At 41.3% G+C, this 72,089-nt stretch overlaps 1 long non-coding RNA gene across 1 annotated transcript; it reads right to left on the reverse strand.

Moving 5' to 3' along the window:
* Nucleotides 1–3,280: 3,280 nt before the first annotated feature.
* On the reverse strand, nucleotides 3,281–54,066 carry LOC308059063. Its single transcript, XR_013926104.1, has 2 exons — nucleotides 44,058–54,066; nucleotides 3,281–44,020 (listed from the first exon to the last, which is right to left on the reverse strand). It is a non-coding gene; the product is annotated as an uncharacterized lncRNA (long non-coding RNA).
* Nucleotides 54,067–72,089: the final 18,023 nt, after the last annotated feature.

Raw genomic sequence — 72,089 nt, forward strand, 5'->3', positions numbered from 1 at the left:
CAGCCTTACCAGCATCAGGTTGGTCCGTCCCTCTCACTGTCCTTCTCATCCATTTGCAAGAGTAGTTCAAAAGTTACAGCTGCTGTTCAAGAACCCTTTGAAAGTTCATCTGTCCCTTTTCAGTTATTCTGCAGACAGGCCAAGACAACAGCTTGTTAGTGTTTAAATGAGCCCATCCATATTTTGCATGAAATTCTCAGTCATTTAAGCCTTGTGTCTGGTCACTGTAAGGTTATGATGTGCTCTCTAATTCTTAATCCCTCTCAAAGGAGGGATAATTCTGAACCTAATCTGCCATTTTTGGGTGAAGGGTTTTTTTTCAGTGTTTCTACTAGACAGTGAGGTGCAGGAGAATTCTGCATCATTTAAGCGAGAACAAGGGATAGCAGAAGAAAATGTTGGGGGGATGAGTAATGGAGTGTGACATATTCCTGATACTTTCCTGAAAGAGGTGGCTGAACAGCCTGTCTGTCGGGTTCTGGTTTGCTGAAAATGCATACCACCCTAGCCAGGGAAGGGTATGCACTAGTTAACTTGTCTGGGGATGCAACCTATAAGTCCCTTGTAAATGTAGGCTCTGATCAAAATGTATTGGCTCCAGCTGACCCAATGCAACTTGATGCTGTTGACTCTCCACCTGCCAGCTAAAAATTACAACTCACAGTCCTTTTTGGCTCTAATCTTTCTGCTCCTGTGTTCAGATGACACAGGGCTTTTGCATCTCCCTCTAGGGCAGGCAAACAGGCTGCCTAAGCATGAGGTCCTTGTGCTTGCAAGCAAGAGGGACTCCAGGTCCTCATATAGTGCAGCTCCAGGAAGCCAAAAAGTGTGTGATTCTGGGATTTTGCTTTTTCCCCTTTTATTTTTTCTTGGACAGTGGAAGTTTTTGCCACTCCTCTTCGCATTAGAGCTTACAGGGGCTTTACGCCAACTGACAATATGTATGTCATAAAATTGCCAGCTGATGTGCAAGCTAAACTGCTGCAGTGATCGTTGGGTTGTATTTTTGTAACTGACTTGGATCCAAGGTTTGCATATTTTGAATAAACCCACATTGGTGGAGATCCACACACAGACAAGTTCATGCCACTGTTCTGCTAAGTGACTGACTCTTCTCCCAGCAGGTCTCTCTTGATCTCCTTGGAGGTAACTCAACTATGGCTTCAGGGCAGAAAATGACAGTCCAAAATGAGGTGAAGAAAACTCTCTGGAATATCTCCCCTCCTCTCCATTACCTTAAAAAAAAATGTAAGCTTCTATTTATTCTGAAGAGCTTCTGTTGCTCTCAAATTGTATCTCCTAATAGGTTTCTTAGAGAAGCATTTTTCTCTATGCAAGTAATTTAAGCTTTACATGCCCTCAAGTTATTTTTTAATTAAAAGCAAAATAGAAAATTCTTGGCCCAAGTAGGGGGCTTATGCTGTTGATTGACTACAATAAGGAATTTTGTAGGAATTTTGATTTCTGCACTGCCAGATACGAAGTCAGCCCTATAAGTATAACCCTGACCTGAGGCTGGGATTTTTAAAATGAGTTTCTTAATAAGAAATGGAAGAAATAAATTCAACTTTGAATAAGCATAATGCAATTTCCCTTCACACAAATTACTCCTTTATTATAGCACAGATATTCACATTTATCTGTCTAAATACTTAAGTCATACACAGCTTCATTTTGCTGAACTTAGCTGAGTCCTACCTAAGAGGAAACCCATTACTAGAACAGCTCAGTTCATACATGCTCACCCCGTTTACACTGCCATAACCCACTAAACGTGTGTGGCACATCAGCTCCCCTCCTTTCCCTGTGGCTGGATAGGGACTGTCTCTGTAGCAGCAGTCATCTGGAGCCATGGCAGTGCCATTCAGCTGGACTTTCCATGAGTTTGGAGTAATTCTGTCCTAGTTTCAGCTGGGATAGAGTTAATTTTGTTCTTAGTAGCTGGGGCAGTGCTGTGGTTTGGATTTGGTGTGAGAACAGTGTTGATAGCACACTGATGGGTTTGGTTGTTGCTGGGTGATGTTTACATTAGGTCAAGGACTTTCCAGTTTCTCAGGCCCTGTCAGCCAGAGGGCTGGAGGGGCACGAGGAACTGGGAGGGGACACAGCCGGGACAGCTGACCTGAGCTAGCCAAAGGGATATTCCATACCATTGAACACCATGCTGAGTATATAAGCTGGGGGAAGAAGGAAGGGGGGGGTGGGGTGTTCAGCAATATTGTGTTTGTCTTCCCAAGTAACCATTACACGTGCTGGAGCCCTGCTTCCCTGGGGATGGCTGAGCACCTGCCTGCCCGTGGGAAGCAAGCACTGAATTAATTCCTTGTTTTGCTTTGCTTGTGTGTGCGGCTTTTGCTTTACCTATTAAACTGTCTTTACCCCAACCCACGAGTTTTCTCATTTTCACTCTTCCGATCCTTTCCCCCATCCCACCATAGTGGGATGCCAAAACCGAAGGAGAATGCCATGGCTTAACCCTGGCTAGCAACTGGTGCTTGGTTGCTGACCAGGGTTAAACCATGGCATTCTCCCTTGGTTCCCAAAGTATTAAGTTTTCTCAGATGTGAGGGAAACTGAGGATGAAGGAGATAGCCTAATTTATGCAGCCAAGAACAAATCTGTCCACTTGTTGAATACAATGCAAGGGATTTGGTGCATGCAGTACCACACAGCACGCTCTTCCTCTGCTGTGCAGTATCTTTACTGCAGCAATGGCTATAAGGGCACAGAGTTAGGGACTCTGTGGTCAGAGTGTTCCTGTACACACGGCCTGTATGGTGGTTCTCATGGGCATGGGGGGCATCCTCTGTTCACCATCCCTGGCCTTTTCATTTTGGGGAGAGATGGTTTGGTTTCTGTCCTCTTCTAACAAAATACTTTTGTTAGGTTTACTAGGGAAATTAGGGCAAATCTAAAAAGTTGCCATTAAGCAAGAAGTCACAGTCAGGTGGTGTGACTTTACCTGCCTACCCTTGCTGCCAAAGCATGGATGCACGGGTACTAACCCGCTAGTGTGAGACTGGCTGCTGTGGGTGGGAGGCTGATAGCATGGGAGAGGGGCTTGGTTAATGCAGTAGGGCATGTTCAGTGGGAGCTGGGACTTCAGGTAAATAAACCAGTCAGGAAACAGTTAATGGTAGGGCTGCTACCTGCATGGTATTTGAGAGCTGTTTTCTCAAAATGGACTGCCCTTGCACCAGTAGAAAAAGACCTGAGATCATCATTGTTTTCACTTATCTGTTTTCTCATATTTTCCTTTTCTTTTTGGGGGGGATTTTGGTTTTGTTTGGGTTTTTTTGTGTGTGTGTGTGTTTTTATTTTCTTGTTTGTTTGGTTTTTTGTTGGTTGGTTGGTTTAGTTTTTGGCTAAGGCTGACTTTCTTAGCTGAGAACAGGCTAAGTATGTCCAAAGCAACTCAGCAGCTGGTGAAAGTAAAGCCAGAGCAGAGGTATTTTTTCAAGTTAAAATGAAGTATGGGAGAGCCACATTTTGATTAAAAAAAAAAAAAAAAAAAAAAGAATTAACCTTGAACCTCTCCCCAAAGTCTGATTTAAACATGAATCTCATTTGAGTTTAAAAAAAAATAAAAAGAAAAAAATGTAATTCACTGAGCTCTTTTATGCAGCATCTGCAGTTCCTGGTTTGGGGAAGCAATGAACTAGCTAAAGAAAACCAAAGTGCAAGAGAATGGTGCTGAGTACAGACATCACCTACACAGGGGGCAGAAGTAGAGAGGCTGTTAACTTTTCCCCCAGGTTTGTGCCTTGTCCCCTGTCCGGTGTGCTGAATGGATCACCAGGTGGATTATTGTTTCCTTGAAAGTGCTGATAGAGATTATTCTTTGCAGTAGAGAGTGACATCTTTGATGGCACCAGAGACTCCTTACATACAGGGTTAGATTAACCCATGTCCCTGTTTAAGATTTTGTGAAGTCCTGGCAAGGAATAATATTCCCTGTTAATCCCTGGTTTAGTTAGAGCATCTCAAGATGAAGCTGCTTTGCACAGGGGAGTGTTGCTTGGTGGATAACAAGAGGTAGGTGATAAGGAAATGGATAACTAGGGAGGAAAAATGGCATGAGGTTCAGGCCATATCAATGGCTAAGCAAAGAAAAGTGCAGTAAACTAATTGCAAGTCAGGCAGGAGCACATAAATGAATCCACCTTCAAGGCAAAAATCTATAGAAATCTGCCGCTAGCTCTTCGCCTTTTCAACAGTCCATTTTCCTGATGCTTGAAACACCCTTTTCCATTACTCTCTACTCCCACCACTTTCAAATATCTAGAGAAGGGGTAAGAGAGGAATGAGTTTTGCAGTGAGCTCTGAACCCATTTAGAATGATGCTAATATACATGAACTGGTGGACTCCCATGTCTGGTTTTGCCTTCCTGAAGTTGTACATCCCTCTTTTTCTGTGCTGGATACCTGAAGTATATTTTCAGTGATTAGTGGCTAGTGATTATCCCTCGGAGAGAGGTGGCAGCTTTCCTCCTCTGCCCATGGTGGGAGATGGACGGATCAACTCGGATGCTTGGCCAAAAGGGTTGAGTGGGATCTCAGGGGAGGAGAAGAAGGAACTTAATTTTCTTTTGAAGCACTGCAGTAGCGAAGCCCACAAAGATGATTTGGGGCACCTCCCCTGTGAGGACAAGCTGAGGCAGTTGGGGTGGTTTAGCCTAGCAAAAAGGAGGCTCCCAGGAGACCTTATGGCAGCATTCCAGTACTTACAGGGAGCCTACAGGGAAGGGGGGGAGGGCCTCTTTATCAGGGAGTATAGTAATAGGATAAGAGGTAACAGTTTCAAACTGAGAGTAGATTTAGATCAGATATTAAGAAGAAATGCTTTACTGTGAAGGTGGTGAGACACTGGAACAGGTTGCCCAGAGAAGCTGTGTATGCCCCATCCCTGGAAGTGTTCAAGTCCAGGTTGGACAGGGCTTTGATCAACCTGATCTAGTGGAAGGTGACCCTGTCTGTGGTAGGGGAATTGGAGCTAGATGGTCTTTAAGACCCCTTCTAACCCAAACCATTCTATGGTTCTATGATAATTCTCCTTAGCGCTCACTTGGACAGATAGCCAGCAGTCCCAGCAAAGTCCTGTTGGCTATCCAAAGCATTTCAAATTCAGATCAAAAAAATAGAGAAAGGATGTTTGGAAGGAGTAGATGTTTGATCAAAGAGGCAAAGGTCTGACTCTTATGGGGGGTGAATGGCAAAGGCAATGTTGTTACCTGGGGCCAGCCAGTGGCAGAGCCTGGAGTATTGATCAGTCCAGACTCTGTTGGCTAACAAGAGGGAAATCACTGTTCAGAGTTGTTATGATGTAGTTCAGGTAAGAGGTTGCAAAGGTATAATTTAGCTAGGATTTTATGAAGGAGCAGTTATTCATCACAGAAGATTATGTACGTGGGTTTTTAACGTAATTGCAATGTATGTGCTAGTAAGTTATATAGGAACAGATAACATGCAGTACCCAGAGTTTATTATACAGACGTGATCGTTGTATATGATTATGGAATGTGTGAACAAATTTTGTTAAGATACAAAAAGGGTACAAAAAGGGCTTTTAGGACCTTTTCCCAAAAATGAAATTGTGCTTGCTATTCATCCTGTTCCTCCTGTGCTGGACTCTGTTGTACATCAAGTGCTGTATGTAAGAGGATGTATCCTTTCTGGGAGCTATCATGCTGATACTGCATGTAACATGGAGACAGGGGCCAAGGAGTACAAGTTGCAGAGTCCTTAGTACCTGTGAAAGTCTCTAGAAAATATACTGCAGCTTCAAAAATGTTTTTTCCTTTTGAATACACTTTTGAGGATAGTAGCAGGGCCAAGAGGGAGTTGATATGACCTGTGCTGGAAAAGCCTGTCATCAAGGCTTTTTGAGATGGGAGTACAGGAAAGTCTGGTCTGTTTCTTACAGGATTTTTGTAGGATTTATATTCTTAACCCTAGGAGTCTGTGCTGCTTATCTTTCTGGTGCATCTCACTCAGGTTTGGATCATGTTTCCACAGGCAACTTCTCCCGAGTTAAACCTCCAAAGCATTTAATCTTGAGACAAGCTTGTTAGTTCAGTTCCAGTAGGGCTCAGTGAACAATTGTGTTGTTGAATGGTATTTCATTATCTGTAACAATAACAACTGAAAGGAAAAACCATTGTAGGGACTAGAATTTGGTAAAATTATCTCTACAGCTGACCAAAGCATGACAAAAGAGACTGTGTTTAACAATATAATAAAAATTGTGTGTGCCTTTTTTTTTTTTTTCCTCCAAGTGAAGGAAGATACACTGTGGTATGTCTGAGTATTTACCCTCCATCCTTTCTGAAAAGTGGTGAAATGTAAGCACTACTCACTTACTACACCAAGTGCAGACACCTTCTCTGGCCATTTCACCGTCTTGAACCCCCAGAGGAAAGGTGCCATTTTGTGACCACAGGACTGCAGTTACAGCATGAAAGTACAATTGTTTTTGGTTCTGTGGGATAATAAAACTATGGTGATGATGAATCCAGCAGCTGTGAATACAATTCCCATATCATCCTTTAGGAATAAGTAGAAGAAAATATATTTATTCTGAATCAGTGAGCTTGAGCACTTAGTCAGGTTGTAAGAGAAATGGTAAGACCAGACACTACTTATCTTTTATCATTGTTTAAAGACAGGTTTTTGCAAATTGCTGGCCCACTCCCCCATGATAGGTAGATAGGTAGAAAGGAAATCATTGTGGAAAATGTGTTCTGCCACAGTAACATATAATTATGTGACAAAAAATGTATTGGACTGTGCTGCAGGGAAGGCATTGTGTCTCATTAGTGTTTGGTGGACTTGATCACAAATAACATGTTTCAAAACTGTCAACTCCCTCTAATTCTTCTTCTCTGCTTATACTCATAAACAATCATGTTCAAAATTGGCCAGTTCCTGGAAAGAGACTTCATCCAGACAGCTCCGTTTCTAATAATTTTCTTGTGGAATTAAAGGGACATGTCCTTCAGCAGCTGCACTCTGAGGGACTAAAAGCAGGCAGGCTGTTCTCCGTAAGCAAGCAGTCATTTTTAACCAAGTTAATGATACCAAATTGCCCTGTGCGGTGTGTTATGATAACTGGCTTAATGCAGTTTTCAAAGATCAGTGCTGGGCATACTGAGACACAAGCTAGAAAGCAGTCACAATCTGAGAAATCCCATTTGAGATCTAGTTTTTTTTTCCTCCAGTGGATGAGACAGAATGCAACAAGAGCATTAACAACAGCAGTTTCACTTAGGGCTATGGACCTGTGCCTTGATGCTGACATGCTGCAGGCCGTTTATGAAAAAAGTGAACGATCTGCAGCTGAAGGTGCAATCTCATTATTTTGTCCTTGGCCACCTCAGCAGCTAATAACCGAGGTAAAAATTGCGTGTTGAATTTAACACTTCTTTGTTGTTGGCGTTAGTATTTGAGCATGTGGGTAAAGGGACTGCAATGGAATCCTGTCTGCTTCAGTTCCTCTCATAAGCTTTGCATTTGCAGTGTTGCTGAAATACATGCAAGTGTCCATCCTATCCAAGTTTCCATCTGTTAAGGCAGCAGAGAGGAAGCAGAGGTTTGTTTCTTGGTATCCACAGGCCTTTTGAGATACACCTAGTCCCATCCTTTTTAGTAGGGTCGATGCATAAGGATTGATTTCTTATTGTTTCTATTTTCTTGAAAGACCAGCGTATGATTTTTAACATGCTATATACTCGGTGACAGACAATAATAAAGCATACTACTTTGACCTTTTCAGTTGCTTGCGCTTTTTCTCATTCCCCTTTGTTTATGGCCTCTCAATATAACTGGAAAGGAGAAAGTAGACTGGACAGCTAGTCAAGATGCAGATTATTTAAAATACTTTATTGTTGTGTTAAAAATATATGGTCTTTTGCAGGTGATATTGGGCATTAAAATGACGATAGCCCATTCTTAGCTATAGAAACACAAAGTGGCACAAGTTCAGTTTCGTTTGTAGTGGTTTACAGGCTGGCATCCAGTTTCAACAGCGTTGGTGTAATCTGGATTAAGCCTTGTAGGAGTTAACGGATTTTCTCTTACTGTTGTGAATGAGCCTATTTGTTTTATGGTGGCTGCATGGCTGCTCACCTGGCGACTGCTCCAACTCCAAACTGCTGGCTAGTGGAAAACCTGGGGAAAATTAATCCCATCACTTCTCCCTTCTACCATCTTGATTTGCAGTAGCTAAACCTGCTGCAAATTGTGGCAGATTTTCTCCACCATACAGTCATGGAGATAGTGGCTTGCCTGTCTTGATGCAGAGAGGTAAAAAGAGGTAATGGCTGCCTGTGACCTTTCTTCATGCACTTGTGAAATACAAACAAACCACAGCCCAAACTACAGCTTGAGCGTCTCACTGCGTTTGGTTGTTATCAGCACACCACAAAAATTTTGATCGTCCTTCAGCTTGGTGAAAGTCTAGAGGCTATTTCCATGGCGAGAACACTAAAAGGAGGACAAAATGCTCTGTTAAAAGACTTGTTTGTGCAGGAATGTCTGAGTGTAGTGATGCTGCAAGTGGGAAATAAGAGTGGCAGCAGAACCTGAATTTTCACAGCACAGCTGTGGGTATAATAGATCATTCCAGTTTTCTGGTGGTTCTGAAAATCTACAAGTAGAATATGTATTAAAAAAAAATGGGGGTGATGAAAAAGGAGGGAAAAGAAAACAACCCTACAACTTTGGTCATTTGGTTTATTTCATTTGCTCTCCATCTAATTGTTTTGATTTCAGGCTTGCTGTTATATTTTTAAATTTTATGTCTCTGTAGGGTTGCAATAAAAAAATACAACTAGCGGAATGAGGAAGGGTAGCCAAAGGCTGATTACATTCTGTTGCTTACTGCATAGATTGGTAGATTTTTAAGGTAGAAGGGACTGCGACGATCTTCTAAACTGACCTGCATGCATTAAACTTTACCTACTGAGTGCTTCATCAAGCCTGACAACCTGTGGCTGAACTGACTCACAGTTCTTAAAGTATGCATTCAGTTTTAATTAAAAAAACTTAAAGGTTTAAAAAGATCTAGAGATTTTTAAGATTTAAGGAGAGAGAACTTCCTCCAAGACGTCTGTATAATTTTCTGCCATTTAAACTCAGCTTAAAGAAAAAGGAAATGGAAACACATCTCCCTTTTTCATTGTTCTGACTTCAGTTTACAGCCTGCAGAGATAGGAATGATGTGCCTGATAGACTGAAGAAGAGTCTTAGAAGCATTAGAAACAATCTTTCTGCTTGGATAAATTAAGGCAGTGGTGAATTACTAACCTTTCCCCTTCCTTTTTAGAAAGTAAAGAGGAAACCAAGAGGAAATGCTACTTCATGGAGCCAATAGCACCCAACATCACTTGACTGTGCTCCCAGGGCATCATGGCTCAGGCGTCGTTGCCTGGCAGTTGCTGACTGCGAAGATGTCGCTTAGCTCTGGGAAATCAATGGCACTAGCTGTGGAGTGAAGCATTACTAGCAAAATAAAAATGTCAGAATGAAAGGATGCAGATAGTGGGTAGAGCTGGCTAAAATTTTTCCATCCTAGTGCATTCTTACTGAAAACTGTGGTTTTGATGAAAGCCTTTGCTTTCCTCAAGCAGACGTTGTTGTGCAGAACTTGAATGTATCATTTTCATTTGGGCTTTGAAATGTTCTGGTCTTGTTTGGGGCAAGACAAAAACTCTGTGTTAAAAGTCAAAGCTAAGAAAAAACTTGAATAAATTCAGACAGAAAACTTATTTCTATAGCAAGAGATAAATCTAACTTCTGGTTATGTTTATTTAACTTGTCAGCCAGTTCTAGTTTTCTGAAAATGCATCGGGGTTTGGCGGATATTCACTAAAGAACCAGGCCAAAATGGAAAGAAAATCCAGAATGCAAGTTGTTTTTTAAATCTTTGACATTATGGTAAGAGGGAGCTCAGAGTATGGTTTTACGGATATAGACATTTATTCCAGTTTTCTCCAGCAACATAAATGAGCTTAGCTCTTTTACAGTCATGGGATCAAATTCTTAGCTGATATGAATCGGGGCACCTCTATTGCTATGAGTCAAATTTACATCTGGAATTAAATGACACAGCTTTCTTCATGAAGTCAGGTAAACTAGATCTGCAGGGGTATAAACCTAAATACATGAAATTACCTGATGCAGATTAGTGGCAGATTTGACCTATTTGAGGTTTTGATGAATAATCTGAACCACTGCTGAGGAGTTCTTACCACGGAATTCAATAACTGAGAAGCTTTAAACAGGGTGGCTTGGTCAGATGCTTCTAAAATCAGTTTTCAGAGGTCTTAAGTCTGTTAATGCTGCTCTGTGTAAAGAGCTGAAAAGGGGAAAAGAAAGGAATGGTGTTTGTTGATCCTGCAAATTATAGTCAAAATAGTATAAGTATACAGGAAATGACCTGCAATCCTTGCATTCTGCTGTGGCGATTTTTTATTTTTCATTCTAGCCAATTTTTTTTATCTTGGATGACTTTTATTGCTGCACCAAGTGACCCACAGGCACAGTCTTGCACCGTGGGATGGAGAGACAGAAAGTCACAAGTCTGACTTTGTACCCTGACTTACAGAGATAGCTCAGAAGGGAAAGGACACTTTCTTCCACTGTGGTTTCTCCTTTGTGCCCAAGCAGCTGCCTTCTGGTGCCTCACAGGGGATTTTTCAGAGTGTAGACATATATCCATATCCACAAGCTTTTTTTGTAGCCACTAATCCTTAATGAAGATCAAATAAATATTGGGAGAGGAGAATTTATTTTCCTCCGCCAACTCCTGACTCCCTCATTCTCCTGTTTAAAGAGTATTTCATACTTCTCATTGGTGTAACGCATCCAAAGAGTCCCTTTTAAAAGATTTCCCAATAGGCGCTCCTGTAGTACCTGACTGGGCACCTTAACACTTCTAGAAGGGCTATGCCAGATACATTTAAGATAGAGCTTTAATTCTCTGCTCCATAGATACCTTTGTGTTTCAGTCACTACTACCTCTGAGGAAATAGTTTATATCTAATTTTTTTCTACCTATGGCAAATAACAACAAATGCCATTGTAGCAGCAAGAGGCAGTCATTGCATGTCAGCAAAATTTTATTCAAGTCCTTACTCTCCCCTGTTAGAAAGGTATGGGTTTCTAGCTGTCAGAAACAGAGCAGCAAAACTCAAATTCGGAAAGCCACTGAAAGCCTGAAGGATCCAGTGTTGAGTGCTTTTGTTGTCCAAGCTCACGTTACTGACCCCACAGCTGAGTTGTACTGTGTTTACAAAGCTCGCATCTCACTTTCCATCAAACTGGTGTCATTTAATTTATTCATGTAATTTTTTCCCACATTTGAATGAGGTTTTGTAGCCCTTCCATTACAGTCCCAAGATAAAACTATAGTTTTGTAGTCTGTATTTATAAGCTTTAATTCAGGCATTTGCATTTTACATATTGTCCTAATTAAGCAATGCAAGGAAATAGAACCACATAAGATCCCTTGTCAGAAGAAGAGTCTGCTGTTTCATTGGCAGGGCTCAGAGAAGGTAAGCTTTCTGGGAAAGATGATTGTATGATTGGTGATGCGGTCCTTTTGCAAATCTCAGCCTGTGCTTGTCAAAGAAAACAAATGGAAATAAGTCAAATGCAAGATGGAAAAGTGTATAGAAGTGAAAGTGCCGCTCAGAAACTTTCTTGACTGTTATGACAGTCCTTGTGCTATGCCCATTAAATTTCCTGCAAGTCTCTCCCAAATCAACCCTGTGCAATATCCTTGTGAAAGAAGAGGATTTTAAAAAAACCCGTCACTATGAGGACATCTGTTCTTCCAAAGATATTCCTGCTTTTCTGACCTCTGCTTGGGGTAGGTGAGTTGATTCAGTCACGTTTCTGGAAAGTCTTGGGCTTATTCCAGCTTGTACAATGATGTTGTATTCCACCTCTGTATCTTTCAAACTGGGCTGTGCATTTCCTATGATGGCAACCTGTTACACTCTGAATTCCTTGGAGAATTTCTTTAGAGGTAGTTAATCTCCTAAGATATACCAGTGCTGTAGGGTTTTAATTTGGTGCATTCTTTCAATGTGCCAGATAACTTGTACATATTCACTTAAGGACATAGTTTCTCAAATGGGAACAAAATTAAGGATATCCTTAATGAAGGGTCTGCTTGGTTGCTTCCACCTTCTTCTCTTCAGTAAACGGAAATCTCTGTTTATTAATACAAGATGCAGCTTTGTTACCTAAAATGACTGCTTCTAAAATGTGATTTTGTTGCTAACTTTGCACTGTAGTTGTCTTTCTCACTGTCCCATGTGATTGCATGGCAACTATTTTGCTACATTTGGTGAAGACTTAAAGGCTGAGGAGTATTTTCCTGCCCCGTTCCCAAACAATGAGATACTGCCATATAAATTCAGTCTTAGGCTTTTTAAAAAGTTTATCTAGCTCTTGGTTTTGAGCTCAGTGTACACTACTATGTATTTTCATGCTCTTCAGAAAAAAAATGGCAAGAATATTTTTCATGTACTTTCCTAATTGTATGGCTTCAGAAGCTGGGATTATAAGAAAGAATATCAACTATCTAGACTAGTAACAGAATTATAAATGTTGGTCAACTACATAATCTATGTTGCTTTTCAATAACCTCTTTCTGTCAAGTCACCAAGGCAGATAAGCAGGGTGGTGACATAAAGTGTGTTTTCTGCTATATTAATATAGTTTGAGATTCATCTGCTCTGATTCATGAGGAGTTTTTTAGTGTAAATTCAAAAGAAAATTATTTTATCAGCAAAGTTAAAAAAAATATATACTTCTTCCCACTCAGCTGACATTAGTAGACACATTTGCCTCACCTAGAATGCTATACAATATTCCAAATTTATTGTGACTGTAAACAACAAGTCTGCTTGCTTTATAGCTTTCCTAGGCTCCAACAGTAAAACACAGTATCTCTATCTGCTTGGAATTATGTGTTATAACAGTTTTATGGTATGGAGGGTAAAGCTCTGATAAAGATAAAATAGAGTTTTGCTTTTTTGTGTGACCTTGTCATTTGAAAAAAACACTGCACTCTAACGAGATACAATTTAAAAGACCTCTGGGATCAAATTAAGTTTACTGAGATATTTCTAAGAGTAATTACTGTGAGTTGTCAGTGTGCTCTGTTACAGTTCCTTTCCTTGCAAATGTAGATATCTGGGATTGTATTATGTAGAATGTATTAGAACTCCTACCATTAATGTTTGATGGGAGACAGTAGTGAAAAAGATGGATGCTTATATAACTGACATTTCCAGCATTTATGGCCATAGACTAAAATGCCAGACGCATAATTTCAAGTAAAATGGCAGACCCAACTCAATAATATTTAATGATGTAGTAGACCTTGGCTAGGAGAATAGCTAACGGAAGTCATTGCACTGCATTTATTGAATTGTTAAAATGAGTTGAATAATAATTGTGTTTTGCAGGAGTTTTGTTTTAGAAATTTATTTCTGAGATCTGGTACTCCAGAAATAAATTATTTATCATTCCAGTCAACACAAAATATAGGAAAGACTTCAAGCTAGTTAATTGATGGCAAGATTTTTACACTAACTTTGTCCTGGTGTTTACAGCACAGAAATATATTCAGTAGCTCAGGACACAGTTTGGAAGATTGGATGAGATTGATTTGAAAAGGTAGTGAAAGATCAAATTACCTCTCAGAAGAATGTCCTTTTAGTAGTTTGACTCTTTACAAAGTCAGACCTTTTTGTCTATTGTCATACCTCTAGGAATGTCAAGAGTTAGGTTCTGCGGAGTGTTATATCACAGAGATACTTGTGAGCCATGACTATATCACTGATGATGCCAACAAACAACATAGATTTCTTCATTACCCTTCTGCTAATATTTTAGAAAGCCTGGAATAAGCAGTAAGGACTTGAATTGATGGAGAACCTGAAATTGATGGAGGTCTGTAAGTATCTTGATACCAGGTCCACAGCCACAGTCTCCCAGGCAGGATTTCTCTGCATGGAAATGCACAGAACAAAGGTGGACTGGAGGAAGAAGTGTGCATGTCCTTCATTCCTCATTCTTCAAATGCCAAGATAGTCTTGAATTTTTTAGGTTAAACCAAAACCGGATGCTAGGTAAATAAACAGAATGATGGATCAGTGTGTGTACCTCTCTTCCATATGCAGCTGAAAGAAAGGGATATACACTGACAGAGTCATTAAGTACACTTCTTTAGCCTTAGGATTTCAAGAGGCATAGCAGTTGAGGACATGAAAGATATGGTGGAATAGATTCCCTAAACAGCCCCCTTTGACAGCATCCTTTAACATGCCCTGTGCAGCCTGCCTTCACCACAGTGTCCTGCACCCTTGAAGATGCCTTTTCAGTGGATACAATCTCAGCTGCCAGCAGGACATGGTGGGAGACCAAACATCCCACTTGATAGGGTTTCAGAATGTGCTTTAGTTTTTACTTTGTGGACTGTCAGCTTGAGGAACTATTTAACTCTGTACCACCTCGATCAAGCTCCTTCCCTCCGTGTATTTTTTGGGGTTTTTTTGGGTTTAGTTTTTTGTTTGTTTGTTTTTTGTTTTTTGTTTTGGTTTTTTTGTTTGGTTGGTTGGTTTTTTAAGAGAGAGGCATAATTACCTGCGGTAAATGTAAAAAAGTTTTACTTGCCGTATCTCCGGTAGACCTCTTTACTAGTTATCTGAAAAGAATGAGCCCTGAATATCCAATCTGCTTTCTTTCAATGAAAGTTATGCTTAGTTTTGGCTTTCTTTCAAAAAGCCACCAAGCCTACTTGTCATGACCTTGCATATAAATTTGTCGAAGCTGCATCGCTGTCAATGGGCCATGCCGTGGCTCTTAGCAGTACTTAGTAGGTCTTTCTGTTCTGTGCAGAAGTAAAACTGAACTGGGAAATAGCTACACTTCACATCTGAGAAGTAGACCAGGTTAATGTAAAACTTATGGAGACTTTAGCTTAACTGCAGAATATTTTGAAATACTTCAAGCGTGGGAGGAACGGAAAGGCTGATGTTAATAGATCTCATAGGTAAGGCTGCTATAAGCCCCCAAGACATGGAGTGGTGGAAAGTTTCCAGATATTACAGGTCTGTAGGGGTCATCTCAAGAGCAACCATTAGGTCGTTATTTTTGGCCTTGCTTGTTCAGTGCTGAACAAAACATTTGTCAATCTAAGCAGCTTTCTGAGCTGGTAGAACTCCTGGGTTTAGTGCAAATGGTAGTCATAAGTGTAAATTACTCTCGGTAACAGAATTTCCTCTCACTTCAACAGGGGCAGGATTTTCCTGCAGTGTGAATTTCTGGAAATTTAAACTGAACCTTTCTTGTTTCAGAACTGCCTAAAAAAATCCCCAAATGAGTTGGAAATTGCCCCCTGGCGAGTGCCAGCAGATGCCTAGAAGACATCTCCAGGGTCACTTTAGTACTCTGGATCCTACTCAACTTCTATTAAAGTTAATTGAAAAAACTCCCATTCTCCTGTTGACTTGAAGAGGTTTTGGATGTGGCTTAAATGGCTCTTAGTGGCAGCGGATTATGAGAAGGAACCCCACTGTGCAATTCCAGCCATCTGCCTATGGGTGAGCATTTGATGATACAAGTGTATTTGCTTTGAATATGGCATGAGACACTTCACTTCCAATTAGGCAGTATTTCAGAGTGAAGGAGATCTCTCCCTCTCACCTGAGGTCTTTGTTATCTGAAATCTATTCCGAGCTGGTGATCTATAAAATGGCAATATAAGCTTATGCACAGCAATGTCACAAGTGTCTTCTCTCTGTTCTGTGTATGTAAAATGGTAAGCTAGTACTAGTTTAAGCTAGTGTTCAGATTCTTGTGTCTCTGCTGGATAGATGTAGTGCTGTTTGCATGAGGCATGACAAAATATCATCGTTTCCATCTCAAACCCATGTTCAGAGATACCTTTGTTATTATCAGTCTTTTACTGTATCAGCTGTGATGTTAGATAAGAGAACTGTTTTGGAAACAAAGCAGAGAAGTATGCTGAGTGCCGTATATAAGGACTGTCTTAATTAGCACACACAGCTGTGTGTTGCCCTTTTCATCTAAAACTGGTAAAGAAGGGGAATGATGTGTGTGGAAAGCATATTTGAAGGATGGTTGTCTTTAGCAGTATTGCAACCAGAAAATCAAATGGGGGTTGATGTAAAACACAGCCAGAGACTGTGTAAATTGCCCCATCTGATTAGGAAACAGCGAAGCTGTTAGCATCCTGGAACGATGCGTGTAACAAAATTGCTCAATGGTGTGAATTTGGAAGAGAGCGACTGAGCAGCCTTCTTGTGTGCCAGGCCTCAGCGGTGTCCTGTGCCTGCTTTAATCATCAATTACTGTAATGCTGGGGCAAACTACCGATGACTTAATTATTGTCTGGCGCTCCAGGCCATAGGTGGCTCCTCTAGGCTATGTTACACAGTAAAGGAAATAAAACTGCATGCAGGCCAGAAGGGACAGTACTGTATGTAGCCTCTGTCTCAGGGAACAGGCACTCCTTGAGCCTGTGCTGAAAGTGTCTCAAGGTCTTACTCTGTCAGTCATGAGGAAGAGACATTCCCTAGTCAGGGAACCCATAGCACAAGGATGAAAAGACAGGCAACCATATATTTTATAGGCTTGGGGCAGATGTGTACTACCAGTGCAGGCACATGTAGCAGAAGGCACTTCTGGTTATGAAAGCAATATTTTTTCCCAGGATGGTGAGCCTGAAAGCAGCCTAGATTCTCCATCATGATGAATATCAGAGCAGGAAGCCCTCAGTGGAGTCTCACCTAAGCTCAGAAAGGTTCCCAAGACTAATTTGATTGCTTTCAACCAGTTCAGTTAAGCTTTGGCCTCCTCTCCAACTGAGTGTTTGTCTGCCCCTAGGCATGACAGTCTGCTACTAGTGTCCTTTCTCTGCTGGGCTAGATTGTGTCCTTTATAGGAATTCCCAATATGGATAATACAGACCTTTTGTTGCTTGTGGGTTTTTGCTTATATTGGTCAGAAACATATTCAACATCTGTGGGTTTGACCAACAGAAATTTCAATAAACACACAAATAAGCAAGAAGAAACTCCTTTGCAGGAAAGAGCCTTTAGCTCAGCTCTAAAAAACAGTTGTGATCACGAAGAAGTACGCTACACTACTCTGACGTGGAACAAAATGTTAGATTCCACCCTGTTGCAGGCTACTCTTCTGGGCAGGCACAATGTTGTCCCAGTGAGCCCCTTCCTCGCTCTTGCAGAGAGTTCATTAGTTTACAAAGCTGTGTCTACTTTTTACTTAAATGTTCTTAAAAATGTCATATGCAAGGGCACAATGTATTGACTTAAAGGTGCCTTTAACAAGATAGGCACTTGTGAAAGTGTAGTGTTGATACTGCCCGATGGAAATGGAGTGGAGCTAACTGAGGCTGAGCCAGTCTATGAAAGAGCTGAGTTTGTGGATTCCAAGCAAGACTGGCCGAGAAGCCTTCTGAATATACTGAGGTGCTACTAACTGGAATGAATAGGCTTAATTTGGGGCTAACAAGACTGCATTACCCCAATATAGGGTGCTGCTTCTAGATATGTATCAGATAGAGACATGCATGTCCTGAAATGTCATGGTATCCTCCACGTGTGGCATGTAGCAGGTTGTTTTGCAGAGAATTGTAGCAAACTGCAGAAAACTAAGAGTTAATATGCAGGCCAGCAACTCTAAGTTTTTAAAATTCCCTTCAAGATAATAGATGGAGGAGCTTGCCCATTGTGTTAAAATGCCCAGTTAATTTGAGAGCCAAACAGATGGGAAGTTTTGAGAAGGTAGGAGAGAAAAGGAGATAACAGAAGCTGCAGTTACATACACAAGATCTGCTCTGAAATAACAACTATATATGGAAATGATTTGCAGGATATTGCCCATATGCTTCCCAAACCTGCATCCTGGCTGCAGTGTTTTTGATTACATCCCCAAATGCTGTCACATCTTTTGTAGTGCTGTAGCTGAGAAGGGTTTTGAATGTGAAGCTGGGCAAGCAGCAAGATTAATTTCAATATTAAAAGCTGATGATCTTTCCCAAGGGTGTGCAACAGCACCAGGCCACTAAAGCTGCAGATCTCTCCATGAGCAGGCTGCAGGAACAGGTTGCCTGTCCATTTGTAGCTGGGTGGCACACACCAACCCACCACAGCCTTGCCAGGGACATTGTGCAATGCACACACCTGCTCTCCTAGTGGCAGAAAAAATCATCAAGTCCCTCATCTTCAGGGCCTTGTGCTGTTCTTCCCATCCCAGCTACACCTTCCTGTGACTCCATACTCATCACCTATAGGTGATACATATCAAGATTTTAGGTGGTGGTTTAGATTTAGCTTGACTAACTGCTTTGACAGATGTTTTTGGAGCATCTTGGCATAAAGGATGTACCCCACCCCCCTTATAGCCAATTTGTGACACTTCAAGAACTTGTTTGGTTGTTCTTACTTCCTTAAAATCTCTCAGTTCTCATCTTCCATCCTCATGTTCAGTTGCAGGATTTTTTTTCATTCTGTATACATGCTCCCCACTTCCGAAAGCAAAGGGAGATAGCTGCTTTTGTGTGGACCCCCTCAAACACAGTTTGTATACAAGAGCATTAAAGCAGCTCCAGAAGGAACATGTTTTCTCACATCGGGGAAAAGTGAGGATGCAACAGACCCATCTTTTGCCCTCTGCTCTGTGGAGTCCCTGTGTAAGTATTCATGCTTCTGTTTCTTATCAGTGAACAGGGAATAATGTCATTACCTTCACTGTTCTGGGTGGTTGTACAATAAAACATCAAATCAAATTCACCATAGAAAAAAATCCAAAATGGTACATATTGGGGAAAAAATCAGTCTTAACTGTACACTCAGCAATGGGTCACCAGCTACTTGTTAGCTTTTCAAGAGGAAGATTTTGGGGTTAAAATAGATAGTTCTGCCACAACATTGGCTTAATGATCAGTAGTAGTCCTAAAAGCAGGTGTAAGGTTAGGAATTATTATGAAAGAATAGACAAACAGGGTAGAAGTCATTATTATAGCACTGTATAAATCCATGACTCCCACCCCTTGAGCACTCTGTATTTCTGGCAGCCTTACATTTGAATAATGTTGCTGGAAAAGATCCAAAGGACATATCAAGGACAATCAAAATATGGAAGAGCTTCAGCACAGGCAGTGCTCAAGCAGCTTAGGATTTTTCAAGCTGGAAAAGCAATGGCTGGAGGACTGAAATGGGTTCATAGTAGAGAATGGTTGTTCAGTGTTTCATCCAAGACTTCCAGTTCTAGAGTTTAGCAAGGAAAAACTATCACACAAAGGCTTAAAGCAATTTGTGGAAGCATTTCTTTACAAACCATGTAGTTCTGCCATGGAAACTCTTGATGCAGAGTGTTATAACCACCTCAAGTTTACAAGCATTCAAAAATAATAATTATTAAAAAAACTGACAACAACAAAAAAACCCCACATCACTGGACCAATCCACACCAGAGATGCGAAAAGCTAAGTGTTCAAGCAATGGTGACACTTCTGCATCTGAGGTCTCCTGAGCCGCAAGTTCTTGTGCAGGGAGGGAGTGTTATTAAAGTATGTAGCTTCTACTGAATTTCATGAGAGCCCTTTTTTTTAATTTATTTTTTAAACCCTTATTTGGGTCTGTAAAAGTGTTTTCTTCTCCCTATGAGCATTATGGAGAGATAGCTAAACTGGTCTTTTCCTTCTGAGAAGGTCTATGTGAGGACTATCTCACAGAGAATAACCATGACCTTCTGTTTGCAGGATGGATGGCAATTTCTTTACTCCATGAAGGACTTCCTCTCTTCAAACCTTGTCCTACAGTTTATAATGTGTGAAATTGATCTTTTCTGAAGGAGTGTTTTTTCCTGCGGTTCTCGCATCTTTGAAAGGAAAGTTGAGAAGAAAAGTACAAGACATCACAAAACACTTATTACTCACAGTGTGATTCAGCAGGAAACAGAAGGGCAAAAGAAGAAAGCAAAGTAGAGATCTCTTGAGCAGGGGGTGAGGAGAGGAGGCAGGAAAGAAGCCCGTCTTGCAGGGAGGCCAGAATCAATCTCTCGTTTATTGATCTTATAACCTTAAAAGTTGAACTGTGAAATTAGAAGTAACATGTTCCAGGACTCTTTGCAAGCTTATCAAGTCCAGCCCATCTTGTGCAACTTGGCTCAGCATGGAGGTGCTCTCAGATTCAGGGATTTGCAGATTGGCAACTCATTGGCAATAATGGCTGGTCTCCACTAAGTAGATTATGGCTTTATTCCTTCTTTTCTCTCAAGTGAGTTTTGTCAGATACTTCCTAGTTGCAGTGTAGTATAATTAGGTTTCTGGCTGCTTTTTAGCCTGATCTGGTTAATAAAGCCCTGGCTAGAACTCAAGAGAACTGATTTATATGCTGGGTTCTGCAGCTGAGAGCCAGGAGGTCAGTCAGTTCTTCATGACTGTGACTCAGTTTCACCGGCTGCCAAACAGAAAACACAGGTGTTTTAGGAGCGCTTTGAGATCAGTGAGAGCAAAGAAGTGATAGACAGTCTGTGCCCTAACACCCCACACAGCTGTGTGCTCCTGTTGTTTTAGCATCTAAACAGGGTGCTGCTGTGGGTCTGGGAGTTGCTGAAGGTGTTGTACCACCTTCTGCTCCTTGTTTTGCCTTTCTTATCCTCACAGCTGTGATGTCTCACAAGCCTTTGCAAGATTTTCTGATCTGCTTCAATGCTGGGAATGATTTAAATGAATCTGTGTTACGTTGTGCTAAGATGAATTGGGAGTGCTTGCATGAGCCACTCAGGTATGTTAGCTGTGCTGTGTTGTAGCCAGGCGGGGTGGTGAGATCTGAAACTGTTCCCGTGAGGTCTGCCAGAGAACATTTGTCTCAAACTTTTTTACCATATATCTGTGCCATTAGTTGTAGTACAGACCCTCTCAGCTGATGCTGGAACAGGCTTCAGCTCTCACAGCTTTAACCCTTTACATGCAGCCATGTGTCTCAAATAACAGTCTTTTCGGGGGCCTCTAGGTATGTATGTCTTTTTGGACTTGCATGTGCTCTATCTATGGCAAAATTAAATTTTTCCTGCTTCTTATTTGGAAGCAGGCTCTGAGGAGAAATGGTCAGAGACTTGCTTAGCAGTGTAGAAAGCTCTGAAAAAAGCCATTGTGTAAAGCAGCTCAGAGGAGGAGAGCTGACAAAACACAAACCTGAAATTTTCTAATGCTTTCAAATGCACCTGAGAAGCTGCGGAAGTTCAGAGCTGAGTTTTCTCAAAGTGAGGGTGCTGGGCCCGTGGTCCAACTGTGAGGTGCCAGGGCTGCCTGGAAATACTTTTGCCTGGAGAACTAGCAGCAAAGCAGCATAATGCTTGGACCAGGCTGCTGCATGTGCCTGGAAATACCGGCTGTTTCTCCCTCCCCCAAGTCAGAGTGCTGGGGAAGGCTGAGCTTCTCAGGTCTGTTCCTCTCTCATTTGAAACTGCAAATGTCAGGGGGCAGTGGGGTGTGACAGGCAAGGCAGTGCAAGCATGTGGCTTCTTGACTGTGAAGGCGAAACTGGACTTGGCTGCTCCCTAGAAGAGGGCTGATGGCAGGGCTCACCTATAACAGACTTTTCTCTACAAGAACTCAAAAACTTGTATAATTATTTGAGGAGAGATGATCCATTGTAAGCCTGCAGCATAGGCTTGAGGTAAATACTTGTGATAGGCAGAGGTGATCCCTTCTGTAGCTTTCCTGGATGCTTTCTCAGTTAAAAAAATATAATTGGATTACTCTGTCATTTGTGTTTGTCTACTGAAATCAGATACTAAAGAAAAGTTGAAGTTTAGTGATGAGAGCAGAAGACTGGGACTGAGGTTCCAAATGTTTTCCTGAAGATATCGGTGTCCAGTTACTGTTCAAACCTGGGTGAAGTCTCGCACAACTTGTCCACATTGGCAGGCATGCATGATATTTCTTCAAGTATGGTATATTCAGTGAATTATTATTATGTCTGGGGGTTTACGTAACTTCTTTTGCCAACATTGGAGCTTCCCTAATTTTTTTTCTACACAATTATCTTTATACCTCCCGGTGTTATAGCTCCTATTATTAAGGGGTAACTGAGACAGGGAGGCTAAGCAGCTTGATATTATTCTGTACAACATACAGCTTTCAAACATACTCTTCTGAAGCTATATACAGGCAAACGCCAACTAAGCCGTCTCCATATTCCTCTGTGAAAGAAAGAAATTCCTGCTGAGAAGTGATGATAAGAGATCCTTGCAAAGAGACAGGTTGAAGAAAATGCAGCGGGACATAAGAGCGTGCTCATTGCTCCTCATTAATGAAGGAATCTCTACGGCAAATTGCAGCACACACAGGCTCAGGTGACAGCAAGTGCAGCTCCACGCTATAATGCAGTCAAGCTGGGAGGACACAAAAGCAAGAAACTTGCCTTTATCCTCCTAATGTTGTTTTCAGCAGGTTTTAACTTACGCAGCCTCTCAGAATATACTGATAGCTTCTTTCAAAGATGAAATTTTAAGTGAGATGAAATTGCTTGTGGGGGAAGATTTTGTGGCTATGTTTTCAAGTCAGAATTTTAAAACTCTGAAGCCAAAAAACATTTCTTTCCAAGTTATCTATTTTGATGCAAAAATACCCCAATTCCATAAACCAATCACCAACAAAAAACCTAATCAACAATCCCACCCAACCCTGGTCTCTTTCCTACCAAAAATAATAAATGCTCAGTTGCAGTTAGTATTTTATTTTTTATGAGATTCAGCAGTGATTTATTCAGTTTCAGGAAAGTATAAAGCTGCTGTTATTTACAGAAAAGCAAAACAAATGTTTGTAGTAGAAACATAGATATTTTTTTTGGTGCTCAGAAATATGTTCAGTAAACACTAAAGCATTGATACATACACCAAAGCAAGAAAAGAATACAGGCTTACAGGCTGTACGGAATAGCTGCTAAAAAGCTTGTAAAGGGTTTTGCATAGCATACCTTTGACCTTAGTAAACGCATAAATAAGAAATACAATATGTAACTATAATGAGAAAACCTAGGAAGAAGAAAACATCTACATCTTGTCTGCTCTGTTACCATGGACTGTTATCAGAAACGCATGTCTGTTTATCACAGATTCCAATTTTTAATGACTTCCCTGGCACAAAGGACCAGCAACACCATTCTTCAAAACCAGCCATCTTTCCAGTGAAATCCATAGGAATTTTACCTGTGCAAAACAGATAAGCCAATAATTAATTTTACTACAGTCTTCATAAGCTGTGTATCATGAGCCAGTGAAGACAGAGAAATGGAGGCTGAAGTGAACTGTACTCTATTTCTCTTAAAACCAGCAAGATTGACCCCAGTGGTAAATTTGTCCCTGTATTGCATGCTTTAAAAATTTGAATTTCTTTATCTGAACAGTGTACAGTGGTCACTGGGAGAAACACAGGTTTTTTTTATATTTGTGTTGGTAAGTATTAACCTACAAACAGGCTCTCTAGTGCTACTTTCCCACAAAATACAGGTATGGCAGGACGTAAAGGTGCAAAAGTCCTGGACTAATCAGAAATCTTGTTAAAATTGGGGCCTCAGTTGCTTTTGGTTTGTTTTAATTGACTTGATTGTACGAATCTTTTTTGTGAAAGAGTTTTGAAAGGTCTCAGCCCACTAAGTCAAGGAATTAGTTGCAACTGACTTTACTCTGATGGGTGAAGGATCCCTTTGTGGTCCAAAGGGCTTCAGCCTGGAAATTACTACTCAATCAAATTTTTGCCCAGAGAAATGCACTAATCAAAAAATACTTGGAGCTCTATCTCACTAATACCTCTCTGTGAGGACCAAGTCAGAAAGCACTATTGATTTTCATCATTAAAGCTTGCCTCAGATCAGGAGGTGACAGCTCCGCTGTCAGAGAGCCAAGAAGCATTGATGCCATACATATTTATCTTCCCACAAATGGGAGAAGCTACAGTGGAGTCATGTTTTCTCATTTATAGGTGGATATCAAGGTTTTCAAAGCACACTAGAGTGTAAAAGTGATGCATGTAAGTTACGGACTTGAAGGTTAGTCAAGGCTAGTGAGACATGGCTTAGTCGGGAACAGAAGAGCAAACACATTGCCAAGCAGAAAAAAGAAACCCAGAATCATGCCTTGTAAATAGGCTGTCAGTGGCCTTTTCCTGTGCGAGTCCCAGGGACTATTAAATTGGAATTCAAGCTCATATAATTAAAAAAAGAAACAAACTAAAAGCAAATCTTTATGATATTTTCATGTTGTAACTCAAATATTTTCCTCCTTAGTGGTTTTTATTTTCATATGAAGAGTGAAACTGAAATGTTTTCTTCACCCTCCTGCAAAAAAATAAACCAAACCAAAAAAAAACCCCAACCTAAACCAAACAAAAAACCTAAAAAAAACCACCAAAATTTTTTTCTGTCTCCCAAAAAAGTATTTCACTTTGTTTTGTCATGGATCTTGGACCTGATTCAGTGCCCTGGATTTTAACACAAAAATGTGCTGCCATTCATTTTGATAGTTTTTAGATCAGGCTTCCAGATGAAGACTTTCAAATTGTCTAAGCTGCTGGAGCTCAACCATTAGCAACTCCATGGTACTATTAGCTGTGAGACTAGGGTCCCTAATCTGTAGCTGCAGTTATGGTGATAAATTAACTAGGTAAGTTCTTTACCTGAGGAAAAAAAAACCAAAACAAAACCAGAAATTGGTGATTTAGTGGGTGACCTGCCAGTTCCAGAAAAGGATAAGGGGCGGGGGGAATAACAAAAGCTTAAAGACTTAAACGTTCAGATGTCTTCTATGTCACTTCTTGCTGCTGACATATATGTTTTGCCTAAGCCCATATTGAACTACTGTGTTTTGAATAAGACTTCTGAAATATTTAAAAATAAGAAAAATTCAAGGATGTTTCCAAACGAGTAACCATTTCAAAAAGAAAGAATTAAATGTTTTGTCACAGATTCTTAAACAGATTCAGAGCAAGCAGTCTGGTTCAGGGTAAGGATTTGTGACATGCTTGCTGATACTGTGCAATTGTCAGTCTTGTGGTTTAAAAGAACCCTTTGCTTGGCCTGGGTAGAAATGGAAGCATCCTGATTTCTTGTTGCTAATGATAGAACCATTTTGCTTTGTTCACAGTGTCACGCCTGTTAATGATACATGAACAGACCTCTCAGCAGGCTTATTCTTCACAGAATATTTCTGTTATTTCTACATAAAGTTAGATTTAGGCACAAGCATCCTAATATCTTATGAAATTTGTAGGTCAATGCCAAAGTAATTTATTATTAGCTAGTAATTAACATTGGGTGCTTTCCTGCTGGAAGGGTTTAGAGTCATACACTGCTTCAACTGGAGTCTCGTTGTATCCCAAGCTGGGATGTGGCCAGCCATAGTAGCACATTTTTCAGTCCCCATTAATGCACAAAATCTATAAAAGTGAAGCTCCTGTTAATACATGTTTTCCCCTTAGGTATGATACATGACTGTCTTTGAGGAATTGGGGTGTAGGTAGTTTTGTTAATTAAAACAGGTAATTTTGTTAATTTAAAAAAAAAAATAGAAATTACATTTTTGCCTTAATCTCAAGTTCTGAAAATCAGCACTGGCAGATGTGGCAGTGGACGTGAACAGTACATCAAGGTCTTGCCATTGCTCAGGCTTCACAGTTTTTTGGTTTATTGGCAGGAACAGCTAGAAGGTAACGTATTTGACAACTTTCCAGTGCACTATTATGACGTTGAACCTGCCACAAGAAAACAAGGATTAGAAATAAGATTGTAATGACAGCACAGGTGCACAAAATTAAGGAGTTAATATTTATTGGCCTTAGCAGATACGGGGGTATCCCCTGAAGATGACTGTTATTTTTAGCTGAGGTGTTTGGAGGGGATTGGTTTATTTACAGGGATTTCTACTAAGCAAATGTAATGGGTTTAGCCCTAACATCTCTTTAGGCTTTGACCCTTGAGTTAGTTCCCCCCTAATTCTTGGCTCTGCCCCAGTACTGACATCCTTGGGGGAAGTCTGTCGGTCCCAAAGGCACAAAGGAACAACAGGGCTGGTATGAGTTTCAATTTGCCTGTACTAAACTAGCCCCCATTAAACTGATTAAGATTTTAACAAATTATTCAGCATGCTGAAAGGTTACCCAATGTAGCTACTTATTAGTCACTTTTCAAATCATTAACAAGCTATTTATGACACCTTCATGTGCAGGTACAAAGCCTTCTGGAGGATTCCTCCAATTTAATTTCTCTAGCTTAAAGCCGAATGGAGAGAACAAAGGCAGAGCTCCCAGTCACTAATTAAGAGGATGAAGGAAGGCAGAAGGGATGCTGACAGGAGGTGACAGGCTCATTGAAAAGAAAAAGCTACATCCTGAGAATGGGGAGATATTATAGACAATTCTTTGAGGCTTGCTGAAGTGCAAAACTAATCCGTGAGTATCTCTCTACCTCTTTTTGTTAAAATCTGCTTTGTCCTTAACCATTTACTTAATACTGCACTAAAGCAGCTTATGATTTCACATCTGAAATAATACTGAGTACAAATTCTGTTTTTCTTTGCCAAAGGACTTTGGTAGGACATGTAGTCCCTTCATTACCACATGCTTCATGAGAAGCTGTCAAAGGAGCCAGGCTGGGATTTCCTGGGTCCCATGAGCATGCTCTCTGAGGCTGACATACCACGCATGTCAAAGTCTCAGGAAAGCTTGCTGTCCAGGTGGCCTGAGTGTCCTGGCCAAGTCCTCTAGCAGACAGGGATTTCACTGGAGCAGAGCTGGCAAAGTGAGAGCTTTGCTTTGTGGGGCGAAGATGGGCTTTTCTGTCAGTGCCCAGGGGGTCTCTAGCATTCAGGACAGGAAGACAGAAGGAGTATCTGTGGTCTTGGCAAAACTTCTTGCCAGTGTGGTGTCACCTTCCCATGTAAAAAGCCCTAATTAAAAAAAAAAAAAAAAAAAAAAAAAAAGGTAATAAATTTTAAACAATTCCTGTTCCCCTAAAAAATTAAAGAACAGGGAGAGTCACTGATCATTCACTTTGGCATAAACTCATTGCAAGCCTTTCTACTGCCTCACCTGGGGTGGTAAGGGATTTTGCAGCTACAATGCAAATGTGTATTCTTCCATTTCTTTTTTCCCTTGTTGTCTTTGTTGTCTCAGACCTGTGGCCATGATGACTTTGGTGTCAACACCAACACAAATCACTTGAAGCACCCAATTCCTGCTTGGGAGGCTGAAACAGCCAGTACCCCAGCCTGTGCCATTTAGTGGCAATCACTGCCTTCCTGAAAGTGTTGGTAGAACTGGATACACATTGAATACTTGGCTGCTGCTTTTATCAGCCCTGCTTATTAAATGAAAATGATAGTTTGTCAAGCTACAAAAAGCACAGAGATAGGTGCTCATCAAGTAACTGGGAAGCAGGTAACCTTGCATCTCTGGAGCTGTTTTGGATGGGCTCTGAGGTTCCCTGTTTGATCTGTCTGCCCTCCATCCTGGTGTGAGATGCTCCACTGTCAACACCACCACGCACAGGTGAGTCCCCACAAAGCATGGACCATCAATGTCAAAAGTAGGGACCCTTGCAGTGTGTTTGTGCAGTTCATGACGCTGGGGTGCATTCTCAGCTGGGACTTGGACTCTTCAGGTGTGACTTTATTATAGTAACAGCCGTAAGATTGACCTGGTTGTTCTTGGTAAATTCCTGTAACACTTCTAATTGGTTCATGATACTGGGGAGAAAGAAATCAACAGTTAAGTAGTAAAGCTTAAGCACTGCTGAAGTGCTGTTTTGTGGCACTTGAGTTGAATGGGAGCCCTAGCTGAAGAGGAGGGCTCATTTGTAAAGCTGCTTCTTTCCTTGCCAGCTTCTAAAAATTTTTATTAACAGAACAACTGTTTCATTAATGCACTGATTAGCTGCAGAATTTCTCTGCTGTCAAAGACGTGTGAAGGACAAGCTCTTAACACAAAAGGAGCAATCAAGGGGAAGCAACTGGTTGCAGCATACATAATTGATTACCAAATGTTCTTACGCCATCCTATTGTATTTGCTCATGTACAGGCATCCTGGTCCTCACCATACAAGGGACGGGAGATAGGGCAAATTGTACACACAGCTGAGCAAAGAGGTAGAGAGCTCTGTAAAGCACACTTGCTTCCGAGAATCGCCAGGCTGAGAAGGTAGGTGCAACAGGGAGAAGAGAGGATGACATACGCTGAAAGATGCTCATCCTAGGAGCTATGGAGGCAGATGGTAAATGGATTGGAAGGGGACAAAAACGTTGGTTGTGCTCGGGCCGGCTGAGGAGGCAGACTCCAACAAATATCTTTGCCTTTGTGGGAAAAGCATTCAGTCTCCAGCGAAGGAAGCCCTGAGTCCTTATTTTTGTCACGATGGTGACTGACCACCATTGACTCGGACCTTCTATGCTGGAACCATGTATAACGCGAGACATACCTGAGCTAATTTTTGCTTTGTGTATTCAAGTGGCAAGTGCTGATGAGCAGCTTGGGGTGCTGCAGGACAAGCTGTATGTGCCCACTGAGAACAGTGAGTATAAACCCTGGCTAGCACGTCTCAGGGTATTCAGGCCAGGTGTCCATGCCCAGCTGCAGACAGTACAGGCAAACTGGGGTCTGGCACTATTTGTAGCTACTGACTGTCCTAGCTTAAGCATTTCACAAATAGAATGGGTGTGCTGCAGTTACTCAGAAGCTGGCAATATGACAGAGAAAATATTTATCTTCACTTTTCTTATCTTTCAGGCTTAGTGTAGAAGGAGTGTCCCAAAAGGTGTGATTTAATGCTCATCGAATTCAGTGGGATTTTTTTGGTTCAATATGAAGTTTCTACAGCTTTTGAGTAATCAAAAGGGACATTTTCAATTTTATTTTTTTACAACAGCAACTAATGCTTAATTTTCACATTATGCAGGCACTTCAGTTTTGGAAGTCCTTCTAAATTTTCTCAGGTAAATCAACTTTGAAAGAGTTATTCATTTCAAATCAGTTTAATCTTTATTTTCCAAACCTGAAATTAGATTTAAAAATTTTCTCAGAGGCTATACTACACTAATTTCAATTTTTCATTGTAAAATAAAATTTCTAAAATGATACTGCTTGTTTCTGTTACAGAATGAAGGTCAGATTCTCCATCCACCCACGTCTGTGTGTCTTGGCATCAGAGTTAATGTTCTTCCTCGGTACCTGTTACTTTCATTATCTATCCAATCTTTTTTTTAACACAATAACTGACTTTTTTAGTGTGTGATTAATGTCCTTAAACAGATACAGCTATCAACTGGCATGTATGGGCTAGAGGTATTACATGAATTATGCAGACTGCTGGATGAAGTTGGCATTTGAATACAATTCCCTTTATAAAAATTGATCTCTCGTTTTCTCCCTAATCAGTCATTTTACTCTACTTACTTTTTTTTTTTACTCTGACTCTTCTTTTCTAATTAACTCTTTCATTCTCCTCTGAGAGTTTTCACAACTTGACTAATAGCAGATCTGCTGAGAAGGCCTCTCTACTTCTGTCATTAATAGTAACTCCAAAACAGAAATCTGTATTTAAAATGTGATAAATGGGGGTGTTTGATTCAATTAGCACTTACAAAGAATGGTACATTTTTTTGGCCATAGTTTTAGAAGAAATCATAAATGCAGTAAAGTACCATTCCAGGGAATTTTCATTGCCAGTTTACACAGTGCTCAGACTTTGAGCTATGCAAAGCAAGTTGTATAGGTATATACTATGTCCCAGAGAGCTTGCGGTCTTACAAGAGAAGAGGAGATGGGGATGACATGATTTTTGCTGATAATTGACCTAGCTGTTTGTGTCCAGGGCCAGCTAGAAACAGATTATATTATTTTTTTTTAGCTGCTGATCCTAGTGCCACCAGATTAAATAAACTGAGTACTGTGAGTAGAAGGGTTGTCATTTGGGGTGGGATAAGGGGGTGGGTGTCATAACTCTCTCGCCCATTTTGCACCGGTGTAAAATGACCCCAAAGCAGTGATCAAGGTATTCAGAAGACAGCTGCAAAGATTGTAGATGTTATTTAATGAAAGGGCACTTTGTGTTTGCAACAAAAAAGTATTCAATGCAATGTACTTGATGTTAGTGAAAAAACTTGTTCTGTTAGCAGCTGCACTATTCTCTATGCCAAAGAAATGCCACAGATTGTTTTCTGTGAAATGATGCTATATGTGTGCCATATTTGTTTGAAAGCTGTCCAAAACAAATTAAATATATGTGTCTATGTTCATATTTAAAGCTAAAATGATCGTTATACTTGCAGTGTAATTATGTTTTAGTTACAAGATAACCACGTAATTATAATTTTTCATATTTGTAATCTACTGTTAATAATATAACCAAACATTTTCCTACACAATTTATAACAGTTGTACAGTAAATATACTTAACTATTAGCAGTATATCTCTTAGTTTGTTAGAAGGGTAATATATACGATGTTGCTATCATCTCCAGCTTCATGTATATCACCTTTAATTACATGATAAAAAAGCAAAACTTTACAATAGAACAAGTCTGTAGTTGCGTAAATCTTACTGACAAATATGATCGTGTACCTGTTAATATCCATAGCTAAACTTTACTTTCAGCTGATACAAACTCTGGCATATCTCTAGTGACTGCTCTGGAGTGTGGGTGTGAGGCAATAAGTTCCTTTGCACTAACTGATAATCACCATGAGGTCCTGCCCTAAATTGCCTTTCAGCACTAGCAGATTATGAAATGTTAAATAAATGCATATAATGGGAGGAGAACTAGACCCTGGGGTTTAAATGAGACATGCTTATAGCAAATGAATAGTTATGTTACGTTTAAAGCAGATTAAAATACAACCTAATGTATTTCATTCTTCTCTACTGGTGGCTCTCCATTTTTTCTTTTCCAGAGTATATTATTCTTCCACCTGGTCCTGTTTTTGCAGGCACAGAAGGAGGTGAGGATCAGGTCTGGCATTTTGTCTCTCTGTTCCCTGGCTCTAAAGAAGGAATACTGACCTTATGCCAGGGCTTTTGCATGAAGATAAACCTGTGGCTGTTTGTGAGGCTCTTATCTATTATGATAATGAAGGCTGTAGTACTTACATTAAGTGAAAGATGAGGGGACACATCTGCAGGGAAGTGTCTTGCATCACAGGTGAGCTCTGATTAGAAGTTTTGGATGAAGGAATGCATTTCACCATAATGGTACTCTGACCCTGCTGATATTACCGATGTATGTTATTTAATATCCCTACAAAAGATAATTGGATGTAATTAAAGTGGGCAGACTTCTCAAGTAAGTCAAGATCCTCTTTTCAAAGGGCAAATCTAGCTGAGTAATCATTGCTGTTCAGTGCTTTTAGAAATGAAATAGAAATGTAGTGCTATAAAACTTACACTTCTGTTTCTTTGCCATAAACTCAGTAGAAGAGATAAACCTCGGACAGAACTGAATTGGTTGATCAGATTTTGGAGAAACTGTGAAGAAAATTTATAAAATAAAATCCAGTATCTCTGTGCAGACTTTTCATCAGTCCTGTCTTAGTTGGTTCCAGTTTTTACACGGCAATCCCACATGCATAACTGTGGAAGACATGTTCTGAAAAGGAATTGTGCAAGCCTAAATAACGCACTTTATTTTTGTTCAATTTTGGAATAGTCGATGGATATTTTCTTTCTTTCTTTGGCCCTGTACAGGAGTGAAATGTGTTTGTTCACACTAGGTTAGGGAAGTCAGTGACTATAGACTGTGAGTGAGCTCTAGGTGCCTTTTTTCATGGTTGTAGCTCATTTTTTGAAAACTTTCTCCTTTCTAGAGTTTGAAGGACACTCCAACATCACCTTGCATGGGTTTTTGCCAGTCTCCCATTTCCCTTGCTCCGTAGACCTTCTGTGTCTATTCCTGGCTCAGCTTCATCTAGTTTGCATCCTCGTTGTAGTGACGTGCTTTTTTCCTCTTTAACATGTACATTGCATACAAATTATAGCACTTCAGCAAGGTCTGACTTTGTAGAGAAATCAGGCCGTCTGTGTGCAGTTGAGCACGGGAATTTGTGTTACATGTATATGTAAGAGATGGAAAAAGAACAGCAGCTCATTAATGAAATTATTCTTCTAGTCTGTTGTAACTTAAAAGTCCAGATTTTCAAATGTGTCCAAGGTTTTAGGTGGTTGAATTTTAGTAGGCTAATTTAAAGAGGCTATGTGCTTACTCTGTGCTTTGATGTCAGACTCCTTTACAATAACTCCATTTTGAGGGCAAAAAGGTAAACAGCTGAAATCCAAGTCAGTGCTGAACTGCCAGTCCGTTTATTATGGTTAATTTTTAACAACGACACGTTATGCTGTTTGGAGAGGCAGGATGCTCTTGGATCTCATGAAAACAGCAGAGCTTAACTTTTGTTTACTGAGGAATAATTACGGGAGCTTTGGATGTCTGTTTTCATACCTCTCTTCACACTGCTTGATGATTGTCAGATGCTGGTATCTGTCAGTAAGCCACTTCTTTTTGAAAACGACACAGTTAATTTCCAAAGGGTTCTTTCATTGACACAGCATAAATGTGATTAAATATACTATAGTTAAGTTACAGAATCCCTGAGCTTTTAATGTCAGTAAACCTGAAAAGTTAAACACTTCATATTGCTTTCAGAGCTTTATTCCATCCAGAAGAAACCATCTGCCTTCCACCAAAAATCACTCTGTTACCTTGATCTCTTCAAATTAATCCTACTGTGATTAACTTCAATCCAATTAAAAAGAACATGTAGGCAGCTGCACAGGTCTGATTACACGTGGACATAGTAGTAGGGCTCCTCATAGGGGAACCAGATTAAGGGCCAATATGTTAGGCTAGATGAGGCTGGTAGCAATACTTCAAACTCTGGTATCCTGGCATGATGTGCAGTATATAATAGTACTATACTTGCTAGCTATAAAGTTCCTTGCAGTCAAGGAACTCGGAGGTTTTCATGTGTATATATATCATTACACATCCCTCTAAAGATGCTGTGAGACTGAGCATTTACATCTATAGCAAGATCTTGAAATATGGCTTTAGTTAGTGCAGAGGGCTAAATCACACCACAGGGCACAGGCATTCCCCTGCTGCATTTCCACGAGCCTGCGGCAAATTGTGTCTTCCTTGTTTATGCTCAGTGAAACTGTCAAAACCAGGGGATTTGGGAGCCCAAGAGTTGCTGGAGCTCTTTTTGTTTTCATACAAAAGCTTGGGGAGAAGGAGCAGACTTTTAGGCACAAATTCAGAGAAATGATGCTGCACCTCAGCCTGTGGGCTGGTGACTCGCACAGACTGCCTGTGGGTCTTGCTGCAGGAGACACGAGGCACCGGTTGGCCATGGAAATTTGCTCCTTTGAGCTTGCGTGTTCCTCTGCATGGTGCTTAGCAGGCTCCCAGCATTGCAGAGGCTTGTTCCATGTCACAGAGGAATTGCCATCAGCTTCTGCCGATAATGTAATGAGAAACACTTCAGAAATGTTTATCGTTATGAATCACATTACCGTGAATAGCCCTGTGGCTGGGGGTGGGCCAGGCTTGGAAATGGCTCAGCACCCAGCACATCTGCTTTCAGATACCTAAGTGGGGAGTTTGGTGGCTGGGATTGGATTGTTTCCAGGTGGGACTGCAGGAGACTATCCGGCCTTGAAAAAGAAGAGAAAGCCCAGTTTGGGAATTTTTTAGCATATGTCAAGAAAGGACAGAAAATGCCACTCTCAATTTGATATTTGAAACATCTTTGAAGGACCTGACCATGGTGTGACCAAACCTGAAAGCTACTTCAGAAACATGATTGTAAGACAATAGGAAGAACAGAGCACTTCTGAGTAATGAGTCCAGCATTACAAATTAAGGCTGAAAGCTTTTGTGATTGAATTGGTAACATTACAACCTGGGCTTTGGCTGCTTTTCTGTGACAGAACAGGGCTTTTTTTTATATATATTATTAAAACTGATTATATATATATATACATAGCTTATCATTAGTGGTTAAACACCAAGTTGCAGTAGCATGGAATTATTCCATTGAATATCACTGCAGCTCCTATTCTTTTTCAACTTCTCTCTTCCTTTCCTCCCTCCCACTCTTTTTTTTTAACTAAAAGAAAGGTGAAGACCATTACCACACTGATTTATGTAAATAGAGCCCTAATTCAGACTGGTGTTCCAGCAGTCACATAAAAATGATTCAGTGTTAAGCTGTTTGTATTTTTAATAGCTTCTGGGATGGAAGGAATTGTCTTCCCAGTAAGGCCACCTCTGAAAGACTGGAAATGTTGTGGATTTTTCAGCAGAGCTGCACTGAATACTAGGATGATGAATCAGTGACTGCAGGAGCATCTAATTCAATTAAAGCTCTGCATCAGAGAACTGTGACTGTCAGCATTAGCAACCAGGTAAGGATCCTGTTGACCTGAGTATCGAAGATGATCTCCAGAGACTTTGAGAACAGATAGCCAATATCCATCTACTATTGATCCAATATTATGCAAGATAGAAAATATGGAGCTGTTATCTGATTAAATCTAATGATTAGTAAGAAAGACAGAATGTGCTGTTTATTAGTCTAGCACATTTTTGTCTCTTTCCCACTATGCTTTTATGTGGCTTCCTTACACATGTCATAACCTTTGTTCTCTGGGTCACTTCTATGTACAAAGAGACTGTAAACAGGATATGCATAAATGAAAAATGTGAAGCATTACTTGTAGGCTAATGGACCCAGTAAAATAAGTCAGCTAACAGGCTGATCATTAACCCTTTCACTACCCCAATGAAACGTTCAATGAGTCTTTAATGGCCAGGCCAGTAGAACAGGGACATCTTTTCCATTGCTCCTTGGATCAGGACTAATCCTTGTTGTTGCAGAATTTCCATCTCCTGAGTCTTCCAGTCTTACCACCACCATCACCACCATCTTTCCCTGTTAGTATTTTTCATGTTCACACTCTGGACTGCTTACTGTCCCCATGCCAAAAATTACAGTCTGTGTTTTCACTTTTTTGACCTTGCATGGCTTTATATTCTCGTGGACTACAACAACATCTTGCCCAGTAAAACACACCTGAAGTAAAACAAGTGCAGGTGCTGAAATACAGCCTTACCATTAAGGTTTCCTACACCTCTTCCAGTTTCCCTCAAGCACTGATTGTACATTGAATCAAATGGTTTCTGGATGCTTTTAAAAAGAGAAATGGGTCACCCCTCAGTCCCCTCCGCCTTGGAGTTTGCAAGTAGTCTGCCAGGGTACTGGGTTGCCAAAGCAAAGGGAGCTCTGCCTCCTTCAGCGTCAAGTAGAATTGCGCTGCGTTGTATGCACTGTTAGCCTAGAGACACCCGTACTATCTCAGAATAAGGGATAATGTTTCTCTGTGGATATCAGCCTTTTTCTCCACTGCCAGTGTCTTCATACGATAGATTTCAGCATGTGGAGGTTGGTATAGAGAGGCTTTAATAGCCAGATTTCCTAAAGTACCGAGCAATAATATCAGCTGAGATCCCTTAAGTGAAAATGATAGAGAGACCAAAGAGAATGCAGTACTTTTGAGTTGGTCTTGGAGTTTGGTTTTATGTGGTATTTTGGTTTCCCTATTGTTTATTTTACCCTCAGCTGGTTTAATTGGGAGATACTGCTTGGTTAACATTAGTAGCAGGAACTTACCTCACTTCTGAGCCTTATTTAGGCTGTTTAAAACGGCCTGGTTACAGACACCAGCTTTTGCAGTATCTGGCTTCAAAAGTCATTAGATGAGGCTCTGTGAAGATGGACGCTGTTCAGGTAGTGCTGCGACTTTACATAGCTGAGACTTCGTATTACATATTTGGAGAATGCTGAGAAGGGCATATATAGCACAATAGTTTAATACAAATTTTGTTCCAAGAAGGACGTGCAGCTCACAGTATAAGGCACTTCGATGTCATTCACAATCACCTGAAGAGCAGGTTTGGAGACCTTCGACCCTGACTGTTATTAGCTCTTTTTAAGAACAGTCTGGGTGAGTGTCTACCCCGCACAACTAGTCTACTTGATGCTGCGGTGGGCAGGCAATTGAACAGATATTCTTCTGAGGCTCCTTCTACCTCTATTTCCTAATATTTTCTAAAGGTCTTTCTCAAGGTAACAGAACTTGCAGTCATGGAGAAAATAGGTATAGCGGTTGGTTACTTTGATGAGAAATTAATAAGTGGCATCAGGTAGCAAGACTTGAAATGCCAAAATACACAGTGTGGTCTGACTCTTCTGCTTCACATATGGGAATAAAGCTGTGGTAATGCCATAGAGGGCTAGAAAGTTCCAGTGACTTCAAATGGGTGTTAGAAATACTGTCTATGTGGATCAGTTTTCCCCTGGACAGACAATAAGGTGAACAAGGATCTTTAACCTTGTGCAGGGTCTTTGTCAAGTAAGTTCAAGAGATGCTTTGCTATCTTGGAGAGCTACAGAAGGATATTTTGCTAGTATCACGTATGAAACTCCTCCAGCACCTGTCTGGCAGAACTGATTTTAATATCTGAGTTATTCGGAGGTTATCAACAATAAGATAGTTCCCAGTGGCATTCTTTTCAGGGCCTGAGTGATCCCAAGCAAGGGCAGATAAAATGAAGCCAAAGTGAGTGTGTGTTAGCTAAGGAAAACATTCTTTTCTAATGCTGTCAATCACGTGCACAGAAGTAGATTCAATCATAGTGTAGTCATTGGACATTCAGCTCAGCTTGATTTTTCAATTTTACAAACAGTAGGAGGCTCAGGAAGAAACAATGAGGAAAGACAGCAAATAGAGTCAACTTTTGATTCCTATGCCATTTAAATCCAAATTAGAGTCATTTACTCAGTCCAGAGAGCCTGAATTTTCACTGTTTTCCAATTTAGGCAGCTGTAACAAAAGACTCCATGAAAAAGTCCTGCTTCAAATTTAATTGATAAATTCACAACCAACCCACCCCCATTCTGCTATGGCAAATGTAATCCCATGTAGCTATTTGTATTGTAAACAGTACAGACTTTGCAGTTAGCAGGATAGGGGACTTGTCATTAGTAAACTCGTAGCCCCAGATTCCCACCCTGCTGAACCTTACATATCAACATTGCAGGGACACAGCTTTTTCTGGGAGTCCTGGTTCCTGCCCTACTCCTGCAGGAGCTACATGGACAGTGGACATTCTGTCTTTCTTGCTGAAGAATAATTTTTAAAGATGGTGACTATAATAGTGGTAATTATTTCTAATGAGATATTTCAGTCTGAAAAGAAGTATTTCTTTTTTTCCTCTATTTTAAAGGCGCCTTACAAAAAGGTGACATTTTCTATACTTATGAAACACTGCCTTATTTATCAGATGTTGAAGCCTACAGATTTATTCCATTTAGCATCCAACTAAAGCAACTTATTCCAAACTGGAAAAAAAAAAAAAGTTGGTGAAAAGCTTTGCTTGACGAAAATCCTTGGGCAGTTCAGTACTTTCAGGAGTTAGGATATTATATTTTGTCTAGATAAGTTAAGCACAAATCCAACTAGCACCGATTCCTTAAGATCCCCATGCTTGATGTTTTCTGTGGACTGACTGGAGACCTTCATATTTTTTGCTTGTAGGATACATGGGCACAGGGATTTGGGTGGAATTTTAACTGTTTATGTGTAAAGTCTGCCAGGCAGACTCCCACATTTTAAAAACTTATCCTGTGGAATTCCCTGTATTCAAAAACATTTTCTAAAGAGCTAGATCAAAATTAAGAAGTCCTCTATTCTTTACGTTGGCTCTGGCAGTTCCATATACTTGGCTGTGTGCGTGCATCACTGTTGTCAGGGCATTGCCAATATATAGGACCCCTTCTCGTTATTGTTGAGCACCCTCTCCTGGCTCTCCACTATTTGCACATAACTTATCTCATGAACTGAGCACTCTGGGATAAACTGCAGTGCCCAGCTGAGTTCAGGAGGATGCCTTTTCATATGATATGAGTTGCTGTTCTCCTGCCTACCCGATTTTTTTAACAGCTTAGCTGGTTTACAACCAAGAAATCCTTCTAGTGGCGAAATTCCACGGTAAGGATTTTTTTCTTTCCTCTAATGCTGCTTCTACTTGATCCCAGACAAGCACTTGAAGACCAGAGAATACAATGCATCAGGCATGATCTGATAAGGGGATTATGTCCAGTTGGTAAAGGTTGTTTATTGGGTGTCCAAGCCTACATTCACATCTCTCAATGGATCTTATCTTCCTGTTAATACCTCAGGAGGCCTAAGGCTGAGTCTAGGGATGAGTTGGTGTGTCATAAAGCAAGTTTATTTCCAGGGATTATGGCAATAAGCAGCAGCTACAATGAGAATAGGAGATGAAGTTGGGGGATTACCACTCAGTTAAGAGTTAAACGTGAGAAGCAGTCATCTGACTTTTGGATCTCATAATAAATAGACTTGGGGCACATGAAAGCTTTCTTACACTATGTGATTGCCTATTTGCCATGACTAATGCAGTCTAAAATTCTCTGCACAAGTCATAGAAGGAAAGGCAAAAATCTTCACTCCACAATCATGCAGCCAGGCAGCATTATTGCTAAATTTAACAGTTCCCAGGCACCTAGTCCAGATCCATGTAGTAGCTTAACGTACCTGATGAAGGCACTCACATTAGGTCTTGACCATCATCATCTTTGTAGTTTGTAAGAGTCAGGCATCCCTAGAGGGCCAGGTTCATGCTTTCAAGCATCTCTGCTGACTACAAAAGGACCAGGGAGATTAAATTCTTAATTTAGGTCCCTGATGGATAGGTGCGGGGCTCTTCTGTTCTTATCAGCCCATGTCCCTCATGGCTTCAAGGAGTTATTTGTTCTTGGTACATACGGTACCCTGAAGCAATCACCACTGCAGTGATTCTAGTCCAAGAAACATGCTCCTCCTTAAAGTGCTAACAAGAGCTTCAAAACAGCATTGTAGCCAGTTTCCTGAGTGCTGTCAATTTTAAACATGAAATTTAAGTGCTTCCAAGCTGTCTTAAAGTTGTAACATTGCCCAAAATCTCTGAGATATTTATTCTATCATGTTAAATAAAACACTGATTTAGCAAGGAGTTTCTGACATCAGTCCCTCTCGTCTTACTCTCAGGTACTGTTCTTGCTCAACCCAAGGCATTCTCAGAGGAAAAGGATATTTCTGAGCACTGGGAACATCATCACAGATTGTGCACCAAAGCTAGGTAGCTTTGGTAGGAAGTTAATTTGCAGTAACAGAGGATTACACTACATCACCTTTTTATTGCACTGTGCTCTGTGGTTTTTTATTCCTATACAACAAATATGACCCTGGCTTTTATGAAGGAAAGCCATCATCCTCTCCTAGATGCTATTGTTGGGACTGTTTGGTGTAAGTAAAGATATTCAGCTCTTTGATTTCAGCCTTCTAGCCAGCTTTCATTTTGGATTACCCTCAATTATAAGGTACTTTGAATTTTTCTGCTGTTTAATTGAAGAATGGGAATAAAGAAGCAGGTAGAAACAAAGAGAATACAGAAGTATTTTCAAGTCATTGCGAAATCAGAGCAGCAGTGTTACTGAATTTGAGTGGATACGAGCAAGGGCTGTTTCAATTTGTGTGTGACTTTGATACAAGCAAAGAGACCAAAGTCTTACAGTTTTTAAGTCAAGAGGCTCAAAGAATAAATTGACTTCAGCTGAGATCTGAAGCAAAATACTTTATTTCCTTTGCATGCATGAGAGTACGCCTTTTAAACTGCCAGAAAATCTCCCTAATTTGCAATAATGACATTAACTGGAAGAGAAAGAACAGCACAAAAGACATCATATCATGAAGTATTCATATTTATTTATTCCATGCTGAAAACAATCATCCTGGCTTTCTTTTGTCTGATTCCCACATCACTGGGCCAGAGTTTCATCAGGAATAAATGCAAGTAGTTCTGCTGATTGCAGAGGGCTGTGTTCACCAAACTGTCCCTGTTTCATGCCAGCTTGAGCAAGCAAAGAATTCATAATATGGGGCTTCACTGTAGATGTGGCTTTGCTAGACAGTGTTTATTGCTGTTGATTGTAATTTTTGCGAGTAACAAGCTGGGGGAGGCCCTACGGAGCAAAAACGTCTGGATGGGAAGCTTTTAGGGTGAAAGTCATGGTGGAAGCAGGCTGTTTGCCCAGCTGCAGGGATGGTGTTGATGACTGTGATTTTTGGTTAGTTTGGTTTTGTTGCTTTTTTTTTTCCTGTTGTTTGCTTTTGGTTTTGTTTTTTGTTTTTGTTTTTTTTTTTGTCTGGGCTGCAGCATTCCTGTCTGGGGCTCCCTGTGTACACACATGACATCCAGCACAAGTGGCACAGCACCTACTGATGACAGACCTGTCCAGGTGCATGTTGCGACGTCCCTTCAGACCATTTCTAGCACTAGCCTGAGTCAGTGGTCATGCAAGTTTTTCACTTGCACTATGTTTTCAAGCAAGCATAGGAGCTTTGTTACTTGCATCAAACCTACTCCCCTCTGTCTTTCCCATCCCACTTATTTGGACTGGCTAAATTACTGCTACTGAACAGGCCTGCGTGGTCTGGAATCCTATTTTCTCTTTTTACTCTAGGCCTAATGGACTGTGCAGCACCCTCCATGGGCACAGCGCAGTTGCACAGTGAGAAGAGTGTGTTATTCTTTCCAACACACCTGTAATCATTTGCAAGATCACACTGTGGAGCGAGGCTTTCCCGGCTTCCTTAACATTCACAAGCCAGACCCTCATCTGGAGTAACTTGGCAGTACTCCACAGAGTCAAGGAGTGCAGCCAGACTGCAGCAGCTGAAAGCTGGGCCCCGCATCTTGAAGTAAGTGAATTTGCTAGGCTAATTGCACGCAAGTGCTCCCTCTGAGCACCTGTAAATTGTTGAGTTTAATAGGGTGGCAGCTGTTGATGGCTGCCTGGGTTCTTGCTACCTTGAAAGTAGTTGGAGATGAGAGCAGCAACTTGCAGCATGATTATCTTTTTCTCCATTTTCCCTCAATTTCATTGTCGTCTTTTTCTCTCTTAAGAGCGCTTAAAAGCATTTGTTGCTCCTTATAACACCCACAGGAGCAGTTATGAAGTGCACTTTTTGTGCTTAAGGTTGCAAAGCCTAAAATCTTTGACTATAAGAGGTTTGGAAAGTGGCTTAGTTTGAGGTTTCCTGCCATACAGACACCTGCAAACCCTGAACTTAAGCTGGCACAGCTGGAGGGAGGGATGGCTCCTAATGATGGGTAGTTACGTTGCTCTGGTTTAGTGCCCTCCTTCTCCTGCAGGAATTAGGGTCTGTTGCTAACTGAGTGGGAAGTGGGTGCCTGAATATTTGTATGGATCTGGCCTCTGGATCTGAGAACTTGATGCCTACAGTGGGTCAACTGCTTTTGCAGACCATAGTAGAAGGGATGTACAGTCACTAGCAATGAATAAGAGAGGTTTTAGGGGTTTTTTTCAGTTGCAGAAGATGATAAAATCAGGCCAAAATCAGAGCTTTCTGTGTGAGTTCCTGTAAATAACTTTTCTGTGCGGTGGAAGGAATTTGGAATATTTGGCCATGGGATTTACCTGTCTAGAGTAACCCTCAATCTGCAGATGGCAGAGGGAGCTGAAGCTCTTAATGCAGGTACCTCCATCAATTCTTGAAGTGCGTTGGGGAAAATCTTCCCTGGGATGCATTACAGACACCAGGAAGGACTCTGGTAAGGGGATGTATTGCTCTGAAGCCTAGCCGGGCTTATCACAACCCCTTCGCCACTCCTAAAGTAGGTAAGGATTGTCAGCTCTGCAGTTTTAATGGTTGGGTGCAGGAAACTCAGCTACCTCAGTTAAGAGTTAGGATGCTATGAACTTTCTAGCTTTTCTGGTTTTGTGGAATAGAAATCGTTGTGTGTGCCTGCAGTCCTTCAGCAAGTGTTGCCTTCACGTGTATCTTCATGCTGCCACGTCTCTTCTGTCCTGGGCTGTAAAGCATGTATACGCTCAGGCACGTTTCCTTGTGTTGCAACTGCACCTGGATGTGTGACCTATACCTATAAATGAGCCTCAAGGTGTATGGGGAGGTGCCCTGGTATAGGATTATTGTCTGTAGTCTTACTTTAGAAAAACATACTTTTGTGTTAATGTGCTGCTGGTAACAGAGGAACTCCTGACCCTGTGCAGCCAGAGCAATCCTCGGCCAGGGAGGATTTGTTCCTCCCAGGAATAGCCAGGCAAAGCAGGAATGTACTCTGTCTGGTGTCAAAGTGATGCCATGGCACTGCAGAATCCTCAGGAGTCATTGGGAGGGGAGAAGAGGGGAAGGGGAAGGCCAGAGAAGACTCTGTAACGCAGTGGGCAGGACGTTCCCCTGGCGTGGTGAGAGAAGCCTGAGTGCTGGGCCCTGCGGCTCAGCACCACCAGCAGCTCAAATTCGGCAGGTGAAACAAAGAAAGTATAATGGATCTCATTCCCCGATCTGACACCAAAATAAGATGGCAACCAAAGGAAATACGCAGGCTGGTGAGCTTTTAAAAACCTGGCTGCTGGTTTTGGAATTGGGTTTCCTCTCCCCTTCTTCTCTCCACTGCCCCTGGTTTATTCTTACACTTGCTGAGTGGCCAGGGGCTCTCCCTGATCCTGACAACAGATTGCCCTTCTTTGGCTTCAAAGAGAGAATAGTTTAACTGGTATGTTAATAAAAGGACAAGGCCTGCCATGATTAATAGTCACGTGAAATCATGTGTGAAGAACATTCCATTACAGCTGTCCTCAGGAGAGAAGAGTTTCCCTAATGTCTTGACAGAAAGAAAGAAAAGGGACAATTTGTCTTTCTCCCCCACTACTGTTTGGATCAGCTGAACTGTGCTTGGTTATTCACAGAAATCTGGGCAACCCAGGTTAGGGGCATGTCAGATGCAAACATGCTAGCCCACCAGCTAAGATCCCCCAGGACTGAGCTCTTAGCTGTCATTGATCCAAGCTAACCAACTTGTCTCCACTGTGAATCTGGCCCCATTGCTGTCCTTCACTGTTTGACTTCAAATCCAGAGTTGGCTTTGGCATCGATTAGCCAGAGCCAGGGGCACCACTTAAAGCAAACCCAGGTGGCCAGAGTGGCTCTGTGCACAGGCAATGTGCACAGCAAACAGCACCTGGCAAGGAATATTGCTGCCCACAGGGCGAGTTGGGCAGGGGGAGGGGATTGGTTGGTAGTGAAAGGGTAAAAAAAAGTTTGTGAAACCATTAGAAAAAATTTGGCTTTTGCTAAAACTTGGAGTGGTGCTCCACTGGGAGCTCTTCTAGCCCAGGGGCCGTTTGCTATTTGAGATCATTAATAGCCAGCTCAATTTCCTCCGGTGTGATTGGCTGAGCCAATATATTCCTATTAATTTGACTGAGCTCAGAGAGAGAGAGGAAATATAAAAACCTCTTCAAGTTGCTGGTACCTTCTGGGATCTCAAGCATATAGAGGTCTTGAGAAATCTTGACAAATTCAGACTTCGGGGTACATTTTCTAAGCGGTTCACAGGGGTTTAACTGCATGTTAATGGGTAGTGTTCAGATAAAACATTGCAGAATGGTTTCAGCATAAACCCTGTGGTGTCTGGTCTTGGTTTTCAGAGGGAATGATGCTATCTCCAGGAATAATCTAGCCTTTTACTTGGGCTCCCAGAGAGTTTGTTGATATTCTGCCCAATTTTTACAGCATAAATAAAATTGGTTTGGATGTTTATAGCCCTGATCAGCGACTGTTGTAAGCTATATAGCCCAAATGATAACAGTGAGATCTATTTAAATGCCACTGGGCTATAACCCACAAGTGGCAGCCCCAGCCTGCTCCTTTCCTTTGTGTTTTGTTGAATGGTTAGGAGTACTTGTCCATTGACTAAGCTTTTCCCTTTGCCTGAGATGATTTAAAACCACCCTAAAAAAACCCTCAAACAACAAAAACTAACAAACAAACTAAAAAAACCCCAGGTTTGATTTAACAGAGCAGGAAGGTAAAAAGTGACCCTTCTGTTTCCTGATTCTTTGTAAGGTTTGGCACCTGGGTCTTGCTGCTCCCTGGAGCAAAGTGAGGCTTTTGAATTGCTGAATGAAAAAAAAAAAAAAAAAAAAAAAAGTATTTCCCCCCTTTATCTGTCTCTGGTTTTAGCCTGGAATTCTGTCCTAGTCAAAGCTCACAGTGATGACCTTGTTTGTTTCCACAAAGCTTTGAGCATACCTGCTTATAAGCAGTTTGTACCTATTGTTCATCCAGGTGATTTCTTGCTTGGCTATGAAAGTGTAGAAACCCCCAAGACATAGTTGCAGCCCACAGAGCTGCTCTCCATGCTTAAGATGCCAGGCAAGGAGTGAATTCAGGGGCAGGCACATAAAGAGCAAGAAAAGATATAATACTGGGAGGCATGTGGCACAGCAGCCTTAACACATGGGCTTACTTTACTATTACCAAGGGTGTCCTGAAATGATGTACGTTTAAGGAACCAGTTTGCCAGGATAGAAAACAGTTCAAGTATGGATGATACAGCTTTTATGCTGCATGTAAAAGAGCTGAGGTGGACAGGGTTTAGCTGTCTACTATGAGGCACTAGCTCCAGAGAAGACTGCTTCACTGATAGAAGATAGTAGTATACTTTGTGCATGTGATTCCGTTAATCAGCAAAGTGTGCAACAATTTGTCTTAATGTGAAACATGTACCTTGATCAGCAAATTATCTGCTTGCACATTAAATTATGCACTGTGATCTCTGAGGTGTATTAAATATTGAAATCTGAAATTTTATCATTAACGGAAACCTAATGAACAACAACGACATTGTGCGCCTCGGTTGATTTTTGTCAGAAGCAACCCATTGTAGCTGGAAGGTGACTTTTCTTAGTCTCTGGTGGTAATATGCCAATTATTCCAGTTATCAATTCCCCTGGAGGCTCCAGATGCCTACCAATGGATGTTTTACCTCATACTGTGTATGGAGTAGGGTTTCTCAGTATGTAGATAAAAGCCAATTTGAATGGACTGGAGGAAAGAGAGACCAGTTTTAACCATGCAGATTTATCGCTAAAGGCATTCTACCAGCTTCTGTATTTCAGCTTCTTTCATCCTATGAGGTGGCTTTTGGGATGTGCAGTGTCTTTAGACTTTGGGTAATAAAAGCATAAGGGTGATGCCTTCACCTACAGTTAATACGTAGGCACCCCTAAATTAGAATATATACATATGCAATGCAAAAAGGGTCTGAGGATGACTCTTGGTAATTCCACCTCTGAAATGTTTATTATTGGGATTATTGAGCCACCAGAAATCCCAGTCAAGATCAAGGTCCCATTATAGCAGACTGCATCCCCTGTCCATGCTCTACAGTTCAAATGGAGAGGTAGGAAAATGGTGTGACTTTTTAAAGGTCACTCAACTTGTCAGCGACAGACCAGGAGCTAAATGGGAATTTTCTGCTGTTTGGTTTACATTGAAGTACAGGTGTTGGATTGCAGGGCGTATATACCTATGTCAAAATAAGTTTTTAACTAGCAATATGGGCTTCATTCACTGTAAAGGGTGTCTGAGAGGTCTTGCTGAAGCCCATGTCACTGCCAGGCCTACCCACACTGCTTTCAAGGTGTCTCAGTATGTCCACGTCACCCTCTTTTGCAATACAAATCCTTGCACAAATAAAGCTGGAGGCTTTACAAAATGCTGTCACTGATGAACTAATCTGCTTGCTTACTGCTCAAGTAGTAAGTTGAAGCCAGATTCAGATGAAACTGTAATTATCCACAACATGGCAGATGTCACGGGCTCACAGCTTGATGGACAGCAAGCTCCAGTTTCTGGTCTGTGTTCCTCAGCTGGTTTGTTGACTGCGGAGCCGGTTCCCTCCCAGGTGCAATTTGATTAGGAACGAGTGGAGCTAGGTCTCTTCTCCTTTTCTGCTTGGATCTGTGGAGCAGAAGTGGTGTCAGGAAGATGGTGGGATGATCCTGTTCTAACAGTGTCAGCTACTGGGTGCCTAACTAGTTAGTGTGTGAAGTTGGGTATTGACTTCCTTGGAAGGCTGTATGCATGCACTGACCCCACCTACGAACACAAAGTCCAGCCTGCTAATGGATGAGACCATTTGCAGGACTCGGAGATGCCTTGCTTTTACACCCTTCTCCATTGCTGCGCACTATTAGACTCCTTTGTCTTTTATGAACGTCCTAAATTGCTACAGAAAACTATTTTTTTCCTGCTGACTTAACTATTGCATTCCTTAAGGCTTGTTTTTCAATGCTACACTTTACTGCCTGTTAAGTTAACTGGATTTTTATCTGCTCCTGCCTCTATCTTCTGTAAATGCCCATAGTAAGCCACAGCTTGCCCAGAGGAATATTCCAGAAGAAGGAAGAAAGAATTCAGGAACAATAATAATGCAGCCTTGGTGCATTGCAAGATTGCAAGATAATACTACAAAAACATTTAGGCATGAAGGAGTGGCTCCCCCAACAGATATCTAGTTACAGTACAAAAGAAATAGCTCCCTAGGGACTTGCTACTGCTTAGAAGAGATTGCAGGTCTAGTTTATCCTCTGTAGATGCACATGCAGCTTACAGCTATCTTTGAAGCGTGCATTAACAGGGGTGGTATCTTCTTTTTTGTTCTTGACTCCTTTGTCCCAAAATATTGAAGGAGAAATGGATTATGTTCCATTACACTCCCTTGGGTGTGACAACTGCCCTTGACTGTTTTGAGGTAGGAATCTGCCCCCTCTTCCTCTCAGTCCCCAAACAACCCCTGTTTGTTGTGGGAATAGAGCAGAGATGCACGAGGAGCCAGCTTGGCAACCCCAAGCCGTATAGGCGAGCAGGGGCAAACGTTGTTCCCTGCACCCTGTCGTGTAGAGGACAGGACTGAAATGTAAAACAGGTGTTTGATGCCCTCACCTAGTGCCTTATCCCCCTCAATTCAAATACACCATACTGTGCTCCTCCCTTGTTGGCTGGTTTGCCAAAGGCTTTGCTAACTTTACCCTGAAATATGTTCCTGCAGACTGTTTATGCCTTTCTGAGCCAATTAAAAAAAAAACACACACCGTTAAAATGTTTAAATTGTAGCAGCCGCTGGACCCCCTATCCTACAGCACTAGCAAGGGCTTTTCTGGGAGGGGACTTCTGTGCAATGTGAGCTGAGGGCAGTTACTGTGCCCACGCAGAGCTGATCCCACCAGAGCCCACCCCAGGACAGAAGAGACCCAAGGACAAACTGCTCTTTACAAGGCTTTTGAACCCGCGGCAGGGATTTTGAGAGACATCTATGTAAATTGTTAGGGTCTTGTAGTATTTAGAAGAGTTGGAGTAGTGAGTGTTGAACGAAGGTATCTTGGCGCTGCTTTGATAGCTGAAATTTGCCTTGATGAAGCGAAGGGTAGTGGAGAGCTGTCTGTATCGTTTCTATGGCTAAATGTGGCAGTAGATTTTAATTTTGTTTTATTAGAGCTAACACTGAGGGCTGATTCAAGCAGCAGGCAGCTTTCAGAGAGGTGATGGTGACGCACAACGGTTGGTCACTCCGCAGTGTGTGTGCGGTCATCGGCTGGCTGATTTATGTGAAGAGGAATAAAAGATGGGCTCTGGTACTATGAAATTTAGGGAACAGAACTATTACCAAGGCACTTGTCTTATTGATACAGGAGTGTGAAGGATTCATTACTTCACAGAGCAAATAATATATTATTTCACACAACGGGTAATAAATGATGAGGAGAGAGATATGGATCTTTTAAATATCAATGGACTGTGTTCATGGTCAAATTGCATCTCATGGAAGAAGAGACAGAAAACAGTGCAGGAGTTTCAGGAACATTCAAGTAAACAATGATTCAGTGAAGAGGTACAACCAAGGCTAGTCCTAAACCAAGGCTGGATCTCAAATTAATGTTCCTAGCAATGTAGAGGGGCTGTCATGATATTTTATTCTATTCTGCTTCTGATACAAAAACAAGAATTACTGTGGGAAGGAAAGGGCAATTTATATTGCCAAATTCAACCTCTCAAGTAGTAAAAGTGAATCCTAAAGCCTATTTCTTCTTTGATAGCTTCTGATCCTTTAACAGTGGCTTGCTTTGTGTGTTCCAGGTTTTAATTGCAGCTCTCTGAGTTAGTTACACAAGAGATTAAAAAAGAAAACTGAGGTTATCTGATAATCAAGAAAGTTGAGGGTTCATAGAATAAATATTGTGAGTCTTGCAATGAAATGGCGATACTTGTTCACTGAGAGGATACTGTTTCAGTTCAAAGAAATGAGGAGGAGGACACTGTGGCTGAGTGCACACTGTTGAAATCTTGCTCATAGAAGACTTTCATGTGCTTTTTATACAGGGCCAGGAAAGTCCCCTTCCACCCTGTAAAGTGACTGTAATTGTATTTCAGCAAGTTAAAATATTTATTCAGGTGTGTGTCTTCAGACACTAAACTGCTTTCTGGAAAGGAGCAATCGATAGTTGACAATATTCAGAATGGTTATTTTCAAATATTGTCTCTGGCTATTCAAAAGCCATATGTGCATTAGTTTAGGAATACCTTGACAATTCAGGTTGCCTTTTTACTCACAGAACATGGGTGGTAACAGATGGTGTCCAGTTAAGCTGTGTTGTTCATTCCCATCCTGTCGTCTCCAACCTGATAATCGTGATAAGACACCTTCTCACTTTAAATGGCTTGGGGCTTTGTATCTCATCATGCATGTCCTGCTATTCAGCCTGCTCTCCAATGAAGTATTCTGCGCCTTTAATTCTGAGAGATCTTACTCCTATTAAACTTGAAACTATTAATAAAAGGTATTCACATGAAACTTTTCTACTTATTCCAGATGTTTTGTTGTAAAGGTGCTTCCTTTCTCCAGTAAAAAAACAAAGCAGTAATAGGTGAAAGCAAAACATTCTGGTGACAGACCAGTGTTTAATCCATTATTCTCATTTCTGTGCAAAGCTCTATGATTGTATGAGGGCTGGGATTATGGGAATGCAATGATCGTCCAGAATACCTCAGGAAATAAATGTTACTTTCTCTCTGCAGAGCAAATTCATTCACCAGCTAGCTGGGAGAGGATGCTCTGCCCTTGGACTTGCTGCCATATGGAGGACATCGAGCTGGCCAGACTCCAGCTAGGACAAAATTTGATGATTTGAGAGATGCTTTCTAAAGCACCTTGTAAGATATGGGATGTTATGCCTTCCCCTGACACTGAAGCTTGTAAGTCAATTTGGTGCCTTGAAAATTGTGCTGATCTATCATAATAGAAGTGTAGCAACAATCTGAGGATGCAGGATGTCCCTGTCTTGTTTCTCCATTGAGTTTAGTGGGAGCTTAATCAGTTGGGTGAGGCTCAGTGTCTGATATTTAGAGGTAAGAACCTAGCTCATTGTGAAAACTTCCCTGCATGTCCAGTTGCACCACTGAGAAGTAGCCATTGGGTAAAGTGACCCAGGACAGCTGCAGATATCTGAACGTGCTCTCCCCTGGATGCTAACTCGATCTCTTCCCCTCATGGAAGTGAGCAGAACCTTTCCCAACCATCAACTGTATGTATTTTTTTATTGAAAAGTTCTACTCTTCTACACTGCTGAAAAGGGAGCAGAATACTCAACACCCATCAAAGTGAGTCCTGTCCCCAAACATGCTGGTGGCAGGTTACACATTATCAGTATTGTGCTTCAACTTCTTTCTAGTTTGTCCACTCCACGCCCTGGGTGTAGCCACGTATCCCTCTTACACAGTGGGACCATCCCGGTCTTCTGGCCAGGCTTCGTGACTGCTGCAAGATGATGGGGCTCAGATCCTCTGTACCCATCGGCTTGATTGCAAACTGGTGTTTTCATACCAAATGTGGTAGAACAGAAAATTCTTCTTCCTTACAGTACACGTGCATGTTTTGTACCATATTGCAACTGGAAAGGGGTAGTTGAACTGACTGATTGATCTTCTCTTGGTGCTACTGATCTCTGTCCTTGAATTCTAGGACTGCTTCCTTGAAGCTTTTTAGTAAGAGCTGCTACAGGCTTGGCACATTGGCATTAATTTAGTCTTCACAGAAACAACCTTTATGGACTTTCATAAAATGCTAGTTGGAGCTGACCCTAATATAGGACTAGTAATTCTGCCTTGGGAGAGAAGAAATCATTAAAAACCTGTGGTCCTGAATCCCTTCCCTGCCTCTGTCCTATGATATAAATGTATTACTGAGGCCCACAGAGCTGATGAGTGATCACAAATTCCCCAGCCAGGGCACTCAGTTTGGACGGCTCCGCTTCCCTCTGCGTTGCCATTTGCATCAGCCCTTGCTCTGTGAAACATCACCTTCATTTCCCAGCGTTCAGTGGCCACGTTTCTACTTCATGTTCAACAGGTGCTTTCTGGTTGGCTTTCTCCTAGCTGGATAAAGCCTATTTTTGGCCAGTGTGCCCTTTTTGTCCCTGAGCAGTATATGCGGAGGAAGGAACAGTCACCCATTCCAATAGAAACTTGCCTTTTAGCTGTAGTGTGTAATTCAAGGCAAGGCTGCGGTGTTCTCCCCATGAAGGAATGCATCATCCTCTCTGCGTGAAGCAGTGTCTGGGGCTGCCGGTGCAGCTGCCGCTTGCAGTGATGTGCAGAGTGAGCTGGCCATAACACGGTTTTACTAGGAAATGCTACAGCCAATTATAAAACTGATGGAAGCAATGATATGTTCTATTTTTTTCCTAGGTTACAGAATACACAGAAAGAAATATTCAGGCTCTGTAGCTGCAGGTAAGCCCTAGGGCAAGGTCAAACACAAACATTTTGGTGACTTCTTGAATAACCTGTAATGGCCTTTTCTGCCTTCTAGCATATAAGAGCCATCAGGGTTCTGGTCAGAGTATTGAGTTGTGGCTTGGGGCTTATGTTACTTCTTCCCTTAGGCTAGATATTGTGCTTTGTGGTTATTCTGCTATAAAGGTCAAGCTGCTGAGGCATTAAGTGCATCCCTCCTTTTTCTGTATTAGCTGTTTTCTCTTTTTGGTCTGCTTTCTCATTTGAGGTTTCTACCTTCCTAGTGCAGTTACATCTGTATAATCAAAAGCAAGTTAAACACCTTAACGTACTCTTGTTCCATTTTTTTCCTCTGGTTTCACAAATCAGAGATTCGCAATATGTTTCATATTGATATCCCCAGGAAGGCATTCTTTGTCAGGAAGCAAATTAAATTGAGTGGCAACGCTTGACACCAAGCTATGGGAAATTGGTGATTAAGTTACATCTGACAAGCATTTTGCTCCCAAAAAAAGAAATGGTATATGCTAAATATGCTGTAGTCTACTTCAAGCGGGGATTTTTGATGTGGGGGGAGAGTTATAGGATCATAATTAATACCTTATGATCAGCTCAAGTTTGTGTTTCAAAGAACAGGATCTCAGCAGGAGCAGAGGTAATATGGCAGGAAATAGAATTATTGTGCTGGTTGGGGGGGTTCAGGGGTGGTGGTGGTTTGTTTTGGGTGTTTGGGTTTTTTGTTGGTTTTTTTTTTTTTTAATGGGACATGACAGATGGAAAACGACAGTTAATGTCCCATGTTGGAGAGATGATGCTATCAAGATCTTGGAGGAACTTTAGCACCACCCAGCATGGCCAAGAACTGTCTGCCAGGTTATGGTCATTAACCTCATATGGGCAGCAGGTCCCTTTGTGAGAACAGCTTCATTTTCTGTAATACGGGAAAGTTCGAAATTAATCAGGTAATGAGGGTTTTATTAAGGGGTTTATATTTTTCTGCGTTCTGTAAAAATTGTATGTGGAGATCATCCTTGTCTTTTCCTGCAGTCTAGCCAGGGTAAAAGAGAAAAGCTATTAAACTATTTCTACACACCTTTTCTGGCTCATCAAGGCAGAATCATGTGTACAGTGCTGAGCTTCCAACCTTTAATCTCATGATTAGCCGTAGCAGGATGGCTTGTGCCTTCATTTACTGTTCAGAGATTCACAATTTTAAGACAGAATAGCTGAATTTCTTCTGCCTTGAGTCCAGATTCTGCAAACAGTTCTTCCCAAAAGGGGATTTTGGGAATGTCAGGCACTTGATTTGCTTTTCTGTCTTTTAGTATAACCCTGAAAACTGCCTTGGTGATTATGACCTTGTGGTATGGCAAAGCACGAGAAGTGAGGGGTTTTTTTGGTTGTTGCTTTGCTTTTTAGTTTGGCTTATTTTCTGGAAGCTTTTACCAAAAACTGATTTGGGAATTGCCAAAAGACTGCTTTAGTGCTCTAAGCACCAAAATCTCATTCCAGCAAAACCCTTAGGCGTAGGCTTAACTTGGAACATGTGCTTCAGTTTCCTTCATGCAAAATGGACTTTCGGGAACACCTGAAATAAAACACCTGGAAGGTTTTATTCAACTCCAGCCACACTTTGTGGCCCGGAGCACACCTGGAAAGAGTGTGTTTAGCTATGCATGGCAATACCAGGCCGTGTTTTCTTTCCCTGAAGATGGGGTGCTGGACACAATTTTAGCTAGAAGGTGTGTTATTCTTACAAGCTGTCTACGGTATTTAGAATTGAAAGCCACTCTTCTCCCTAACTGAGCTGTTTATTGGCAGTGCTGTTAATGCAGCTGTCTCCAGCTCATCAGTGAATGAATGAGAGGAACTTGAAAGTGGTTTATGTCCACTCAGACGGCAGCTATGAGATGAGAAAGAAAGGAAGCATGCAGTTGCTTTGCACAGAGATGAAAAAGTTGCTGCAGACCATTCTGGCCAGGATGGGATGCGGCAGTCTGAAAAAGTAGAAATAAAAGCAGTCTGGGACATGGTTTCATTTCAGCTGCTGCCAAAATCAGTATCAGTATGTAAATAAATGATAGCAGGTCTTACATTCCAGCAGAAGGCATTGGGGTGAGAGATTTGGAAACACATGCTTCTTTTTCTTTGCTTAATAACAAGAGTCAGGTCACAGCATCTCTCTGTGCCTCAATGTCTCATAAAATAAAGGGGAAAGAATACTGTTTATTGCATTAATGTGGTCTTTGGGATTGGATTTGCCACCCCCTAACACAGGAGTTAATCATGTGGCAGTCTCTTTGTAGGTAGCAAGGACATAAGAACCTCCAGAGAGCAAATGAGCCCAGCTGAGATCTGAATTGCTCTCTGGATTTTCATCACCGTCCAGTAGCCAGAGAAGACAGTTAAGAGAACTACACATCCCTTTTAGGCATCTTGATTAAATGCCTGCAGGACAGTAGAAAGAATCAAGATCTTGAGAGCTACAGATGTTGCCAAATACACATTGCCTGAAAGATTTTCACTGGCTATGCAGGAATTCTGCAAATGTAATATGCAAAAGACCCTTTTCTTGGAGGCACATGGAGAAAATGCCATCTGCATGGTTAATCTCTCCTAGTATCCTGTTGCTCCTGGAGGCTTATGCTAAAATCATCATAAAAAAATAGAGGTTTTTTTATTAAAGTGCAACCAGCACTGCATTTCCAAGTGCTAGGTGTCATTTGGGGTCATTAGACTGCTCTTCTGCAAACTTGGGGAAATTTATGACTGACCTCATGCAAAACTAGGGCTGAGATGTTAGAAATCATAATTCATAATTAAGCAGTGCCTTGAGCACTGCAGTTAATTAAAAGCTGTTTTTATTGGAGGAGGCTTGGTATTCATACATTCATGGAATAGTTGATGTTGTAAAAGACCTTTAAGATCATAGAGTCCAACCATTAACCTAGCAGTGCCAATCTACCACTAAACCATGCCCCTAAACACCACATCTACACATCTTTTAAATACCTCTAGGCATGGTGACTCAATCATCACCCTGGGCAGCCTGTTCCAATGCTTCAGAACCATTTTGGTGCAGAATTTTTTCCCAATATCCAATCTAAACCTCCCCTGGTATAACTTGTGGCCATTTGCTCTTGTCCTATGACTTGTTAGTTGGGAAAAGAGACCAACCCCCACCAGCCTACAACCTCCTTTCAGGGAGTTGTAGAGAGTGAGCCTCCTTTTCTGCAGGCTAAACAACCCCAGTTCCCTCAGCTGCTCCTCATAAGCCTTGTGCTCCAGACCCTTCACCAGCCTCATCTGCCCTTCTCTGGACATGCTGCAGCATCTCAGTGTCTGTTTTGCAGTGAGTGGCCCAAAACTCAACACAGGATTTGAGGTGCAGCCTCACCAGTGCCGAGTACAGGGGGAGGATCATTACCCTGGTTATGCTGGCCACAATTGGCCTCCTTGGCCACCTGGGCACACGGCTGGCTCATGTTCAGCTGGCTGTCAGCCAGCACCCCCAGGTCCTTTTCCCCCAGGCAGCTTTCCAGCCGCTCTGCCCCAAGACTGTAGCATTGTGTGGGGTTGTTGTGACCCAAGTGCAGGACCCGTTGTTTTGGCTTTTTGTTTAAAAAGTCTGAAGTCTATTTCTTTTTGGAAGGCTTGCCTAAGCACTTTCTAACCATTATAATGTCATTATATATGGGATTCATTACATTAGAGACATTAGGGGAGATTAAAAAGGATCTATTGGGTGCATTGGCTGAAAAAGAAAGGATAAATACTAGTTGTAGTTTGAGCTTTTATTACATGGCTTGAAACAAATGCTGAAATATTGTATTTAGGCTAAGTGTGTTTGTAGGAAGGGAGCATTAGGAGGGAAAGCAAAGCAGCAAATACCACTCTCACCATTAAAGAAAGAAATCACAATGGTTGGGAACAGTGTGTTAATTAGCAAACTAATTTCCTTGTACTTTAAGTGCATAACAAGTTTTAAATGCCTTTCGAACGGCTTGATATCAGTTGCATTTTGTTCTTTGAATGTAATTGTTTCCATGGCAATGCAGAGTTCTGCTGTACATGGATTATGTCTGTAAAGCCTTCCAGTCTTTTATGGGAAGTCTGCATTAGCTTAGCAGCTGACCTGTATTCAGGTTATATTTTACTTTTGTTGCAGTTGTTTTACAAGCAAATAAACACACACACACACACACAAATATTAAAAAAAATATAAAAATCACTGAAAATGGGCCACATCCTCACTCCATCCCATCAGGCTTCATTTCACTGATTTTAGTGGAGGTGTACTGCATTACACCAGCCCCTGTTCTTTTGAATATCTTCTTTATATTTGCAGGAAAAAGGGCCACAAATGTAATTTCCTTGCTATTATAGGCCATGGCTCAGGTCACTTTTAATTTGCTACCTTAGTGAGGTACTATCAGGTAAGTTCTCATTCCTCAGGGAAAGCAGGTAATGTCAGGGCATTGCTGTAGGGCTGCCAGCTGCTGCTGGACAGCTGGAAAAGGCCAAAAGGGGACCATTGCCTTTGTGGAGCCGTAGTCACCGATTACAGGGTCATCTCGGTGTTCCTGTTAGTGTGGAGGAAAAAGATGTACAGGCTAACTTCCCAAATCCTCTGGTCTCTTTTTGAGCAAAGCAGCAGCACATCCCCTTTTCTCTGCCAGCTGTGCCTTTTCCCCTTGACTTTTACACGAAGTTCTACACCTTGCTCACAATCCCTTTACATTCTCTTGTGTTCATTAGATTTTTTTTTTCTTACTTCTGGTATCAGAAAGAATAGTCTGTGTTCAAGAATTCATTAGAAGCCCATGCTTTTCAGGTTGCCATTTGTTGGAAGTCCTCTCACTTATTTTCTAATGGTCATGAAGTTCAGTGTTACAAAATACACTGCCTACTTCAGGAAGAAAGGCCAAATACCTTCATTCAGATACTGAAGGGCTGAGTTCAAGTCCTAGCTCTGGCACAAGCTACTTCTCCAGCCTTGGGTAGACTAGATAGTCTCGTAGCCTTGCTTCCTATTGTGTAAACCATTAATTTTTCATTCCCATCACCATTTATCTGCGCCTACTAGTCCCATGGGATTGATTGTTTACCACTCTGTGCTAAGCAGCACTTAGTAGAAAGGACCTGGAGATCTTAAAACTGTGGCTCTCGCTAGGAAAAAAAAAAAACACATTCTATATTGGCATTTCATTTCCTCATTTCATCATTTATAGGCTTCGTGTAAGATTCAGTTTCCCAAAACTGGCACCAACTGGACCCTATGCTGCCTACCATATTCTGGCTTTCTCTTTTTTATTTAGAAACGTAAGGTGGTTCGGTATTCATCAGTTTGTTTATATAGTTATAAAAGATCAAATAGACAAAATACATAGCCAACTCAGGCAGCAAATGGAAATGTTTATACAGAAGGCTCAGCAGTTTCTAGTGTACTGCATGTTTTCTCTTTCCCATTTACCTTTGTTTGCTCAAGACAAAGACATCAAACAAAATCCTGACCTTGAAGAAAGACTGATGTTTGTGACACAGCATTCAGGAGAAATGTACCTTCTAAAAAGTGTTGCATAAATGCCTGTGTCAGAGAGGAATTAAACTCTACTTGGGAGTGGAGGAGAAAATAAAAAAACCTGAATTTTACCTTTGCACCATGTAGCCTCTGTACTGGCACGCCTCCTTACATCAACAGCCTTTAATCTTTATTTGCATTCAGTTGTTCTTCGTATTGTGCATTCTATTTGTCTTGTTTAGACCCAGGTGCTCATGTTTATAATTGAGTTCTACATGAAGTGAGGCATAAAGATCTAGTAAGGACAGTCCTTGCCCTCAAGCATCTGCTAATGATAAGACAAAATAGAGGGGGTCCAAAGTAAAAGTTGTCTCTGACGTGCAGGAAACTAAACTATGGAGAGATTGAGTGATTTACCCAAGGTCCCATAGGAAAATTATCCAAAGTTAGGAAGACAGAGTTCACACACTGGGTAGCCTGCGCTATCACAGTTTGTAGCTAAATATTCAGCATACTGGAGATTTAAGGTAGGCAGGCTGTGGTGTCCAGGCACTGAGTTGCTAGAATGATACTTAAACTTCAGTGACAAAAACATGAGGCAGAGCCAGAGGGTCTTTTTCACCTTCTGCCAAGTATCATCCAGGCACTGAGTTTGAAGACAGTCACAAGAGCTCCTGCAATGCCTGAACACACAGCACTCAGTAACAGAGTGGGTGAGTGATTTGCAGCAAGCAAGAAATCTAGCAAACAGCTCTTCCTTTCGTGCTTGGGTAAAATATTGATCATCTCTAAAATATGAGGCAGCACCCAGATATTCCCCAAAGGATGTCCTGCAGGGGTATTTCAGGGCATTTCTCCCTGCCTCTGGAATTGTCCCTGAAAATGCTTAACCTGAAATCAAAAAAGGCTCCATTCTGGGAAGAGAACTGATTTTCATCATTTCTGCTAGCTGGCAGTGTAAAAAATTATTACAAGCAGAGAAACTGAAGAAACCCATGGTTTAAGAGCTCTTTATATGGCCAGACTCTAGTTAACTATGCTTATTATAGAGACAAATGAGATCTAGCGTTGTCAAAGACCATCAGTCTGGTCCCTCCTACTCAACACTAGCAAGGTTATATTAGCTCTTATAATGCCTGGCCCTGGGAAGCGTTAATGTACTGACAGCCAGTGAAGAGCTGTTGGGGAAATGGATTTTTTTAGTTCAGCAGTCAGAATCATTGTCCCAGAGAATTTGTTTTGCTCTTTTAGAGCAATGGAGAGAAAAAAATAGACAATAATAATTTTATATTGACTAAACATTTAATTTGTTCTACTTTTTTAATGCTTTTGATTCTTACTCATTACATTTTTTAAAATAAATTTTTCTCTAAAAAAAGGGTAAGAAAATATTTCACATGTATAATTCAAAATTTCTCTCTCCTTCTCTCTCCTCTCCATACTTTTTTTGGCCATAACTACCTGCCCTATTTGACCCAGACTGTTTCAGTTGAATAAAACCAAATTTTTTGTACCATACTGCTTGGAGAATTTCTTGCAGCATCATCTATGGCTGCACTTCAGTTTGTGAAAAGCCAAATGCTCTGTTTCCATCAGACTCTCCTTCTCTCCACGCAGCCAGCCCGAGGTCACTGTCTCCCCTGGAGCTGCCTTGATCTGTCACCAGTACAGGATGGGAGTTTGGGTTCATTGAACTGTTACGGTGACCCAGAGCCAAGAGCAGGCACAGTAAAGTTCCAGGATAAAAAAATTCTAGCGCTGCAATTCCTTCAGTAGCTTATCCCACTGAGGCTGTGCCTTCTCCTTGTTTGGTCTTCCCTTTCAGCTAGGCCAGGTACCAGCCTTTTCATGCCTCCCTCTACCTTGGCCTCATTCAGTTAAAAGAGATTGCCTTTTGCTGCTCCAGATGTGTCCCTGAGGCTATAGCCTTATTATGGAGGGAGTTAGTCTGCGTGGCGTCTAATTTCATGTACTAACCTGTGGTGTTTCATTCACAGTGGTCTTTCTGTTCTCATCTTTCCTGCACATATGAGCAAGAAGCCCCAGTGTTTGCTTCGCCATTGCTCGCTGTGGGGTTCACCTGTTCAACCTTCCCTCTACGGATGGCACTAAGGAGCTGTCAGGTAACCTAATGATGTGTAAGTAATTACGACATCTGCACCTCACCTCCAGCAGATTAAAGAAGCCTTAAAGTTTAAGACAACTTTCTACTGGGTTAGTATATTAACACTTCTTCCTGGTGGTGTCAAAGCCCTCTGGCTCTCCTGCATCCTGCAGAACAAGCACGTTAGCACAGGGGGACGCTGGCACCATTTTTGAGTATTTAGATGTAGGACAAGTATGGAGAAATCAGTTCCTAGGTCTTTCTGCTCACTGCAAGGATGTTTCCTTCCACTCCTTCACCCCCTTCGGTACATCTTGCTTGGCCAGAAGAACAGCTACATTCACTCACTGGGCTACACTCACTCCTGCACGTAATCCTGTGCACAGTCATGCGCATACAGCCATGTAATACGTGGCCATGATGTGTACTGTGCATACACACACATTTGCTTGCACATACATACTGTCTCCTGTTACATACCTGGTGTAAATTTCATTTTGGGGGTGTTTTTTCTGGACTTTGGGGCTCAGAAATTTATATGTAGGTGTGACTTGGAGCCTGTGAAGTTACTGAAGGAGTAACACATTTTCTTCACTAAAAGGGATGCTAACCATATTAATGAGTCCTGTATTGCACCCATGCTCTCATAAAGCTGGAGGAACCAAATACCCTAAAAACTCCTTTACTAATGGTATGTGTGATGAATCCTACTCAAGGAACCTGCTTTATTTTAGGAAATTTTGGGAGCTCGGTTCCCAACAGGATGTTCAAGGCTCTGCAACAGAGAAATATTAGATTTACAGGCAGAAATTGTGCTAATATATTTAGAAATTCAGGAGAAGAAGAAAAACTGAAGTTAAACTGTACCACATAACATAGAACATTTGAAGCTGTGGTGACCTGAGGTATTAATGTACGAGGCATTGTGAGGAGTTGGGAGCATCTATTCTAAATCCCTTTGAGTTTTAATCTGGGGCAGATGAGAAGGGGGGGGGGGGGGAGCAGGGGGGAAGAAGAGGATTTAAAAATAGTTGTGTGCCTTCTGCAGTCAATGCACTCTGCAGGAAATCTGAACAATATTCAGGAAATACTATAACTCCCAGAAAAGCCTGTTGTTTCTAAGCAGAGCCAGTCTGGTCTTATCCACACTGAGGAGCAAATGGAATTGACAAGCATGTAACAGAATTGAGACAGAGAATGTAGAACAGTTTGAAAGCACAGAGAAGCTTAGAGATAACCTTAGTTTCGGTGTGATTGAGAAAAGAGAGGTGAAAAAAGGGGGAGCTCCTTAAAGGAATTGCACCTGAAGGGGCCTAAAACCAAAACCGGACTAAAAGCTAGACTTTTGTGCCAGATAGCAAAAAGTTAGTGCATACCATTAAACAGAGTATGGCTAGCTTGGTGGAACTGAGCAAAAGCTATCAGCATGGCAGCAACATCCACTTGTTATCCCTTGTATGAGTGAGTACAGGAGGAGCAGGAGCCAGAGCAGAGCCACATGAGCAGTGGGAGGAAAGTCTCGACAGCTGAACACTGCCCTCCAGAAGTAACTGTCTGGCTGAACAGTCAAATTCATCACTGACTTGAGGCAGGATATCACCAAACTGAAAATTGAAGGTTTAGTTTCCAAAATGGCTTTGCATGGCAGTGGGACCTTGTCCATGCATGTGCATTTCACTACAATTGCACTGCTATTTATGGCTCTGGTTTTTCTTCTGCATTTGGAGGTCTTTTTGTGGAATTTTTTGGTGGGATTTATTTGTTTTTAAAAGCCAGAACAAAATTTGCACGTTTGCTTGTCCTGTAGGGTGGGGTTTTGTCAGTCTGAAGCAAAGCTGTGCATAATTTTTAAGAGGTTTTTGTGATTTCTAAGAAAGGAAAAAGCCACCTTTGCTTTGAAGCTCTCCCCTGTTCTTTCAGCAAAGGGGAAGGGATTTGGCTTTCAGGTAACTTTCAGACACCTAAGTACCACCCAAGGAAAGTTCCATAGAAGGACATGGAAAAATTGGGTAGGTTTTGTCAGTAAGTTTTGAGTAGTTTGGTGTCTTTCAAGTAGCTCCATTGCACTGAAGAGTGTCTACCTAGTAACACAGGGCTGTGCCCACAGAGCTGGTCATGCCTGAGCTATGGCCGGGACTGCAGCATCCGCTCAGGCCCAAACAATACCTGTGAGGGGTTTTTTTAGAGTTGAAAGATGAATCTTCAAGGCTATGACCTGCCCCTTCATCCCTTCTATCATCCTCAGGGCTAAAAATACCACCTGTAGCTTCGGACACTTTCCCAGTCTCCTCTGAGAAATGCCACCCATGGTCTGGCCACTCCAGAAGTTGCCCTATTCTTCCTGCTGGGCATCAGTTTCTGTTCAGGATTTAAGAGCTAGTATTTGGAAGCAGGAAAAAACTTGGTTAAACAGAAAGGATTTGCATGCAGAACAGCTGCTTTCATAAATGAGATGAGCACAGGCAAAACTCTGTCGTGTGAGCGTGTAACCTGCTCGCTGCTCACAAATATTTAAATAGTGGTGATTTGTGAAGGTCCTACTAAGTGTGTCATCAGTCTTTCTTCAGATAAAAAAAAAAAAGGAGGGGGTGGGGTGCATGGTGTGTTATTTTTCAGTTTGGTTATTCTTTTGATTTAAGTGCACTCAGCCATCTGTTGAGGGCACAAAAAGACAGAAGCAAGTAATTAGGCAGACCAGTTGCACTCCATAAATAAAAAAATAATTGAGATGAAGTGTTTAGAGACAGTTCATAGGCTAAAAGTAATTTTTCATGACTAGTGAGTGCTTGTGAAAAATACATGCACTTGCGAGAGAAAGGGGTGGTTCATGAATAATATGCAAACCAGCAATAAGGTATCAAAACTGGAAAAACATTTGGGGGGACTTTTCTCACCTTGCTATGTTGGTCTAAAAGTCTAACTAGGTCTGTAGGCACTCTCTAGTAGCCAGCACAGAGGTTTGTACACTTATTAAACAAGTTGCCTCTCTCTTTGGAGATGCTGTCCTTTCCCATTGCTCCTGGAAGGAGCACAAACCCCAAGGTTATTCAAGGCATCATACTTCAAACTGGGGAAAGTCACGGCAAAAGTGCTGCTCACAGAGCGAATTCCCCACTCTGTTATAATCAAAGGCAGAGTTGCCTTTGTTCAGTATTTTCTGAACAAGAGTCTTCCCACTGAAGAAACAACATACCCCAGAAACTTTGAGTAAATATACAGAATTATAGGGTAGGTTGAGTGCTAGACTTTAAGTTGAGAAACAAGAAAAAAGGGCTGCAGATAGCCACTATTTATGTGCCTTTCTAAAGGCCTCTTTTCTGTGTTTTTGTTTTTGTTTGGGTTTTGGTTTTGTTTGTTTTTTTGTTTTTATTTTTATAGTGGGCAATATTATTGAAACCAGCATAATCCACAACCTAGAAAAGATTTTTTTAAGTGAAGTGGTTGAAATCAAAGTGTGTCTAGGATATTTATTTTTTTTTTCTAAAGAGTGCTTTTTTGATAAAGTAAGCCGTAGTGTCATCCAGTTTTGCCAGAGTGGATATTAAATACTATGGTATTTGAAGTGAGCCTCTATGTAGCAGCGCCATTGTGAGCTTGTCCAGAATGTCCCAGTAACACTGGCTGCAATTTTTTATATCTTTCTTATGAAATTTACCCATCCTCAGGTTCCTGGCAGCTGGTAATATCCTCTCTTCACTGGTATGGAAGGAGCACGGTGCCCATTTGTGGAAGAGTAATGGACCAGCACTGTGTTGGGAACTATCATGACTTGGTTTAGTTGTTTTTATTTGTGACGTGTTCTTACATCAGTTTGGGAGGTGCTGGTGGGAGAAAGACACTCCTCACTCATGGTGATGCCAGATTCTCCAAGAGTGAACATCCCCTACCCTGGTTTGGGTATAATCTGGTTCAGCAGTTCATGTGGGGCTACCTGTAAGTGTGCAGTGTATCACACGTTATCAACCGATGAGCAAAAATGACTTATCAACGTTAGAGTTGTTATACTTTGACAGGTGTTCAAACTGAAAGATCAGTTTACATTTTCTGAAAGGAAAGACTATGCAGTAGATTAGTTTTCAAATGGTTTTTAGTACAAGGAACGAAACTACTTACATCAGTGATTTTCTAAGGTTACATTTGTTTTTGCTGTATTTTTTTTCCCTTTTCTAGATGCAATTCCTATTTGCTGAGGATTCTGAGCATTACATTAGAATAAGGAAGACTTGGAGGGCAATTTTAGAAAAATAGATATCCAAATCACTACCATAATCCTTCTGGCTCTTTGAAAATGAAGAGTAGAGTGTTTCAGAGAGCTGTTTATTGGAAAGATTAGTTTCATCATGAAAGTATTACTTCAGCACATGGTTTGATATTGGCCATTACCTTAGAAAGTTCACAGATGAAAACACAGGGAGAGTTGCCAATGAAAAAGACCTAATGACTGAAAGAGTCTTTTCCTCGCGTGCTTCATTTTTCCCCTATAGCCATGTATTGGCTTCACCTGGGAGAAGTAAACAATCTGTTAAAAAAGCCAAGGATGGAAAAAATAAGTTAAAAATCTACTGTAAATTTTGTAAATCAACTGTTTTTGTGGGGGGAAGCCATTTTATTTGTTTATTAATAGTGCTAGGTAAATGTTGTAAATATTTATGAATGTAGCAAATATTTATGAACAAGTTATTTTTAAAAATAAAAAAAATTTTAAAAAAAGTGTTTACATGGGAGCCTGGAAAAGAGCTTTTAGTTCTTTTGAATGTTTTTGTGCATATATGAATAGCATGTGATGAACTGCCCCATTAAAGGGAAAGCTTTACAGGCAAAAGGCAAAGACAGCTCTGTGAAGTTTGATAATGCATTGACAGCCTTAACCCAAGTGCTTTATTAAACATAACCTCTTGGGGAAGAATTCGTCAACATCACGTAAAACCAGAAACCAGCTGCCAACTGAATGCTCTAAATATGAGAGGTCCCTGTTTGCTTTCTTGTAGCACTACTGCAGCATCTGTCTAGTTTAGCTGTGGAAGGACCCCAGGAACCAAACTTTCATCATGTATCGGAGGCTCGATTGCTGTTACTTAAGCTTCACTGAATTTATAGTCTTTCCACATAGCGGAAAACTCTGACATCCATAGTGATGGACCTTGAATAAATATGTGGATGGATATGTACTCATGTCCATTCCTGATATGAGACATATATTTTGGAAGAAGATTTCTACTGTTGTAGTTTTTCATTGTATTTTCCCATTCAGTCTTGCTCCATTTTAATTTGATTGTGGCCAGTGTAAGATTTTTCTCGAGTAAAACCTAAATACCTCTATCAGGAATCTGTTGCTCTGTGCTAAAAAAATTGAAGTTAAAGGAAAGCACGTATTGAAGTTCAGAGTCATATAGTGAGTTTTCATGTCAATATAGTATTTTAAAGAAGAAGGGGTATTATTGAAACTTCAGCAGAGAGGGGTGAAAGGACAATAAGGTCAGTGTCCCTTTAAATGTCCTGCACAAGTTGCATGAAAGCAAGATTATATCAGTCTCAGGATGCCAAGGTTTTATTTATAAAAATAAATTTGTCCAGAAAATGCCCCAAACTGGTGTCATGTTGTTGAGTGCTAATGGCTACATTAGCAGTTAGCTGCGGTTGTGCATATGTCCATCCATCTGCCTTACGACTCTGTATCCGAGGAAGGTGCTGCGTGTTAGTTACTCTATGTAAAAGTATGCTTCTAATGTGTGTAAAGAAAAGGATTGCAGGTGGTGGTGACACACTGGGCTAAAAATACTCATTGGTGGCCAGACTAAATCCCTTGCTGTAGACACACTTGTCCCTGGGTAGAAGGAATCAGAGTTAAGACCAGGCCATAAAATGGATTTAATGGAATGATGGGCACGTCCTTTTTCTGTTTTTTCTCAGTCAATCCTACAATTTTAATTTATAACTACAACATCTTTAAATTGGCAAAAGAATGCTTTTCTTCAGGGGGGTTGGTCTATTTGTCTTGCACGAGGCACTAGAGTGTTCTCACTGGAGGTAGTCAAATGCTGCAAAATGGCATTTGCATATCCTCACTGCAGTTCAATTGCAGTTTTGACTTGCCACAGGTAAAAATTTCCCTTTTGGCAGGCAGCCAGCGTGAGATGATGCAGAGTCACATCTTAGTGGGACTTTGCACTGAGTCTTCGCATGAGGCTAGAATTTATAATAGAAGCCATAGTGTTGCAATGGGAAGAATAGAAGTACCTTGCTTGATAAGGAGGGGTTACTGTCATGGGAACATGTTGTTTACTCATTTGTTACTGTTTCTCTGTTTAGGAAGTTTCAGCCTTCCAGTCGGAGAGAACAGATACAGACATGTAAGACAGATGCAACTTTGATGTAACACATTGTGAGTAGCAAATGACTGCTTTGAAAATGTCTCAAGTTCTACATTGTGTGAAAAATCTTCCTTATAGCCATCTGACGAGCACGCATGGAACTGGGCTTGCAAATATATTCTGATTTCCAGTGGTCTGTGAGAGAAAGGAGATAAAACTATAGCTAATGGTATTTTCTGTTAATAATTCAAGCTTTCATATACTGACTAGTGTTTGTTCCAGCAGCCTGAGAGGCCCCAAACCTGAGCCAGTTTGCTCTATGGGGTGGTTTATTTCTGCAAAGTTTTTGTACGTGTGTTTGATTCAGCTTCAGTTCTGCAGTCCTCTTTAGGAGAACATCTAAGCTGGAGTACAGATTCTAGCTATTGGACAGTCATTATTACCCAAGAAAAACTATGCTTTCTTCCAAAGATTTCCCCTCACGTGCCATGGTTTTTGGCAACATAAAGCTTCTGAGGACAGGGAAAATATCTTGTGTTCACTCCTTCAGAAGTTTTGTTTGATTGGTTGTAGGCCAATTTTGCAGCAGTAGAGAAAAGAAACAACTTTTTGGAAAGTGTTGTTGCTAGTGGTTATCTTGCCTTCATCCTTCAGTCTGGCACAAGCCTTTGTCTTCATTTCCTTTAATGGGATGGAGTTCACCCTTATCTCTTACTCCCAGCATTGCCTGATGGCAAACTTCTTTAATTGTGTATAAAATCTGCTTGTTGTCTAGTGGTATCTGGCTGGCTTGGCAGATCTAGCTGTTTGTAAGCTTCTCTGTAAAGCTGAGTTTATCTTACTTTAGGAAATAAAATGGATAAATTCTCCTTTTTTGTAGAAATACAGGTCATTAACCTGTCTTTCTGGCAACCTTACGCAACTCCATCCATCCAAGATCACGTTTCCTTGTTGATAATGATTTTTATTGTGTGGATTTCCCTTTGAGTTAAAAAAAAAACCCAAAGAAACAAACAAAAAAAAAACCCACACCGAAAAAAGCAAAAGCTAAATCAAAACGGTCTGCTTTTTTTCCCCTCTTATTCTTATTTGATTACTCCTTTGAATCTGTGGTAAGTCTCTTTTTAAAAAAGTAATAAAATCTCATGTGATGGAATAGACTTTGCTAAATATAGTGGTAAATGTAGTGTAGGCACAAAATATACTGACACCTTCCAGTGAAAGCGTGTGGATCTTTTGATGGAAACAGACATTTCCTGGCTCTGGCCGCAGTAAGATGTCTGCTCCTTGTAACACTGCAATCATCTCCTCAATCAGATCATTAAAAATCGATTATATGAATCTAAGGCAAATCTGATCTAACAGGCAAGCTGCAGATAAACTGTGAAATGGCCATGCAGGATTTCCAGCTGTGGCACTTAAATATCACAAATACGTCCACCTCACCACTTGCTCATCCTGACAAGGAAATATTTGGCTGGAATACTGTAAGAACAGATGTCCTCCTCCCAATCCTAAATGTATTGTTTTTTCTTTTCATTTACCAGCAGTTTAAACTAGTTAAAGCTCTTCTAATTGCAGCTGTGCTGCTTCACGCTGTCATTGATTTCTGTAAAGAAGGTGCTTTTGTTGGTCTGTGCTTCCCATGATTTAACCACTGCTTCACCTGGTTGTAAATGAAAGTCTGGATAGAAAGCAGAGACAGCTTGGGCTCACAGGTTTATCAACTGACAGAGTTAAAGTAGATGTGATGTCCCCACAGATGACTGAAACAGTGCAATTTATGCAGATTGGTTTTGCGTTTGGTTCAGAGGAGTCTGAATTACGTTGGAACATGAATGCGTTCAGCAGCTGAGTCTCACAGGGTAAGAGCACGTGTTGTAACGTGTGGGGCATGGCAGCCCTGCCTGGGTAGCCATAAACCTGAAGCCCTAAACCGTGTCCCCAGGTGAGCGCAGGCATCACTGCTTTGTGCCCAGTGCAGCAGTGTGGTTTCAAGGAACCGTGAAGCAAGGACTAAACTTGTGGGCTTTTCTTTTCCACGAAGGGCTACCAAGAAGGTAGCTGGTTTTGGGTGGATTTCTGCTCTTTGTGCTCCTTTTCCAAGTGTTAGCTTTGGAAGTTGCCTCTCTTACTTTTCAGAGGACCTTTCTAAAAAGCACCCGGTTTCACACGGTAAGAAAAGAAAGCAAAAACCACAAAAAACTAAAAACCTGTCCAAAACCAGGATGATTGTTTCCTGCTCAGCACTAATTAGGCTAAAGAATAATAATAGTAATAGCAGTAATTTCAAATTAATTTCTGTGTGTACTCATGCATGTGAGTTGGAATCTATTTCCTGCCAACCCTTCTGGTAAGATTTCAAAACTTGCATCTTTAGAGAGAAAAAACATGTCCAAAATGAATTGATTTAAATGTTCAGAAGTACAATTGTAACAGTCTTTCTGCATTATTTGCCCTTAACGAGAACAAACTGTCACTGGCACTGTTTCCAGGCAACTACCAAGGAATGCTTAACCTTACATGGAGGTCTCACAAGCCACACATCATGTCAGGTAAAGGATGTCTTTGCACTGAAACTAGCTCAAGAGATCACTTTAGTTAATCTTATTTTTAATAAACATTTTGCCTGATTTTCTAGACAATTACTTTTCTGTCAAAGACTTGCTTTCCTTAACTAGTAGAATCAAGTAAAACATTGCATTTCTCACATTTTGGTTATAATATTTAATAAGCCAAGAAGGACTTAAGGCTACAGTGGCTACTGTGGGGTCATTTGGAAAGATTTTGACAGGTTGAGTGTACCCTCATAATGAAAATGGGAAAAGCCAGTAAGCAAAGTATGATGGGCAATTTTAGCAGCTTCCAAAGAGACTGGAGTCTCATTATGCATCATGCATACTGCAAATGCCCATCTCTCTAAACAGACCACAGCCTGAATAAATAAGAGATTGAGGAGAAATGAGGACACAGTAATGAGTGACACAACTTGCAACAGGCTACTCTCCTCCCAAGTCCCAGACAGCATCTCAGGCACTAGGGAGGCTTCAAAAATTAATCCAGTCTGGTAGTGACTGAAATTACTTTCCACTTATTTAATGAAAAAACACATATGTGGTACTGAATGTTACTATGCTTCACATTTGGCAGGGTCTTAAATCAATTTTTGCGGTTATATTAGAATTTGATCATCAACATGTTTTTTATGCGCACTTCTAAATGGTGCTTGATGACTAAATTGGCAAATAACTTGAACCTTTTTTGGCAATTCACTAAAGTTTACATTTTCTCATCACAACACTGTTCACTTTGAAAGCTCTTATTACTTGTTGTAAAAAGCTGATAAAGCAACAAAGTAGCATGCAGTGAACAAACGCTACCTGCTTTTTACAACCACAGTCTGGGGATGGCTCACCCAGCTCTGCCCAGGGCGCTCTGAGCCTCTATGCAAACCCATGGGGGAGTCAGGGGAGAGGTACGCACACTGGCTTTCACCAGTGGCAAATGTCACTTCACTGGGCTAAGAAGGTGCCGTTTCTCTTGGTGGGTACTTGGTTTGAAAGCGGGGCACATGGGAATGGGGAAGTGTTGCGGAGTGTGCCACAGCTTCCCTTCTTATGCCAGTGGATGCACAAGTTAAAAATTCAGTGAAATACTTTCCATTCTTCATAATCAAAGTGAGCCTGAATATGCCCCTGAATTTTCATGCTGGTAGTAGGAATGTGGATAGCTTTCTCACGCAAGGTGGCACCTTTCCTGTCTGCTGGGGTTCATTTGGTCCCCAAAACTGTGACTAAGGCCAGTCATCAAGCCATTGTATTTGGACTAACAGCTATGTACCTGAAATCTCTGCTGGGCTTGTTGTCTCTTTCCCTGTCCCAATGGCTGGCTACTCTGGGAAGGCAAGCAGGGTAACTGGTAGGATATTTAATATTCCAAAGTGGAAATCGCCATCAGCACCAGCAAAAGCTCCAGTATGTTTTCTTGCTCAGTTGCCTCAGCCTCCAGAGGATATGGAGGAAAAGTGGATGAAGGTTTAAGAGAAAATATTCTTGTTGACAGTCACGGTTAAGTTATACTAATTGACATGTTTTTCTAGCAAGAGAAAATTTTCTGATGGCAACAAGTCCCCCAAAACCCGAAGCCAGAGCAGCCCTGCTCTCTTGATCTCTGCAGAGATGAGCTTTGCTGTCTTATATATGCCAATACACAGACATGATGTCTTTTTTCTTCTAGAAAAATAAATTCATATAAGGCATGCACAGTGTAGCCTAAAGTGAGAAAGAGATTTGTCATTTTTTTTTACAATAATTCACAGACTCCAAAACAAATGTACTTCTGAGCAGTGACTCCATGAACAATAAAGCAAACACTCTCGACTACATACCAGCTCATCCATCTTTTTAAATCATGTCAGCAGACTTCAAATTGTTCACCAAGTTTTATTGTTTCATAGAAAAGGGAATAATTTGTGGTGAAATACACTGAGCCATTGAACTTTGCAATTGTTTATTACTTGGTCTTGATCTCTTGCACATTGCCGTTTCATCATTTACCTGTCATTTGTTTTGGATGACGTGGTTTATCTTCTCTTCATAGCTATCTAGATTGCATAGGTAAATTTGTAAGTTGAACTGCTTGGCCGTTCTGCTTGTAATAGCATCCACCTACTGTCTGTAAAATTTGCAATAGTGCTATGTGTGCGATTTCATTGTAGGCTAGGTGTGAACTCTTCCTTCTATCAAGGAAACACGTTTATGCAGCCTGGTGTGAAGCACGCTGGCAAGAAGACCAGTCAGGCTTTTGTTTGAACTGGAAGGTTGATGAACAGGCTTTTGAGAAAGTGAGAAGGTATGAACAATATAGCAGATGGATACAGAGCAGTCGACGTGGCAGGTAAGGTAAGCTTTGTGCCATAAGCAACATCTTATGGTATAAGAACCACTCAGATACGTGTCATTTCTGTGACATGAAGAAAAGAGAGGTGACTCCATCTGAGCTAAGTCTGCTGTTATTTCTCCTGTGTTGTTATTGCTGTTATAAATGAGTGCCCTAATTAGAACCGAGGGAATTTATGAGCAGATATGAAAATGTGGTTACTATAGTTACCAGGTGCTCTAGCTCAGTCGGGAAATGTCGCTAATATAATGATAGCCCAAGGGTAAACACATCAGGTAAGCGATGAACAAGCCCCCCTGCTCCAGGAGAAAATCTTTTTCTTCACACTTTGTTTGGTGCCTTGTTCGTCAAACTAACATCTACCACTACAATTCCTTTTCTGCCTTTCCCTTTCTTTCAACAGACTGGTTTTGGTTAGACTATAAGGAACTCTGGCAAAAAGACAGTGCAAAAATGAGGTAACATTTAGAACAAGGATAAAGATCTATTTACCTGTCTTTCAAAGCTCTCTACTAAAATCCCTCTGTACGTAGGCTAGACAGCAAGGTAAACTATGCATGTTTCCACAAGTTCAGAAATAGAACTTTCCTTGTGTTTGCATTTTTTCTTTTCTGACCCAAATTCCAGAAGTGACCCTTGATGTGCGCCTCAGCCTGTGGACAGGGAAGGAGGAGAATGAGCAGGGACCCCATCAGCTCCCCCCTCGCATCCCTTGGCTGAGGCAGGGGACAGCTCAGTGCCTTGCTGCTTCAGTCCAACTGCTGTCATTAGCTGCCATGTCGCGGGGAATTCAGTGAGAAAAATGGTATTTCAGAGGGATCAAGCCCCACAGCTGCAGTTGGAGTGGCCTCTTGCTTGGTGTTGCCTATAGGCAGGATCTACGTAAGGTTTTTTTATCTGTTAGGATAAAAAGGAAGGGAAAGGAAGAATTGTGAAGTCAGATTAATTCCTGCTGCAATTTCTCTGAAGTCAACGAGGTGACACTACTGATTGCTTCAACATAGATTTTTCAATCCTGAGTAATTACCTGGCCTTTTAGAAAAAAAACAGGAGGAGACAGAAAATCAGAACAGTTGCTGTTAAGGGAGCTGATCCCCACCACCTTAAACAGTGCTGACCGTGAGTTGCTTTCTGGTTTTGGAGGAGGTACGCAGGAGAAAGAAGCCTGAAGCATCTACATCCTGCTCAAACAGAGATAAACTGCAACTATACTTAGCAGTATCCAGCATGTTACCTCCTGCTACGTATTGATGGAGACTGTAAAATTATTGCTCTGTAAGTTCTTATGTGAATGCAGGGCTGGACTTTGGTGGTGTACAGCAAAGCAGAGCCACAGCTGTAGCAATAAGGTCAGTGTTGGCACTGTAACTAGCCAGGCACACTCCAGCTCCTCTCTAGGGATCAATTAAGGCTTATGAACATTAAAATCCTTGAGCCTTGTTGTGGTGCTTCAATCAGATACCAAAACCTCTGTCTTGAGCCTTAGAGAGAGGTGGGAGCTCCAGAACAGTTTGTTTCCCCTAAGGTCTGCAGGCTGGCATCGCTGCCTCTCCCTTGGCAGAAGATGCAAAAAGGCTTTGAATGCGATTGCTTCAGCTAGGGTCTTAGTCATGGTCATCACCGGCCTGGCAAACTTGGCCATCCTGGATGGCTTAAATTACTTTGGATGATGGTTTTGCTTCATTAGCAAGAAGGTGACATACCGGCTCTGTCACAAGCCTTCCTGCAGGAAGAGTAGATGTGCTGAGGTGCTGGGCTTCAGCATTAGCGTTGCATTATAAAATGAGGCAAAGTGCACATGAAAAGGCATCTGATGAGGCAGTGCCTCATTTCTGCAAACAGGTTTTTTTCCATCCAGAGCTTTTTGGAGTGCTGTGCCAGTGCCAAATGTAGTTGAATCAGGTTCTATGTAGAAGTAGCCAGGCAGAAATTGCGCACAGACCTATGTCCGCACGTGAGCTTCTGCTTTGCTGCAGGCTACAGGCATCACTGTGGCTGCACAGGGGTCATCTACTGTAGCCTGCCCTCCCGTGTAGAGAAGAAAACCAAGCTCATACTCTCTGAAGATGGTCGTTCACTAAACGTCCTGGGCTGTGAGTAGCAAGCTCATGGTCTGTTGTTTCAGTCTAGCTGCTGTTCCTTATCATCTGCTGTTTGCAGTGAGGCACAGTTCGCCTCATCCTGCAGTGTGCCTACTGCAGCTTGCACAAATGGAAAAACCAGAAAATATATAGAAAAAAAGACTTTAAAAATTACTAGGAAAGTAGGGGGGGAGCAAGCAGGTGAGATATGCACTACTGATGAGGATGAGGTTGCTTGTACTTTTCTTGTGATACAAGAGATAACAGTTAAATTAAAAAGCTGCAAAGATGCCTGCTGTTGTAGTATTACTCAGACCGCTG

The sequence above is a fragment of the Falco punctatus genome (genome assembly GCF_963210335.1).
Source record: "Falco punctatus genome assembly, chromosome: 1".
NCBI classification, from domain to species: Eukaryota; Metazoa; Chordata; class Aves; order Falconiformes; family Falconidae; genus Falco; species Falco punctatus.